Here is a 71,036-nt window from a genome sequence, read left to right as displayed (position 1 = left end):
CAGACCTCTCATGGCAGATTATAATAAATGATTATAAACAGTTGTAGCTAATGAAGGTCAACACTGAAGCAGAAGCTTCAGATGATAGCATGCCAACTAGACTGTTGTCTGTAATATCACACTATGACTTAGTCGCAGAAAAACAGATGGAATGAAGAAGAATAACAACAGAATTTCTGGTTCGCTAATGCTGCGATGCATTTACATCAAACTCAGAAGTTGGAACTGGGACGGTGATCACCCCCGAGTTCACCACATTCCAGTTAAGATTAGATCAAACTTAAGCTTAGACATTGTTAGCCATCGTTAACAAGTCAACCAGTCAATAACAACACTCTACATGGTATTTTGGGCACACAAACATGTCTATGGATAAAAATTTAACGGTAATAGGTGCACGACTGATTTACTGTCAAGCAAATGCAATAGATGTGCTATTAACTGTAAAAGTAGCAGTGTTTGTAGGTGGCATTCATCTCGGACTCTCATGTCAGGGTTGGTGAGGTTACTCCAAGTTGGAAATCCGAGTTCAGGGGAATTACCAAGCTCCGACTACAAACTTAGTACTTCCCTGACAAGCTTGGGAAAAGAAGTTTGCGGTCTCACATTACATGTCACTAATGTCACAAATTCTTACACACTGGACCTTCAAAAGCTCTTCCTGCCTTCTAACGCCACCTATCCCAAATCAAAACTATCCAAATCTCTCAAATATGCGAAGAACATCAGACTTGAAAAAACATCCACACCTATGAATCTTGCTCGTGTTGTGTCTCTCTTTTCAGTTTTTCTTTTAAGAACACTGTAACAATGTCTCCACACAAGGTCAGCAGATGTCTGACCGAATGATTATGATGATTGATGGGTGAGTGGCAGTGTATCGCAGGCTGGTGCAAAAATGTGCACGGGTGTGTTTTATTTGGGCGCATTTCTATGCGTGCCCTCGTGAGCTGAGGTTGTGTGAAAAGAGAAAAAAGATACCGGTGTTTTATTTTCTTGATAGTGTGATGATTGTGATTGTGAGAGGAGGGATGGAGTCGTAAAGCATTAAAGAAGAACAGAGAGCAGGCTGGACCAACTCGGCCTGACTGCACATACCTCACTTTAGTATCTTTCTCTGGAAGGCTAAAAATGTTCTTTTGCTGGATATGAAAACAAAGGAAACCTAGTAAATACACTGAGAAGCAACTGTATCCTCACATGTATTCAACATTTATGTCTGTTGATTCTCTCTTCTGTCTCCTTCCTGCTAAAACCACCAAATGTAGCCCACTTGTGATGCTCCCACTCCCTCATAAATTTGCCTGCAGGCCAGTGAGGAAGTGTACCTTTGTGCAGCTGTTTTTCTTAGGACTCTGTATTGAATCCCTTCATTTGGACAGCCTACCCAAAGCATTATGCCTAACCTTAACAATAACCAGTTAATACCTAACCCTAACCTTAAACTACCCACAATTCAAATATTAGCACTTAATTTAACCAGTTCTTCAGGAATAAGTTTCTGTCTCATTAGGTCCAGGTTTGGGTCTCCATGAGGACTACTGGTCCTGAGAAGGTCAGTGTTTATAACATAAAAGGAACCTTGAGAGATGAGAAGACACACACACTTTTATGTCTCATTCTAGTTGCCTCCAAAAGAGCTAATGTGACAAAAATCACTAAAGGAAATGCTTATTTTTATCGGAGGCAAGTATAAAACAAATGTTGTCTAACATAGATGTAAATTTCATTGTAAAATTACAGAATATATGCATAATATATATATATTCAGTCATACAGTACTAATCATCTGTGACTGAATTAGGAGGTATATTGGTCAATGTAGGTGTCATCAAAGACCTGTTGATATGTGGGTGTCAGCAAATCAGCTATAAAACCAATTGATTTAATAATAAAATCTTTTTTCCAACTTTCTATAAAACTGTAAACTTGCCCTTCGAATACAAAACAATGATTTGAGTTCTCACATCAGTCTCAGTCACATGGTGTCATCCTCGGTCCATCTTTTGTATCACTATGTACTGCTGTCCCTCCCCCACATCACTAAATCTCCCCTCTCTTCTTTTCTGTGAAGCCATTTGCTGAGAAGACAAAGGGGCCCCGCAATCCTTTGGCCGCGGCCCCTGCTGTTGTTATGGAAACACGACAAGTGCCTCACGTGCTATATTAGCTAAAACTAAGGTGGATTTAGTGTCACTCATACCATATTAAACACAGTGAGTGGTAACTAATGCAGGGGGATTGAGGCTGCATTGCCGGTAGCATTATCATATCCTGTCATTATCTGTGACAGACTATCACACTGAGGCCATATCTGACCTTCAGCAGGATTCAGAATGCACTCAAGTCTGTGCTTACTGTAAAAGATTACTGTTCAGTAGCTGTGTGCATATTTGCTGGTGTGTGTGTGTGTGTGTGTGTTTGCGTGCACAGACATAAGTCTTTGAGGGCCGGCCAAACAAAAGTTCAGCCTCAGACAGAATTAGTGCACCAAGAGCCACACAGTCTCTGAGCCGTTGTCATGGTAATATTTGTGGTCACTGGACACAGAAAAGTACACTATCACTGTAACGCAAACATTTTTACAACATGGTTCACCTGTGTACACACACATAAATGTATGTTGTAGTATGTAGCAGTAAATATTCTCTTTGCTCTTTTTTTATATACAAACCCACAGTATGAGTGCTGTTGTCACAGACCAGACTGTGCCACTGCTCAGTATAAATCAGCTCATTAATGAGCATGTATTGTTCTACTGGTGATGAATAGTTCAGTTCATGAAGGTCTTGTTATGCAAGTGAATGATGCGTTCACACACCAGCCTTGTTTAGACCCTGGAGTGTTTATGACCCTGATGTGTGAACCATAGACTGTATATAAAAATGGACATTGTGAAAAGTGAAGCCAAGGAAGTAAAGGTGTAAGTGGCAGTTACCAACCAGGGGGTGACTTTGCAAAAAGAAGTCCATTTGAACGAAGGTCTATGGGAAAATGAGTCTAATTCTCATCAGGGAATCATAGTTTCAGCTCTTCTTCAATAGCACCACTTGTCAAGTTATGTTTACATTGACAGGAAAATGATGGCACATATGATTGGACACCAGTGTGATTGACAGCTGGTATTGTTTATCAGGAGCCTGGTTGTAGGCGACATATGAGTGCTTCTGTTTGCAAAGATGTCATGGCACCAGTCAATTCACAAATCTCAAGACTTCAAGATTTTTGCATGGGGAGGATACCGGTGTGTGACTGATAGCGGTAGGTCAAACAATTGGTGATATATTGTTGTCTTCCGCGTGTAACAGGATAATCGATATGACAGGACAAATAGCAATATTTGAATTGATAAATTAAGGCGCCCTAAAGTTAAAGAATGAGGGAAACTTGGGTTACCTGGAAGTTAGAGTTAGAGGAAGACAGATATTGTGACATATCACTATATGATTGTCTTGCAATATATTGATTATCACGGAATCATTGTATCATGATATTATTGATAGCGTGGACCATGTATCACGTATCGTATCGTGATTCCGACCCCTAATATAAGGTGTGAATGCACCCTAAAATGCAATAATTATAAGTGTGGTGGGAAAAGTGAAAGTGTTACTACAGCATGTAATCTATCAATCACTGATCCTAACAGGGATTGCCAATACACAGCCCAAACAGTGATGGGACACCACGAGGATCAACGACTCAGCTGCACGTTGTTTTAGTTAATCTACAATTTAAAATTACCAGGTTTTGAGTCTGACCGAGCTCCTATGCTCTAAAATCATTTGCAAATAGACACTATGGGAAAGTAGTAGCATCTTACCAAGAACAAGCAGCTCCACAGAGGCTTCATTCTGACCCTCGAGATCATCCGATATCACCACTTTGCAGATGTAAACTCCACTGTCTCCCCACTGCACCTCTCCTATCCGCAGGTCCGCCTCTGCATCAGAGAAAAAGACAGCAATTTAAAATGAGAAACACGTTTGTTTGTTTTTCCACACATCACGCTTGCAAACAGCTGCGGATAAATAATGTGTAAACCATGAAGAAAGACATATATTCCCTCTGTGAACCATAGACCTTATATGCTATAAAATGTGGATGTAGTCTTCTGGTTTCATTTGAATAGAAGTCTAATGGAAAATGGGCTTCTACTTGATTTAGAACATTGTTAAAAAAAGATTCTGAGGAAAAACATACAATAAAGAATGGACAGTGGGCGGTCACTGTATAGGAATCTTCACTGTGATAAATTAAAGTAGCTTAATATTATCGCAATAGTTCCTTGAGTGGGAGTAGCCATTGCTGCTAAGCTAACTGCTATGCTAGGTAGGAGGCCTTATGTCACTATACTTTAAACACAGTGAGTTAGCAAGTTTGTCGCTAAAAGACTGTGAGGGCTGTGATTAATTTAACAAAACAAGTGTATTTTCAGTGGAATTATATTCACAGGTAACAATAGCTCTGTGGTAGAGTGAATCGCCTTTCCACTGTCACAGTGGACACGAGTGTGATTTACAGTATAGTGATAGCTATAGCTGCCTGGTTGTCTGTAAGTATCTATTTGCAACACCTAAACATGGCAATTATGATATACTGATCAATTCAACAACTGAACAAGGACTTGGACCCAATTGCACGACTCCGGAGAAGAAGTAAAAAATAAACTTTGAAATCTTTTACTTCGAATGTGCAACAAAAAATTTCCAACAAAAACCGGGGCTAAAGCTAACAAACAAAACCACTCTTATGAGGGAAAAACTAACAAACAAATAAGAGAAATCTTGACAAGACAATGGCACATGCGTTACACAAGACAAGATGGACCGGCAACAGACGAAGGGAGACGCAGATCATATATATACAAGGTAATGGGTAACAGGTGTAAACAATCAGGGCGGGAAAAGACGATCGAAAATGGCGGGAAAATCACAAGGGGAAGGGGCAAGTTACCTGAAATGAGAGGAGAGTAAAATTTCAAAATAAAACAGGAAACCACTAAACACAACCAGCTTTCAGTGTATTTGTGATCACTGAGGATGATGCAGAAAGTCACACTCCATTCGTGCTTTATCCTTCATGGAAGCTTTTAAGTCGTAAAAACTATTCAGATGTCATTTGGTCCACGAGCTGAACACACAAGACAATACCAGGCTGCTGCCTCCATTGTGAACTGGGACAGACGTATAAATATGGCAGACAGGAAGTGGGTTGTATAATTCACTTCCCTTTTCCTGTTAGCCAAGGAAGTGGGAGGAGAGACCCACCACAGAGACCACTCTCCCCTTCCAGAAAGTGATGCCTCTACTCAGGAACAGATTGTAAAAACCCACTGAGGCGAATTGTGATTTGTAAATTTGGGCAATACAAATACAACGGATTTGATTTTGATAAAATTTTGATTTAAGATTAACATTTACACAGCCATTAGCAGAGATATATACATAGACTCCACATTAAGGTCACCGCCATATTGGTCCAGGCAAGTTTTTTGTCTGTCATGTGATAAACAGAATAAGGCCTCATGCCCATTCCATGCTGGGGCAGACTCCAGCCGCCTCCCTGTGAGCCTGAATAGGATTACATGGGTAGGGATGACTGAATGTCTCTACAGGCAATATGTTCAGAGTTTTTTTTTTTTTTTTCACTTCCCCCTCTTTTCTATTTCCAACATCACGACACTGACGTGCTTCATAAGAGGAGGTGGACACAATGAGAGAAATGAGTGTGTCGATGGTGGGATCAGGAGAGATGTGGAGAGGAAAAATAAAAGTGGGACTTTGAAAGACATCAGAAGGGAGGGAGTGAGAGGTCAAGATGAATGAGAAGACAGCATGAAAACCCTTTCTTTTGTATCGGTTCCTGGCTGGTGAAGAGAAGGTCGATTCTTCAGCTAGAGTTAGAGCTCCATAAATCTGAGGCCTCCAACAAGGCCACTACTCTGTCCAGTGCGCACACACACACACGCATGCAGAGGTTTGGGCAGCTACTCTTCTCAGGACACTGCATTGACTTCCCTTCATTTGAACAGCCTAACAAACCTTATAACGAACCATAACCTATATCGATATTATCGATTTTAACACTGTGGGATGTGTTGTCGCTACTGATTTCCCGATTGGATGTCCTTTTAGGGACAGCAGATCATCTGCCTCCATCTGCCTCTATAACTTGTGTCCTCTTCTGTGACACAAACATCCATGACCCTACAGGAAAATTACTGTTGATGAAGTACATTTTAAAGCTCAGTAACGTGCAGTTATGCCCCATGTCGCATACCTCCTCTACATGTGCAAAGACTCTCTGTTTTGGGGCATTTAAGGTGGAATCTGCTGGAAGTGCGGGCCAATACCCTGATTGATGGCTTTCACAAAACTTTGCAAGGATTGCCAGAGAAAGAGGCAAGACGATAAGTATGGAGCAGTTCAAAAAGAGAAGTTGCTTTTTCATTTTATGCTCTAAACAATTTTGCAAATTGAAGTTCAAGTTCAGACCTCAGTAAGTAGCAATTAATACCATGAAGTCATCAGATAAAAACAATTTTTTTTTGCAACTGGTGGAGTGGCCCCCCAGTGTCTATTCAATATATAGTTATTTCTTGGTGGGCTTCAGAAGGAAACAGGAAGACTATGTCCATCAGCATCTAGATTAGCAGAGTCAGGGATTGAACCTGATCTAGTGGAAAGACAACCTGCACTGCCTCTAAACCACAGGTGTTTCCTACAGAATTTCTATTGTTTATATTTGTCTACTTTCCCTCTTCAACAGTATTTGAAGTTAAAATCAATATAAAGCAGATGAGCTAAAGGTTAGTGTGTACTGCTAGAAGAAACATGAAGGCCAGGCTGAACAGCTCCTTTAAAATAAAAGCCTTTGAGCATGGGCATCAGAGAAACAGAGCAAAATATGCAAAAAAAAAGTCTTACTGTTGATGATGGAGATGTCTCTGTTCTTGTAGTACTCTGACAGTGTGATTGAAGAACCAGCGATGGAGGCCACAGTTCGGACTGTCCGGCTGTTGTCGGAGCAGTCCAAGTAGTTCCCCATCATTCCCGTCTCATACCCTCCACCGGCTCCTCCCGTTGCACCTGTGAGGCCTCCTCCTCCTCCCAGGCCTCCACCCAGGTTGTCATAGTGACTGAAGGAATCCCGCGTGCGATCCCGACAGTACGACTTGTAGACCCACTGCACCACGGGGGTCTGGGTGGACACGCTGGTGTACTGACACGGCAGCACCACCGACTGGAACAGCACGGAGTACCTCCTCTCATCTCTCACAAACACATTAACGCCCAAGCAACAGGGAGGAAGGACACCTGTGGAGGAGGAGGAGGAGGGAGAGATAACGATGAAGAATCAGTAAAGTGTGAAAGACAAGATGAGATGAGCTAAGTCTGGATAATTACTACATTCTTTGTGTTTATTGAACTATAAGGAGGCTCAGAGGAAGCATGGACCACTGGTTTGGTCGCTCACCACCAAAGATAACAGACACTACAACACTGTGAAGTTCTTCAGTGCTACTGATCGCAATAATCCAAGTACAAATTCTGAAATTTGCACGGTGCTAGTAAGGGTTTGTTCCACGTTTAGAGTTCTGTGCAGTTGATTTCCTGGTGCCAGGATTTCTGCCTTACTCCCTGTTTGTTTCTAAAAATAAATGCACTTCCTATTTGAACCAAAGCTGTTATTTGTCACTTGATATTGGGATATTTGACTGCGATTACGATGACAACGTCTGATTATTGTGAGTATGACAGCATTAGTAACAGATTTTCATCTTCTACTGCTTTATCCTCCACATTAGGGTTGCCAATCCATCACAGGGCCAAATGCACAAAAAGGGCCATTATTAAGTCAGGGGTGTCAAACTGGCGGCCCAGGGGCCACTCCAATTGATTATCTGCCACTGAGGTGATGGAAAAAAAAACAGAATATAAGACTATATGTGTTTGCTAGCAATGTTATTATTATAATATTAATAAGACATTTGGTTGTAATTATTGCTTTATTAAATGTATTACACTCAACATTAAATCAAGGTGTTTGAATTACAGTTATCCTCGTCATTATTTGCCAAGTTTTCTATTTATTTCTCCGTTTTTGTGCATCATAAATGTGTTTTTATTGTGAAGTATACATCATTTTATGACAAAACAAGCACTTTTACTTTGCAATTCTGTCTAATATTATAATGAATATTGTATATTTCCCACCCACTAAGTTGTGTTTTTCTGTAGACCGGCCCCCTCTTGACCAGACTAGATGCTCATTGGCCCCCAGGTCATTTGAGTTTGACACCCCTGTTCTAAGTCTACGAAATCCAAACAATTTTTTTAATTTGAATCTGCCAATACACCTCCCTCAATGTTACACATTGGACCTTCAAGGATCCTCTCAAGAGCCCTCTCATCAGATGAGATAATGTTACATCGACTGTGACACACTGTACTGTTTCCGAAACTCATTATCTCCCACGTAAACACCCACTAATGTGCTCAAAAACAAAAAGACAAAGAGGAACTCCAGCAGAAGCCAAAGGATCATGACGTAAACTAATGGAACCTGACAAACAGGAACCTCTAATTCCTAATTTTGGCATACTTTTAAATAGTGTCAGTTTGGTGTTGACTGGGCGTAGTTGAGTTGATTTGGTCACCACAGGTGTCCACAGTGACAGATCTACTGCAGCAGCCAAAACAGGTTACAGTAATAACTGGGGATGTGTAATGAGGGGGGGATTAAGGAGTTCTACAGCAGACAGCAACACAACACAGTAATTCAAATGCTCAGTCAAGTCCAATTCTGACACATGCTCCTTTAAAATAGCTGACAAAACACACACTCCCCTCATTGTATTTCATTTTTAATCGAAGTTAAAGGAAGTTTAAGGAGATAAACAAGTTTCTTTTGCTCTGTAATGACGTGACTGTGAGCAGAAGCTCTGAAACCTCAGCTTGTTGGAGCTCCTGAAGCTGTAGGAGTGTGGGTCACATGACGACCAGGAGCTCCACAACTCCACAGTTTAACATCAACACATGCTGGAGAGACGACCATGTGAAGAAAACACACCCTCCCGCCAACACATGCGCGCACACACACACCCCAAAACATCTGCGTGTTCTGCTGCTGCATGTGTGTGAACAGTGGGAGGGAGGTTTGACTGAATCAGTGACCGGGGAGAAGGTTAAAGTCAGGTGGGGGGGCGGACTTCATTTAATCCAGACCAGGCCAGTTCACAGAATTTTGTTTTATTTCTGTTTGTAATAAGGGATGAACGATATCCGTATGAATATCAATTATCAGCCTGAGTACTCCCCATATATTGGCATATCACATATCGGTCCAATATCACGCATCCCTAATCATAACGCTCTGTAGCCTGTCAGTGAAAACTGGTGGATTTCCTAATTTAAAAACACCCAAAAACTACAATCTTTCTCAGTGTTAGGTTGGTTTACACAGCAGTCATTTCAAAAACAGATGTTTTGTTTAAAACTCTTTAAGTATGATTTAACTGGCATGTAAAAAATAAAATATACATTTTGTCTAATACTATCACTCAAACCTATTTTTTAATCAGTGCATTAAGGCCTTATGTAGGTGTGTATACTTGAATTATATTTTGTGTCATTTGAGGACAATGGGATGGTGGGTTTTTTTTGGAGAGAGAGAAAAACAAGGAGGGTCATTTGAGACCAAGATGAATCAAGCTCAGTAACAGACAAATTCCACAGGGAGGACATAAATCTGACTCCTAGCAAGTGGAATAACAACAAAAAAGGTTTTCCTGGGATTCCTGGGGCACTGCAGGGCAAACTGGGCTTTATTATTTTTCAGAGGAAACCGCCTCCAGAGGAGAACATGAGAGCAAGAAGCCGGTGACTGTTGTGATACTGGACAAAGAAACATATGTTTTTGGTCACTTTACAAACACAGAACAGCATCTTTAAGAATCATGAAATTGCCTTCATCCACACTGAACCAAAACGACTCTAAACGGTGCAGTACATATGTCAGGCCAGTATGTGGCGCTGTAATGCTGCTACAAACACCAAAAACAGAGAAGAAGACGCTAAGCACGCTGAATAAAAAGCCCGTACGTTGATAAAACTCGTTAAAATTACTAATAAAAAAACTCAATTAAATCGAAAACTGGTTAATCGATTATCAAAAACGCTGGCGATTTATTCGGTAATCAATAAATTATTGAATAAACTACTGTAACTGCAGCATAATTATGCCATCATGTATTTATTAGATTTACATAATTTGACTTACTACTTTGATCCAGATTATCACTGGTATAATTGTAAAATAATGTGCAATAAAATTGCCTTTTTAACTTAATTTGTTATATTTAAAGATTGTATCCTTGTGTCCTTGCCTGAGGTAAGACTTTTTCAATAGCACATACATTATATATGTATTTGCAGTGTCCAATATTAAATAAATATCACACTCAATCCACTTCTTTGTCATAATTTTCCCAGGTATTACAGATATTATTGCATAAATTACTATTGGAAGTCGAATAATATGTGTTTTTCTAAGGACAACGTCAAAAAATATAGGTCATGGCTGCTATATGATGACAATTTTCTTTTTTTCCTTCCTTCTGATAAGATTTAACTACATTTCTTAACTTAGAAAAAACACATTAAATATTATAGTCTGTCATGTAAAATTATGGATGAAAAAATAAAGTTGTAGTGACTTAATGATGTCTTATCAAGTTTTTTTTTCAAATAAAAAAAAAAGACTGTACATGGATGGATGGATGGATGAGTGAGTGCATGGATGATCAAGTTACACTAACTAATTACTTTATGGTCAGACGTAGCACTGGTCACTTTCCACCACATATTTGCTATAATGACTTACAAAAACATTTCCTTCACTTATTATGAAATCTGTTTAAAATAAACCTTTAAATTCGAATTTATCATATGTAAAATTGGTTGTGGATATCATTTCCACTGGTATTTAACTGGTATTCCCTGTGTTGTTTTCCCATTTAGTACATAGTACATATAAGGCATTATTAATTAATCTGTTAATCTACACACGTCAAAGCTTCAGGTTTGATCTTTCACACATGATTAAGTGCAGCAGCAGCGGTACAGCTAACACAGACAAAGCGTTTTACACACTTTACTGTGTTTAAATGTGTCTCAAGTCTCTTACAAGAGAATTAAATGAAGTATAAAGTTGTTAATTTGAAGTTTAAATCGAACTATAGATGTTCAGCTCGTACCAATACAACAGGCTTGGTCACTGAAATAGAGCAGGTTTAACTGTAGTTTAGTACCGTTACTTTAACAACAACCTGTTCCACCCTCCGTTTTCACTCTTCATCTTCACTCACCTGCCAGGAAAACGAGGAAAATCCAACACTTCGGCGACAAAAACATCTCACAAATCCCGCGGATAAATTGCAGTAAAGTTCCCCCGTTGAAAAGAATCGACTCTTTTATTTCGCTTCGACACTTGGACGATGTTTCAAACTCCCGGAGCTGAGACGGTGCCTGGAGTGGCTGATAACGGGACCAGTGTCAAGCCCGTCAAAATAAAACTCGAAGCTTCCGCTACTGACTTTCAAAATAAGCGTTGAGAAAGGAAGTTGTCGTGTATTGATGAGGTCATGGACAGGAGACAATTGTGGGTATGTGTAAGTTCAACAGTGGGGGGCGCTACACTAAAAGTAGTGCACAGCAGTAGTTCAATAAAGCTGGGGTTAAGGAGAGTAGAGTCAATGTATTAAGTGAAAGTTAATTGACAATTGACACACATCAAGTTGATGGTCTGTCATTTTTCTCTACAGAAATGTTTTCTATACACACGTTTTATTTTGAAATCTAAATGACAACACATCCAGTATTAGATACGTGACTTTACTCACTCAAGGGTGGGAAGCTCTTTCTAAAGCAAAGGGATAATGGCAGTGATGGAGGGACAAGTCTGAATCATGGTGAATACAGTTTTGTTTTTTAAGAAATAAAAGGAAGTAAAAGGCCCTCTTGTGAATTATATAGAATATTATCGTATATAATAATACAAATATTACATCTGCTGCTCAATTATGACTATATAAAGTAATTACAATCACACCAAGAGCAATAATAATAATAATAATAATACTTTTACTTTTTTTTTTAAATCAAATCCATGTGCAGTCATAAATTGTGATCACGAAACAACTCAGTTGTTTAGGGAGGTGTTATGTTGCCATCTAGTGAAAATTCAAAGCAGCTGCATGATTCATTTTATTTCATCACCTTTTCTTTCAAGAGATTTCAAATGAATGACAACGCACTGCTGCACAATTACACAAAATGTAACTATAAACTGAAAATAATTGTTTTTCCGTTCTTCAATTTCCAACCGGCCACCTGACTGACATCATATTTCAGTTGTTGGTGTCATTGATGAGCAGGTGCAGCCACAACGAGACGGGAAGAGGTAGAAACCATAATTAAACGGAAGTTTGTTTTAAACTGAGGCCTCAAAACCATAAACTTTACTGACAATATTGACTTCTGGACCGAGGACAAAACCCAAACCAAATCCATATATGCAAAAGTAGCAGCCATTATCATTTTGACACATTTGTAACTTTACTGCACTCGTTTTGATACAACACAGTTAAACCTCACATAATTGCTTATTGTGTAGCCGATTATATTTCCTTACATTTCAACAGAAATATATACAACATCATGACGTAATAAAACTCATCAGACGGTGATGAGCGGGGTGTAACAAACAGGGATGCAACTAACGATTATTTTCACAATCGGTTCATCGTTTACTTGATTGATCCATAAAATGTTCAGAAAATGTAGCTCAGTGTTTCCCAATGTTCAAAAAAACTGAATCAAAAATGATTCAGTTATATGGAACAAAAAATGAAAATAATCACATTTAAGAAAACTCTTTATTATCCAAATATCGACGAATAATCTATTACATATTTGATATGTTCAATGACTAGACCTGCATCCATTCATCCATTTATATTATGATTTTTATTTTCAGAAAATTCAACAAAACTCTCTATAAAGATACGTTTCTTAATAGCTTTTAAGGAAGAAAATAGAGAAAGACTGAACATTAAATGGTTCAGTGCCTGTTTCTATACAATAACGCAGTATACAATTCCATAATTCTGACAAGCATAAAGAAAGACAGAAAACTGAGGTGTGTCTCTTCAACGTGATTACTGCTTCCTAAAAATTAAAATACACAATAAAAAAAAAAGAACACTACCACCATGACACCCAACAGCTAAAACCATCTAAAATCAAGACACACAAACACACACACACACATACACACACAGTCAGTAGGCCTCACATTCAGTTAAAGGTGAATTTCCACATTATTTCTAAATAACACACAGTCAGGCAGCACATCTGACTCACAGTGTTTGTGTCTCACCTTCAGAATGTGACCAAACCTGATCGAGCTGCAGTTAGCATGTATTTACACACACATACACACATACTGTATGTGGAATATTGTATAAAAAATATTGATTCTGGTGGGGAAATATTTGTTCATTTTTTAAATATTTTTGTGGCGTGAGTTTTGCTTTACAACAAAAAGGTACAAATGGTATTGGGCTGCTTATACCGGAAAAGGTCCAGTGTGTAACAATTAGTGACATCTAATGGTGAGACTGGAGAATGCAACAAAACAGAGGACTCCTCCACTCCATTTCTGTAACATTAAACATGGCAGCTCAAGTTCTTAAAGGCTCACTGACCATTTATACTCGTCGCACGATGACGGACAAAACGAAGCAACACCACTGGAAATCGTGAGGGGGCAGTAAAGAGTCAATAGTCCAATGTAGAGTGTATAAGGGTTTAAAAAATGGTGGAAAGTTTTGAGATGGTGCGGAAGCAAGCTGTTAAAAGTTGTGCCGGACATACCATGCGTCATCAAGCTCTATTCCCCATTAATGGAATAACTTACATTCCACCGCCGCTTGTGTTCCTGTCTTCAATGGTCGCCATGTTTGTTGACGCATGTCACTCGGCACTGCCCTCTAGCGACAGTATTGTGTAACGTCCATAAGACACGGAGGAGGTACAGCATGTAGGGTTAGGGTTATACCCTGAGCTATAACTAGCGTATAATACACTTAAACTAACATATTTATGGTTAGTACATTCAGGGTCTGACAGTAAACCCTTTGTTATTGTTACACACTGGACATTAAAGATGCTATCAGCAATGTTATCTTTTTAGCTATCTTCCTGCTACTGTTAGCATTCCCGTCCCTTCTCACTACACCACCACATTTGTCAAAGTGGGGGAGGGCATTCAGCAAACAACCAGTCTAACCTCACAAGCAGAGACGGGATCACCTCTTTGTGGTGCTCTGGTTACGTAGCGGGCATAAGGATAAGTTGTCGGATGCTGGAGAAGTTTATCCTGAGATTTACCCACAGATCCCTGAGACTGAGATAATCATGTCACAGAGAACACAGTAAAAAAAAAAATCAGTGAGAACACAAGTATTTCTTTCTATTTCTGAAGGGATTGTAACTGTTGACCCCGCCCACCCTTTTCCAAATAACTTTTTTTGTTCCCTGTCCTTCGCTAACTGACCCCCCCGTCGCTACTTCAAGTCACACCAATGATACTGTACTGTGATGCACGACCCAAACCAAAACTGTGATGCATTTCATATTTATCTTTAGTAGCCTATACGTATGGCACATTTTCACCCAATTATGTCATAGCTAGGCCTTTAAATGTCGTTCGAGCCAATAAGGTCACACCTTGAGTAAAGTGGAAGACGGAGGACAGTGGTTGGTCCTTAGTCATCGTAGTCCCTCCTCGGTGGTTTATTGTTTGGCACGGGTGGTCTGTCACTGTTGCGGTCGTCGTACGGTTCATCATAGCGGTCATCATAGCGCCGGGCATCATCGTAACGACGATTATCATTGGAACGCTCGTCTTGGTCAGGGTAGCGGTCGCGGCGGTCAGAGTAGTCGCTGCGGCGGTCGTCGTAGTCTTTGCGGCGGTTGTCGTAGTCGCTGCGGCGGTCGTCGTAGTCGCTGCGGCGGTCGTCGTAATCGCTGCGGCGGTCGTCGTAATCCCTGCGCCGGTCGTCATTGCCGCCGCGTTCGCTCCGCTCTTCGTAATTGTCGCGATTGTCCTCCTGCCCATCAGCTCGCCGACTCTCACCATTTCTCGGCGGCTCTTCCTTGTCCTCGTACTCTTCCTTGCGGACTCTGAAACGTGGACACGCGATGGTCAGGTGTGGTGAAGGGTTTTTGTTATTGGTGTATTTATTAAGACACATTAAAAAGTGTTTAAAACCAAACCATAGCTGCGCTGAAACTACAAAAATGCAGCTAAACTGTGGGTCAATCACTCGATTTCACATTAGTTATTAATGTAATTCTTGCTCCTTATCGAGTCGACCGATATTGGTTTTTCAGGGCCGATATCGATACACATTACTACTAGTTAATGAAGAAGATAACTGATATTGATATTTGGAACTGATACGCATTTACAGTAAAAAAAAAAAAAAAAGAGAAAATAATGTGAATTTTACAAACACCATAAACAACATCAAATTTAAATTTAAATGAATGAATAATTAAAGTGAGCTCCCTCAGGTCAAAGTAATGATAAATAATAAAAATTTGGGAAAATTGACAACTGTTTTACAAGAACTGTAAACAAAAAGCAAAATATGGTTTCACTATGTCTCATAGAGCAGTACAGAAGTATAATATCAGTGATTATGATGACTTTTGTCATGTTTGTGTCAGCGGTAAAAAAAAACCCACCAAAATGCAAACCAATCTTTGTCAATGTTGTGTAAATCAGCTTTTTAATGGGTTCACCTGGGCCGGGAATCAAACCTCATGAACGGCTTATATCGGGTATTAACCTTTGGGGGGACACTTCTCTTCAGGGGATAAATAATGAATTGAATGAATGAAAGCATTACCCCATGGCGTATGCCTCCCGCTCCTTCTTCTTCTTGTGGTGGCGGCAGCAGAAAAAGGTGATGATAGCAAGCAAGAGCAATACAGCGATGACGACGACGATGATTATCGTGGTGGAACCAACGTTAATGGAAGCTGAAGGATTGAAGAGAAGATGACAACAAAACAGATATTAGCTATTATGATGAGGAAAATGCAGAAATTTGATATTTTGATGCGAATGCTGTTTCCAGATTGTATTTGAAAGCTGAACTCGGGGGCGGGGCCTTACGTGGCATAACGGACAGGGTGATGTTGCAGGAGGCCGAGCGGATCTTGTTCTTTGAGGTGCAGGTGTAGTATCCGGATGTTTCTTTAGAGATATTGTACAGAGACAGGATACCGCCCTCTGAAAGACAAAACACATGCTGTACATGTCCCTACAATACCTTTACAGTTACACCATCTTACGTCATAGAAAACATAAATCCAAGCACATCATCTGAAATTAGCAAGGTGCCAATTAGGGCTAGTTCCTAAATAAACTTGTGTACCAATGCCATAAAATTGCATTTCATTTGTAACTTTCATTTGACTTCAGAGGATATTGCATGTGCGTACACTCATTTCCTGGAGACTTCCTCTAACCTTGACCATAACTACCACTTCCCTAAACTTAGAACCAGGTCTCAATTACTCTGAAAAGTACTTTAAAGTTGTGGGGTCTAGACAAAATGTCCTCACAAAGATATAAATACAAGCGCACACACACAGTCTGGTTTCCATGACTTCAGAAGACAGGATATTGACTTATATTCATTTCCTGGAGACATAACTGGCCTAACCCCCAACTTCATCGTAACTGCTTGATTTTTGCCCCTGTAATGTGACTGTGTAGACAGATTTAGGTCCCCACAGCATGAGTAATACCTGGAACGCACACACACACACACAAACACAGATACAGAGAGCCCTGCAGCAACATACATCCTTCTCCCTGATGACCTGCAGCCAGGCAACAACAACAATAGTCCTAATTCCCCCTGAACCAGTCGCCAAACTAAGTCGGCATTGCTTGTTATTGTGAAATCAGCCTTTGCGACTGACATCTTTAAAGCTAGACTGAAAGTCTGCCGCACCTCTGTGGACTGGTCGTGGTTTGTGAGGGATAAACAAGAGACTGAGCAAATATCTCACGCTATAGCTCAATCGTCCTGTGTCATGTCACCATTGATACTCACTGTCGGTGGTTCGGGGGTCCGCGAGACGAGGCGCGTTCCGCACGTCGCGACTCTCCCACTTGTAGGTGGGTGGTGGGGAGCCTTCCTCAGACCTGCAGGTCAGGTTGATGTTCTGGCCGTACTCTGCCTTACCCTGGATCTCACAGATGGGTTTTGACGGCGCCACTGGAAAAATAAAATTAACATTGTGCTTAAAGATCTACCATTTATTCACCGTCACATCCTGGACAGGTCAAATCCTTCAGCTTACATGTGAGATACATCAGTCCCTTAGCTCAGGGGTCTCAAACTCATATGACCTGGGCCACTGAGTATCTAGTCTGGTCAGTATGACATCACCATATTCAATCATGTTTGTGTTGATGTAGAATGATGTATCATTCACAATAAAACGTATCTTTATTAAAAAAACGTGACATATATAACGTGATATTAATTGGCAGGCCGCATTGAAATCAATTGCAAGTGGCCCACAAGTGGTCTGCTGTTACCCATGAAGGTCAAAGAGGGTCAGGTTTCCTTGCTGACACTTGGGAAGTGTCACAGAGACACTTGTTAGATGTTTTAAATGTGGGGAAAGTTCCTACAGTGCCAATACACTCCACTATCAAACAAGGTAAACTATTGTTTTTTTTTTTTAAATCCTGAATCTGGATCTGTAAATTTGGATACCACAAAAAATAACAGAGAAACATGACCTCCTTGGCAATCCTGTACTGGTTTGATTCATAAAAGGTCAGAAAATGTTGAAAAATCTAATCTAAATCTAATCTACCAAAATTATTTAGTTTTAATGATTTCTTTGTCCTATGGAGCAAAGAAACCTGGAAAATATTAACATTTAAGAAGCTGAAAAACCAGAGAAACCCGTTTTAATCATCATCAAAAAAAACCACAGATGAATCGATTATCAAAATAGCTGACAATTCATGGAGTTCGCATGTTCTCCCTGTGTGTGTGTGTGTGTGGGTTTTCTCCAGGTTCTCTGGATTCCTTTCAGTCCAAAAACATGCAGATTTTGGGATTAGGCAACATTGGACACTGAGAGTGGATGGTTGTTTGTCTCTATGTTGTGACCTGTCCAGGATGTATGCTGCCTTTTGCCCCATGTCAGCTGGGATTGGCACCAGCGACCCAATCGATGTGGAGCATAAAGTGGTAGAAGATGGATGGATATTTATGTGTGTTTGAAACAATGAATTGCCAACAAATATGGTCAAATTCTGCTTTGACACAAATAATTTGGCTTCAAATGAATTAAATGACCTTTTTTAAATCTAATTAATCGATATATATAATGTTTCACATTATTCATTTCACATTATTCAATATAATAAAAATTATTATTATTATCAATGCAACAGCCTTTAAAAGCAGGTCATCACAGATACCACAATATCCTAAGACCATATCTTGTCTCATGTCATGATATAGTTTATCTTCAAAGAAATAACGTCAGACACAAAGTTATGAAGTATGGAATGGATCTTGTTTTTTTTTTTTCTTTGAATAAGCTGCAACGTCTCTGTCAAATTCAGTAATAAATTAAAAAATGCAACGTTACCTAGAACCACCAAGCGTGCGGTGTCTGCCGGCGTGCCCTCGTCATCACCGGGGATCATGACGCGGCACTCAAACACTTTGTTGTCCGCTAGAGTGATGGACGACAGTTTCAGGTTGGCCTTTCCGGAGGCAAGGTTGAGGTCCAGAAGTGCGCGGCCTTCATACATGGACTTGATGTCTGTAGTTCCGGGGTCAGAGTAGTAGGTGAGGATCACCGTCTGTTGCGCGACAATAGCTACAATTAGATGATTATTACTCACAATGTGACGGATACAGACGGATACTGACCTCCTTAGCGTTCGCTTTCTCAGCCTCAGCAGACCATGTGATGATCTTGAGACTGTCAGCGGGTTTCGTGGTAGTAAAGGTGCAGGGCAGCGTGATGTTGTCACCCCTCGCAAACTCGTACGTCTCCAGCGGGATCACCACTTTGAGGGCACCGACGCTCGCCATCACTGCCACAGGATTACACAGAGTCACATTCATATACAGTGTATCCTGCCATTCTTCTGTACTTACATACAGAAAACACCAAACATCTATTAGAAATAATTACAAATATCCATTGTAATTATTTAAGTTCTGCAGGAATTCAAGAACCCCAAAGAATCTCATTCTATAGATCTGAAAAGACCAATTAAAATCATATTGCAATCATAATATCTGTAAGTAAGTAATATTGTTCAAGTAATTGAATATTGGGTCACATCTTGATCAATAAAAACCTGTTTGTTTGGGGGGGTTTTTTCTACTAACCTTTTTTCTTCTAATCTAAACTATTCAAAATTGTACAAATATGGTAAATTTAAGACGTGTTGGTTTAAAAAAAGTCAGAGAATTGGAACTACTGCCCTTTGACTCAGTTCATGTTTTTTTTTTTTTTCAAATAAAGTCTTTTGAATTCTGTGAGACTTTTGCATGAACAAACAATTTAAAAAAACTTTTTTGTTCATTTACTGGGCCAGATGTTTAACGCTGGCAGGCCACTTTTTGCCCCCGAGCAACCAGTTGCTGGCCACTGCAACAATTAATCAAATGTGATCATTCTGGAGTATTTTTGTGATTATCCAGCTTCTTAAATGTGAAAATGTCCTGGTTTCTTTGCTCCATGTAACAAAGAAATCATTAAAACTGAATCATTTTGGTCTGTGGTTAAAAACAAGACATTTGAGGTTCAACATTTTCTAACATTTTGTTGACCTTTCGTTGAACTAATTGATAAATCAGTAGTAGAAGGTACTTAAACAAAAAGCATTCCACAGTGATCCCATAAAAAATAATATCACAAACATGCATCAGAATGACCTGATTGATGACTTTAATAATTCACAGCCCCACCCTCTCACCCACATACACACAGAGAACAGGGAACAAAACTAGCTGAAGGCGTTCAGGATGTTTTTCTCATTGTCTTTTATGACCGTAAACATTTAAAACTCTTTGTATTTTGACAAAAAAAACAATTGTAATTTTGTATTTTTTTTGATGAAGGAAATCATGGTTGTATTAAAAGCAGAAACGAATGTAGGACAGTTAAATAAACTTCGAAACCAAACGAAAACCAGTGCTACCCCTTTTTTCAAATTTAGATTCCCAGTTTTAAGTCAGTGCTGTAAAAGACAACAGGTGTTCTACAGAAAAATCAACATTCGACTGATGATTTCAATCCTTTACATTTCACTTAGTTGGTTTGCATTAAAGCAGTAACCCCGCCAAACACTGAGAAGGACACGTTCCCAGCACATAAACAGGTCCGAATGGGCCTGTTCCGTTGTACAATAAGGTGCGCAAACAAACAGGTGTGGCACCTCGACAACGGACAGACACGGACGTTATTTATGACACGAGGACTCACCCAGACACAGCAGAAGCAAACCAAAAATCCTTCCCTCCATGGCAAACACTTGCATGTCCTCAACGTTGACCGTCAGTGGTTCCTCCGCGACGGGTCGTCGCTCATAAATGAAACAGAGAAACGGAGCCGCCCGGTGCGCACGAGCATCGATACCCGTCCGTCAGCAGGGTGTGCCTCCCCCGCCCCCTCCCCGCTTCCACGTGATTGACAGCGCTCTCCGCCAATCAGCACAGCCGCCGCGGTTCAGGTAACATTCTTGCTGCGCCCACCTGACGTGTTTCTGCTTGTCTCTCCTCCAGTGAGGAGTATGCGACTCTTCCAGGGATTCTCCTCAAAGGAAACTGTGTTTTTCTAAACTTTAACACAAGCACATGGGTTTTACACACAGTTTCTGCTTTACTGTGTTTGTATTCTAATGTGATCTTTTTTGTGTTTTCTACAGTTCCGGAAATTATTAAATCTCTTTTAAATTTCAACTTCATGTTGCCAGACTGAGAGAGATTAAGGGTGTTAAAGGATTGATAAAACCAAACTCTAGACACAGTTGTTGTTTGTGGTGCAGCGTCAAAAGTGCTGTTGGAACAAGAGAAGCGTTTTGTCCTGTCGGACTGGTTTGACGAGGATTTATCACCTGAAGGCACACACACACACACACACACACACACAGACTCTCCATTGACATCCATTCATTTGGACAGTCTAACTAAAGCCTGATCCTATCCTTAACACTAACCTAAACCTAAGTTCCTCAGAAATGGTTAAGTTTCTGTTTAGGACCAGGTTTCGGTCTCCATGAGGACTACTGGTCCTGACAAGGTCAGTGTTAATGCCAGAAAAGGTCTTAAAAAGGTAACAAATACAAGAACACACACACACACACACACAGAGCGAGAGACAGGTTCTAAATGATATACCTAACAGTTCACATTGTGCTCCACAAAGATGAAGCAGCCTCTTGTGCAGCAACTTTAAGTTTACAACAAAAAAGACTTAGAAATGATGTTGTGGAAAAGGAAATGTGGTCAAATCATTTAGATGACCTGTTTAAAAAAACACAACAACTGAAAACTGCTGGAAAACGCTCACCTTTTTCCAAAGTTCTAGTTGTTTGCTGAGCAAACTAAACATTGTTTGTCGTTTTGACCTGAAGTACTAGTTTCTGGTCATTGTCACATTTGTAGTAGTAGCCACAGCAACAGCAGCAGCAGCAGTAGTACTAGTAGTAGTAGTAGCAGCAGCAACAGTAGTAGAAGTAGTAGTAGTAGCAACAGCAGCAGTAGTAGAAGAAGTAATAGTTGTAATAGTAGCAACAGCAGCAGCAGTAGTAGAGGAAGTAGTAGTAGGAATTTACATGAAGATTACAATAGTTCCAGTTTGATAGCAGAAGTAAATTATAGATTTCAACATACAGTTAAACATATTTAATTCCTTTTCAATAAGATCTGCTGCAGAATTGAATGGTCTGTAAAACTGATGTTCATCTTGAAGTCATGTGTGTAATTCAGCTCTATGCTCCTTGAATATGGCATTTTGTGGTAGCCTGGTCCCCATTTAAGGCGGCGGACTGCAACAATAGGTTAATTAAGATGAGTATTTAGCGCTGCATGATTATTATAATAACTGTTGATCATTGCTAGAACATCTTGTGTTTTGCCTGACATTTCATGCCTTAGAAACCTTTTCCTTGTATAAATTGTTCATTTACCGTGTATTGTATTTTCACAATGGTGAAAGATTGAGTGTGTTCTTGCCTAAATGTGTGTACCCAGCCAGCATGTCCATATTTGCACTGACAATATGGGTCTCAAGTGGCTTTTATGGCGACCTCAAGCGTATGTGTAATCCATGTTACTGAAACCAGTTCATTTCAAGTCCATGCCCAATTGATACCAACTTAGTACCCAGGTAGCCTGGAAGTAGGCATGGGCTTGAAGTGGGCGACCACGGGTGGGGCCACCATGGAAACCATGGACAAGCCCCTTTGGGAGCCACATTGACAGCCCGAATATAACTCTTATGGAGCCCAAATGGACACACTGGCTAGGGTATGTTGTTTTTTTTACACCATCCCATATGCTCCTTTCTTTTTTCTTGTTTCATTCACTTATCTCCCTCTGCTTACCACCACAAACAATTTCATCTCTTGAGCTCTTGGCAGTCTTATCTTGTCATCACATAATGGTTGCAGACCCCGGGGGTCCTTTCCTTTGCGATCTCATAAGATCTAAGCGTATAAAAGTGGCTGGCAGCTCATGACAAACCACAGAGATAGACGAGGATTAGAGATGTCCGTACTCAGTGGCAAATTACATCCCTGCTGGATTTTGTGTCTGTGCTAGGGAAACATTTCAATGCATCAGCTGCAGGCGGTCTTTCATGAATAATGTTTCTACTTGAGAGACTGCTGATCACCCATCAACCCCTTTTCATGTCTTGGTATACTGTGAACCTCCATGGAGAAATCACTTCCTGCAGGAAGCATCTGGGTACCACAAGATCAGGTCAATTCAACGGGTTTTAACACCACAATATTACCCAAATAACCAGCCCCTACCATTCCCTTCTTTGGCAACCTTCCTTTGAGGTACCAGAGTAAAATGGTATGGTTAGGGTGGAGCTAGACTGGCTCCCCAAACGATGGTCAGCTGAGTGGGCGACCTCGCTTGCGATCAGTGTAAATGACCCATGGAAGTCTATTCTCAAAGCAGCTGCTCCATGTCTTCCGTTGTTGTAGTCGCTGTTCGCTGTTGCCCTGGTACGATGTCACTCTACATTTCCGGCTGACGTGGCCATCGGGCACAACCCACGCCCTGTCTCCCAAGTAAAGTCACTGTTCTCAGTCAAAATGCAAGCCTTACCATTCCAACCTGTACCATGATGGAAGAAGATGTAACTCACTCTTTGGTCAATGTGTGTCAATTACTTTTGGACTTTAAACATGGGTCAGGAAGTCCCAGTGGGATCTTGGTCAAAATGAGTCAATTTAACATAAATTTCAATTAGGACTTGTACAATCTGGAACAGTATTGAATTTAACTTATTTATTGTACTCTTTTTCTGTTAAAATACAGAAAAGGAGTTAGTATCCCAAGGTATATTCAACTCCATTTTAGTCTGCGCTCTCTGAGGGCTCTTATTTTAACTGTGGTGCGTCCCAGTTTCCTCAAGCTGCTAGCACCATCATCTGGTCAAAAATAGAATTTTTACATACCCTTGAAGAAAGAAATACCTGCAAAGCTTCAGTTATACTGGCAAACACCTTAACGCACTGAAGTACCACAGTACCGAGTGACCTAGATTGGACTCATTCATCCATTTCCCGCACCACTTCATCCCATTTTGAATTGCAGCCGGCAGTCTGTAATGACAGGATACATGTAAATGGCAGCCAAAAAAAGAATGACCAGGTTGTCAACAGAAAAACACAGTGTGAAATTGGCTTTACAAATGGGAAAGTCTACTTTGAAAAGCAGATAATGATGCCTGCATTCACCACATGTGTGCTTTGAAAGACCCGGTATGTTTGTAATTGCTTATTACTCATGGCGATTCCGTTTCCTAGGAACAGTCAATACGGCATGAAAGGCATGAGGAAATCACCCACTTGTAGATCGGAACTGCACTGCATTTTATTTTAAGAGGGTGTGTTTCCTTACGTCAGATAGATAGATCGATAGGTAAGAAGCAATATTTCAAAGGTCAGACGTTGCGCTGTATATTGTGGATCTAGAGAAAGCTTATGATCTGGTGGCAGAGAAGTATGCGAGGGTGGTGCGGGACATGTGGGTGGTACAGTACGATGACAGTGAGACAATGGTGAGGAGTGCAGTTGGAGTGACAGATTAATTCCTGGTGGAGGTGGGATTACGTCAGGGATCAGCTCTGAGCCGCTTCTTTCCACGGTGATAGACAGGTCAGGCAGGAGTCTCCGTGGACTATTGACATCTGTAGTGAGAGCGGGGGACAGGTGGAAGAGATCCTGGAGAGGTGGAGGTTCTCACGCTGAACCAAGGAGATAGGAATCCAATTCAGACACAGATACAAGTTCAAAAAGGGCACAACATTGGGTTTGGTACATGGTCAACATGTAACCTGCCATGATTTATGGCTTGGAGACAGTGGCACTGTGGTGGAGCGGTAGGTTTTCAGAGCTGAAGATGCTGAGATTTTCTTTGGGAGTGAACGGGATGGACAGGATTAGAACTTCACACATTCAAGAGGCAGCTCATATCTGGAACTGTTTGAAGATAAAGTCATAGAGTCAAGGTTGAGATGGTTTGGTCACGTGCAGAGGAGGGACAGTGATTGTATTGGACGGATGTTGAAGATGGAGCTGCCGATGTTGGTGTAACAGAAGAGGAGACATGGGACAGGACAAGATGGAGGCGACTGCTAAAGGGAGAAGGCGACAGAAGAAGAAGAAGGTCCATCCTGTCCTGTCTATATGTAATCTATATGTATATGTCTATATGTAATCAATTAGGCACACAGCTGTGCTGTATTACCTTAGAATATCAAATTAAAGGTATGAATGTATGTAAAATATGTACAACAGCGACCTTTAGTGTTTAAAACATTTATTGCAGTCCCAATTCAATACATTTTAGAGTGTGGTTAAAAGGAGCTGCACTCATACCCAGAATTGCACTGTGTCCATGCACATCCACCACATATAAACTGTCCCACCCACATTCATTATGATCAGTCTGCAGATCGTCCACATGATATATTTTCAATATCCGCTGACAATAACATGACAGAGAGAAAGAGAGAACGTCAGAGAGAGAGTTAGCGAAACATGAATGAAGCTCCATGTTATTTATGATGCTAAATAAATCTATTCATATCAAAAACAGATTATATTTATTTATATATATATATATATATATGTGTGTGTGTGTGAGACAATTACAGACAAATGTTATTATCATTATTATAATAAAAATATTGCCGTCACACATATTTAGTATTATATTCAGTCTTTATTCTAGGTCGCGCGCCATTTTTTCAATATAACATGAAATTAAGTGGAGGCCACATGTGGTGCGTGGGCCCCCAATTTAACACCTCTGCTCTGATGTTTAAAAAAATAACAATAGTGACACTGGTTACATTAAGTTACATCTGTATCAATAACAGATGAGTCTGAGGTGGTGGGAGGCCCCCAATCCAAATATGCTTTGGGCCCCATAAAGGCTTGGGCCAGCCCTGTGTGTAACTTTCATCACACTAAATAGACTAATTATTTATGACCGAACACTGAATGGAAGACGAGGGAATGGAAGTTTGGGTTTTATTGGCGGATGTCGTGTGCGTCGTGCGCACATGGTGACAGCCCTGGGGTCCACTGTTCCCTCACAAACACACACACACCACAGTGAAGGGGACACGCGCTAAAGCTGGACACAGTATCGTCTTCACCACCACCACCACCACCACTGGATTGTCTGACCATCATCCGCCATGTGGTCCGCCGGCGTGGCCATCGCCTCGGTTTACGCAGTCATCAGCTTGTCGGGCTTCATCGGCAACATCACGCTCATCAAGACGTTCTGTTCCGCCAAGTCCACGCGCAACGTGCCGAACCTCTTCATGTCCAGTCTGGCGCTCGGGGACGTGATGCTGCTGGTGACCTGCGCTCCCGTGGACGCGAGCCGCTACCTGTCAGAGGAGTGGCTGTTCGGCAGAGTGGGCTGTAAAGTCATCCCCTTCATCCAGCTCACCTCCGTCGGCGTGTCCGTGTTCACTCTCACTGCTCTCTCTGCTGACAGGTAGGCTTCTCCTCTCACTCCTTTAATTAGAGGTAATTAAAAGTAGAATGTTAATGATGCGTTTTATCTTTATCAATAAAAGTCACATAATGGTGATATATGCTGTGTATTGCCCTGGAATGGTTACATGGTAACATGGTTGCTCTGGAATCAATCAATCATAGACATGCACAGATTTTTATGATTGTATATTTTTTTATGATGTCCACAACATCAAATATCAATTAAAAGTGTGTAAAAATGCCTCAAAATTGCGTGTGAATTGTAATTTCTATAATAATATAATGGCAGAGGTGTACTGAGTACTGAAATATTCTACTTAAAGTAAAAGTGCCACTATTTGATTACTTAAATACAAGTAAAAGTACTGGTCTAAAAATGTAATCAAGTGCTTTGTGTTGTGCAAAAATACTACACATTACTTGTTTTTAATTAAAGATTTACAAATTAGAGTGCTGACAAAATAAAACATGTAAACACATAACGTGTACATCAAAATGGGTCAAAGGTCACAAATGCTTTCACTTTCTCACTCAACATTGCCCACATTTCCAATGTGTGATTTATTAAATTTTTTTAATTCTTTTTTTTTTTACCCAGTAACAGATGTGATGTACTATAAACTATAAACAATTAATACAATGAGGTGGTTATACATTTGTAAAAATGTTATTCAATTTTTTCCAAATGATAATTTAATACATTTTATACACTTGACCTTCAAAGACAAGTTTGAAAACCGTTGGGTTAGAGGAAATGCAACAGGTTTCAGGCTTCAGCTGAACAAGCCTCTCTTTGTGTTATCGATAATCAATCATATTTAATTGCTCAAAATGTTAGAGCGCGCGCTAAGGCGTCACAAGTGTCTGCTGGAGAAAGGTTTCCCATATTTCACGACACCAGCGTCTGCCACTCGTCATTTAATCCAGTGTCTTTGTCATTTAACAGAGACGGACGTCTCCAGTGCCACTCTTGTTTAAACCCATAATCTCGGGTGGCACCGCGCCGCCTCTGGAAATAGAAAGTGGCTTATCAGCTGAAAAGAACAAAGGACATTTTTTAAGTGTGTAATGATACATTTTTAAATGTTTAATTTCCTGGGCTGGAATACCCTGTACTGGCTAAAGGCTGTCACTGCAAGACACAAAAGTTTATTTTCTGTAAGTTCATTTTCTACAGAGCATCTTTGGTGACATAGGTGGAAAAAAGTAACGTATTTAGTAACGTGTGGCCACGCATTAATATTTTATCACCTATGTCAACAGAGGGGCTCCATCATTTTCTATAAAGCCTGAAAGTCAGACTTACACGATGTCAGTTAGATTCAAAACATTGCCAGATTAGTTCTGATTGAGCCTGCTCACTCCACACGATCTCATGCCACCTGGCAACATTCCCGTGCTGCACACAGGAAGTGATGCGTTCTATGTTGAGACAGATAAGCAGCGACAGCAACATTGTGCTAGTGAAGTGAAACTATGGACGGGCTACTTCTAAAAGGCTATTCAAATGTTCATTTGTACCATTTGTTGAATATTCAGGAGCAACTTCAAGATGCATTCAGGGCACCTCGTAAATGGCATAGTAGACACAGTGACTTGACGTTTCATAATCAAGTGAATAATCTAATACTCAGGTTGGATTATGACTGACAACACAAAGCATATCCATGAAATGTTTCAGAAGTGATGTCTACTGCAAAAAACAAAACAAAAACAAGTTCTGCAGTTTGACAGGAAGTGCACTCATGGTCCCACCCATGCACTGCTGCTGTATACACACAAATGCTCCCTCAAGCAGGTCTGATAGAAGGCATCTGCTTTCCAGATGAAGGATGCAGCATACAAATAATGTTACTTTCATTTTTAAATGAGAAAAACTGATGGAAAATGCTGTCGGCCATGAGAATAATCATAAATGTTGCAGTGAGTCACATGATTAATATGATGCCATTTCCAGTGTCCGCCCCTCCTAGCTTGAAGGTTGCTCAGTCAGAGTTTATTCTGTTTTGAAATATTATTTTGAATGTTTTTTTAAATGGTAATATGCAGGAAGCAGAATACCATCTGATAAGGAGGGAATTCAGAGTAAGTAAATGGTGTGTGTGCGAAACAGGCCACCATAGTTCCCTGATAACCATCCATTTTTCCACCGCTTTATCCTTCACATGAGGGTCACGCGGGGTGCTGTACCAATCTCAGCTGGCCTTGGGGAAACATCTGTTGCTGTCTGCTGACTCACCAGTAGATGTCGCCAATTCTTACACAGCAGGCCAAAGAAGAAAATGAATTGTGGCAGAGGGATACAAAAACTTGCAAGATTCGGTGTATAGAAATGACTTTAAATGAATGCTCATTGTGCTTTATCAGGTACAAGGCCATCGTGAAGCCCTTGGACATCCAAATATCAACCACCACTACCAGCATTGTCCTCAGGGCGGCGCTCATCTGGCTCCTCGCCCTGGTCCTGGCGATCCCTGAGGCCATCTTCTCAGATCTCCACCGCTTCACCATCCCTTCCACTAATGAGAGCTTCATTACCTGCGCGCCTTACCCACATGGTGGGGAACTGCACCCTAAGATCCACTCCATGGCCTCCTTCCTAATTTTCTACGTCATTCCCCTGCTGGTCATATCTGTGTACTACACCTTCATCGCCCGGAGCCTGATGAAGAGTGCCTCAAACCTGCCTGTGGAGGGCAACATGCATGCAAAACGACAGGCCAGTATTACAGCTAGTTATAATATAGCACACAACGATAATAGTAATATCGTTGAGTAAGTTATGGTCTATATTAGGGCTGCATGATAAATCGTTAAAATTAAATAAATCGCAATCTCAATTCAAAACTATTTGTTTTCCCATTTCTTTCCCTGAAAATGTAGATCGACTCTCGGAAGCGTCTGGCCAAGACAGTGCTGGTGTTTGTTGGTCTCTTTGCGGTTTGCTGGCTTCCCAGTCACATCATCTACCTGTACCGCTCCTATCACTACTCCCAGGTAGAGCAAATCAAATACACACTATATTTCTATTTTATGTTCACTGCTAAATGTGAGTTGTGGCAAAACCAGCTTTTTCCAGTTTGTTTGGGTTGAGATAAGCGATGAGAATGCATTTCATTTTGTTAAAAGTAGCTCCGAGATGAAAAAAGTTTGCTGTAAACAGACCCAGACACAAGGAAGACGTCTTAAATACAAAGACTGCTTTGGTACTGGGAGATCAATGGGAGTCAGGCAGAGGTTTGAAAAGTGCGAGGCAGAACTCACAGGTCGAAAACAGGCAGAGATCCAAAAACACAGTAGGTAAACCACAGGAAATTGCTGGAACACTCACATTAGGGGAAAGACACACTGGTATTTAAGGTAAGGGAGAGCACACACACACACACACACACAATGTCAGGGAAGTTAGGGTGAAGAAAGCAATTAGCCAAGTAGGAAAATTATTCATTTTTTTCAGAATTTCAAAATAAAAGTGCTTGATTTAATTTGGACTGATGTAAGTAACTAAATTAATGTGGGCAACTGTAATTAAAGCTTATAATTATTCAGTTTAATGTAACTTAATGTACAGCCAAATGTCTTATATTATTATTATTGTTGTAGAAATATTGCTAACAAACATTTTATATTGAGTGTTGTAAGTACCAGGGTTGTAGCAGGTGAGATCCAGGTTTCAGGCAGGGTCAGGAATCATAAGTCAGTCCGGAAATAAACGACATCTGGCAAAGGAGTGAGTGAGTGAGGAGCTGGAGTATATAGGGAGGGCTGATTGCAGGTGATGAGGAGCAGCTGTGGTCACAGGTGAGAAGCGTTGGCTTGATGAGGAGGCGTGTCTTGGCAGGTAGAGTGGGGCGGAGTCAGGTGAGTGGAAAACCGCTGAAAGAACTGTGACATATGTGATATATAAAATAGTTTGGAGAAGCTGTCAGGAAGTGGCCACAACTCTAAAAATGTTTTAAAGGTGACCCTGATACATTTATTTTGTGATGCATTTTTAGTATATGTATATATATATATATATATATATGTATGTACACATATATGTATGTATGTATGTATATATATATATATATATATGTATATATATATATACACATATATGTATATATATGTGTATATATGTACACATATATGTATGTATGTATATATAGATATGGACACATATATACATATATGTATGTATATATATACTGTATATATTTATATATATACACACATATATATACATATATACAAATATATATCCACACTCCCTCTCTACTGTCTGTCCCCCATCAGGTGGACACCTCACTGGTTCACTTTGTGTGCAGCGTCGTGGCTCGCATCCTCGCCTTCACCAACTCCTGCCTTAACCCCTTCGCACTCTACCTGCTGAGCAAGACCTTCAGGAAGCAGTTCAACCAGCAGCTGTGTTGCTGCTGTCACTGGCTCTTCAAGCGCTCGCCGCGGAGGACGACGCACTACAACACGCGCGTGACGTCCGTCCGCAGCACGCGCTACTCCATGGCCAGTCTGACTGTCGTCAATGGCCGACAGAACTATCAGGAGGACTGTGTGTAAGTGTGTGTGTTCCAGGTATGTTGTGGGGACCTAAATCTGTTTACACAGTCACACTAAATTATCACATTTAAGTTGAGGACATGATGTCTTAGGATGAGGTTAGGTAAGTCTCCAGGAATTGAATGAAAGTCTATGTAATGTCCTTTGAAGTCATGGAAACCAGGCTGTGTGTATATTTTTTGTTAGGACATTTTGACCTTGTGGGGACATATGGGGCAAACGCACTGCAACGACCCAAAACACATGCAGGAGGAGAAATGAGCTGCATATCCACAAAGTCTTTTATTTTGAAAACCGGACGTCGACGTCCTTAAAAATAAATCCCTTAGTAATTCAGGTGTTAAAATCAGGTATTAGGCAGAACCACATTTCTGAAGAACTGGTTAGGTTTAGAGCTAAGAGTTGAATTGTGGCTGTGGTGAAAGTTAGGGCCCGTGGGACAATCACGGCCCTCTGTGAAATGTTGCATGTCCCACAGCTTCAGTGTTATAATGTATTATTTATGTCCAGGGACGGACTTGGACAGAAAACCAGCCCCAGTTATGTTATTTGACTCCAGATGTGAAAGAAAGGTCATTATTTTTCATTTATTCACTCCTGCGTGGCTCAGATTTGGTTACATTTCCGTTTAAAAATGCTAATTACAACAATGCAAGTTAAATTCTTATAAAACAGTGCATGTGTATGTAAATGTTACTGTTAAAAAAAGGTCTGACGTGAGAACTGGCGCTTGCAAATCGTCAAAAAGAAGGTTTGGACACCTCTGGTTTAGGCCGAACAAATGAACGGAAGTCAAGTTAGTTAGTTAGTTTGTCCCTTACTTTAACACTGGCTTCCTCTCACCACGAAAACTGAAAAGAGAAAGTGTTATTTATTCAGGAAGTGACATTTGGACACAAAAGTAAGTCAAAGCTTACCTTTAATAAAGTGATTAAATCCCCCCATTCACACACAATGTGCTCCCGAATGTGATATTTTCTATATGAATGTACACTGTGTTGAATATTTATGTATAATATTCAGCCTGCACCATATTGCCGTATGCGTTTATTGCTAAATGTAAGCAGTCGCTTTGATGATAACTGTGGAATGGTGTGTGTGTGTGTGTGTCATCCTGTGGCTACAGTTGTGTTTATTGAGCTGTGGAATATAAAGAGTGAATGTTTGAGATTACCTTTGTAATTTGGTACGGGCTTATGCAATAGTGTGTTCATATTGTAAATCCACCTATAATGCAGTTCTCAAGGAAATGAAAATGACAGAGGGTTCAGACGGAAGGTGGTTTTCTCTGCGTCTTTGTTGAAGTTGTGTCTCCAGTCTTCATCGTGTGTATTCACCACATAGTTTCAGCGTCGCTGTGTTCGCTGGATGCGATTATTCCACACTGTCACATGGATTTACAGTCGCCGCATCACACCACAACTGCCTAATTTGGTGTTTCACGGAGGGACGGGATCCTGCCCAGATTGTTAAAGTGAGTGTATTATTCAGTCTGGATAGTGTTAGCTGGATTGTGTCCTGTTTGGTCTCAACCTTCTACTTAACATGCCATCTTTGTATGTCAGACTCATTCTGTTGAAGTAAATAAGAATGATAATAAAGACACATTAACAAGAGAATGAATTACTGCAGTGTATTGTCTTTATTATTGACTATACCCCGGAGTATAAATTAGCCTCGGCTACACTATACCCCTCTTGTGTGAAGAGGTTTTGATTGTATTTACACAAGAATTACTTAATTGTTCAACATTTTATTGAGGTTTCAGCTAGAGATAAAACAATTAATGGATTGATAAATTAATCGACAACTATTTTGATAATCAATTAATCGGTTCAATGCTTTTTTTCATGATTAAAACACGATTTCTGATTGTTTCAGCTTCTTAAATGTGAGTATTTTCTTCATTCCTTTGCTCCATATAACAAAGAAATCATTAAAAGTGACAAAAAAGACAAAACAAGACATTTGAGAACGTCATCATTTCCAGGTTTGACGAACCCCCGTCAACATTTTTCAAGGTTTTCTGATATTTTATGGACCAAACGATTAATCGAGAAAATAGTTTCAGCTGTGTCATGTAAGTCAAGTGACTTAAATCTTGAAATCGGGAAAATGTGACACGTCAAAGGTTTGTTCGTAATTAGAGACTTGTTTGGTGCACATATTTTTGGGCTAAAATATCGATTATTCCCGGGTAAATACATGTTCCTGTTCCTGTTTAAATCAAAATCTCTTTACACAAGATTGGTATATTCTGGCCTAGGCCAGAGTAGATCTGGGGCCAAATTGGACACTCTAAATTGAGGGAGTGAGAGTGTGGCCCTGTGTATTTGCCTGATGACCCTCATGTTAGATGAGTGAGCACCTGATGCAGGAGGTCACGGCTCAACCGATTCCCTCTGATTACTCACCCGACTCCAATCTGCGCTACAATTACTACATCACCAATATGTTTATGACTTAAGTTTCTTAAATAAGACTTAAATCATCAAGTGTATACTCATAATCTATATCCTTATAAACTACATGGGGCTTTTTCTTGTAGTTGTAGCCGTCAGTGTTGTGTCCGAGTATTTTTCTCCCTGCAACAATCACCTGTCACCAGTCTGTCAGTGACAAAACATCACGTTGACTGCTGCACTACACCTGTCTGCTCCCTGTACATCACCCCCACCCTCTCCCTCTCTCCCCCGCTATTAAAAATAATTGGACAAAAATTGTCATCTGCACTTCTCTATTACTGCTCCCTGGTCCAGGAAGATGACAAGTAACATTTGCCACGGCAACAATAATATCAAGTATGAGGAATGAAAGTTATGACATGTTTGAACATCCACCCTGGGGTTTGTTTGTGCTCAGTTTAAACGGTAAACAATGTGTGTCAGATTTATTTTCCACAAAAAGTCTAACTTCTCAATAAACAAAGTATGTTTGGACTCAGAGTTGGTTACTGGCGTCCAAACCCAGAATGATCTCATACGTTCCTCCCTCAGCAGAAGAAAGAAAAGATTAAAATCTCTATTAATAACAAATTGTGAAGGTAGACGATAATTAAAGTCACAAGTTTAGGATCCACTCGCTCACAGCAGGCGTCCTTATTATAGCACAACACCCTCACGTAATGTGTGAAAAAAGATTATAACCCACAGCTTTATGCGTCTCAAAAGCAATATAATACTGCATAATGGAAGACTTTGTAATGCGTGGAAAATGATGGCAAAGACGTCATTGTATACCAGTATTTATTGAAGTCCAATGTTTCTGTTGCAAAGATGATGTAGATGAGGACACGTGACTCATGTATGAATCCGACCTTATTATAACACAGAGGAAGAAATTAAAAACAAAGACATTTCCGCCCGCTGAGCCCCTCACACACTCACTCGCTCACTCTAAAGGTCAGTGTCGCGTGTAGGTGAGCGTTCACCGCACAAGGTTTAATTCGTCAATATATTTATTAGGATTATAGGAAGAAGCTGAATGGAAGCACATCAGGGAGCTGAAATGTCATCGTATTTATTCCACAGCTACGGAAGCGCATTGCATTCACTTGAAAAAAAAAAAAATTTTTTTTTTTTGGAGTAAATTATTTTTTTCTGTTGTTCAGAGTAGTTTCTTTTTCAAGGTTGGTTTTCCTGAGTCATTTTTCTTCTGAGTTTCGAGCAGATTTGAAACAATAAACACATTCATTCCTTTATTGAGAGTTCGATTTATAACAACATGGACGGATTGTTTAGTTAAATCATGTTTTACTTTGATCTGGGTTTAAGACACTGGGAGATAGTCCTGTGTTTAAGTCACATCGATGGTAGTACCATTAGTTTTCGACTTTACGCAGGCACCTGAGGACTTTGTGGATGTTCAGAAGGAAAGCTCATTCAGATCTGTTAGACATAGCAATGTTTCTCTAGGATCAGTCGGACAGATATGGCATGCTCCATATATAAGAGATGATGCATTCATCTGGCTACGTGGTGACTCAAGAGATGACCAGGAGACTGTTGAAAATATGGGAGTCACTTGCAGGTCGGAGGTTCTCGTGAGAGTTCTCGATAATATAGATAATAGATAGAGAGATAATAAAAAAAATGACTCAGAAAAACAGGAAAAAAAAAAATAGCACAAAAAACAGAAAAAAAATGACTCAGTAAAACAGAAAAAAGATTATTCAAAAAAAAAAAAAAATTAATTACTCAGAAAAACCAGTGGCTTTTTTCAAATGAATGCAATGGGCTGATGTCAGTGTCACAGTGCACTTTTCCATTCTCTCCGCCTCTGCTTCACTCGGCAATGCCGGCCACGCCCACCTCGTTAGGCAACTCAGCTCACCTGTGCACACACCTGCTCCCCATCCCCTGCAATCAGCCCAGCTCCACAGTCACTCCCTTGCCTGATTGTTCTTCACCGCCCCTGTGTCCGGCCTGTCCGCCTTGTCCAAATCCTGGATTATCACCTGCTGGTCAGTGACGGCAGCGCAACACCGAGGCTTCGATACGCGCTTCAAACCCTGAACTACATTCCCACAGAAGCCCTGCTGGGAAGCTTTGGTGCGGAGGAAATCACGTACCGCGTGATGTCCGTAGCAGCAACCGCTTCATCGCCTGAATGAATCATCTGATTGGTTCATGGTCCAATCAGGTGATTTTGCTAGCACTGCCTCATCTCGACTGTGACAGCTGACAGGGGTTTGAATTTGAACACCTAAACGCTATTATAACAGCTCCAAACAACGCAAAATCTGTGGGCTGTCGTAGTAGGTGTATTGTTGAGCGCGGTCGTTCTGACACGTGGGAACAGACCCCACCACCTCTAGTTCCTCTGGTTTGGGGAAATGACCAACCAGCCAACCTCCACGACGTCAAGAATAAAAGTATTATTTACTTATTTACTGTCAAACACACCCATACGAGTCCTAGCAGCCTCGGTTTAGTCTGTTTCTTTTGTTTTTGTTTTGAAATAAATGCTGAGTCATTGCATTTTATGCGTAAAAAAATGTGGTCACGTACAGGATGGTTTGAAATGGCAAAGGCCTAGGTCAGGTTTACTGTATGACTGATATAATCTGTAGTAATCGGGAATATGTTGCATGTACTGTTGATAATTTATGGCATCACGTTGGATATTTGCCATCTACCAGTTCACGTTGCCGTTGAGAGCTTGTAAAAGATAATGGACAACATTATTAATGCCTCCGCCACAGCTCTGATGACGGTGAGACATAATGGTATTGACCCATTACCTTATTATATATGATGGGTGGAAAATCCAGTGTGAGGCCAAGAAAGGGAGGAACAAACCTATGCAGCTTCACTGTGGGAGTAAAAAACGACAACGCCAGACTAGGAATCAATGCGTTCGCTAAGCAACAACAGTAAAATAAACACATTTACAGACGACGGTCGGGGTTTATGAGACGCTGTATTTACAAAGTACTCGGTCTTCAGGGAAGCTGACGGTCATTACAGCAGGGAGCTCAACAGCATATACATTAAACACACTTTTCTGCCACCGTCTGACTGCAAATATCAACACTCATTTAGTATCATAACTGCTGGTTTACATATATATTTACCTTTATCTCTCCCTTTTTTCTCACCCTCTCTTCTCTTCTTTGTGTGTGTGTGTGTGCTGCATGTGTGTCCAGTCTCTCCTGCTGACTGCTGCTCACCTGCTCTCCATTATCCTCATCAGTGGCACAATTGAAACTGCTAGATTTCTGCTTCTCTTCAGCAGATTGCAGCAATATTTTCACGGACAGAAACACAGGGAGCCCCGGACATGACATGGTAAAAAAAAGAAAGAAAATAAATCACAATAAATCACTCGTGGCCACGAATTAGGTATAATGTGCGCACGAAATACTAATTAACAATACCATCATTCCTGGACAGTTGGGTAAGCAAATCGAGCGCACCTCCTCTAAAGTCAAAGGTAGAGGCAGTAGAGTGGCTAAAGCTCATGCTAAAGCTACACGATGGACAGAGATAGCGTGATAGCTTTATTTTAGGCTGGGAATGAGCTACAAAGACATTGTCATTGCAAGGAACCGTTATTACCGAGAGGCATTGTAACACAATATTGAGAGGCGGGTTTCTTTACGTGAACAGGTACGACAATAACAACACAACACAGGAGTAATTCGTTTTTTGCTAGCTTGTAAGCTACATCTTTGACGTACCGTATCGCGTGACAGTGACGTTTATTCAGTTTGTGGGCTCAGTACCAAATGACCCACGGACCAGTAAACACACAATTCATTCACATTCACGGCAAAGTCAAATTATAAAAATAATCTTTTAATATAAATGACATATTCAGTGCAAATGTACGAAACATAAACTCGACACATTGATTGAAACGTTGGGTAAGTATATTTAAAAAAAAAAAATACAATCACAATCAAAAACAATCTTGTGAGTTAATATCATCTCAATTAGTTAAAGTGATCGGCATAAATAGGACTGTAAATAATAAATTATGAGCCTTTCTTCTCTGCCTCGGTGAGCAGGTCGTCTAAATGGATTTCCCCAGTGGAGAGTGTGGACGTCTACTTGGGTAATCTGCATCTGTGAATAAAAGACGGAACATTTAGAAGAAATAAAATAGCACGGATGCATCATCAACAACAGAAAACGTCATATTTATGAGACCATTCAATATGCAAGACAGATACCATGCAACTTTATTGATCCCCTGTATTTAAATGATATTATATTCCAGTTGTTTTGATATGTAAAAAAAATCTTTTTATGTCATTTTGACACATTTGAACATAATATGTGTATTAAGAAATACATCAAATGTAGTTATAGTTGGAAAATTAATGTATTTGGTGGGAGATTTTGGTCTCTTCTTATAACGGAGGAGGTTTATGATCTATATTGCAGTCAGCCACCAGGGGGCGATCTAAGTGCTGAATGACTCTAATTTTCATCCCTTTCCCTGATAGATTTCCTGTTAATATCACTTTTTGAGGCACAGGGTAGGAGACACATGTACCTGCAAGAGGTGTGATCGAAACGTTGACTCCTGTGGGCACAGATGGACGAGTTGAGCTGGCAGTGATGGGTCGACCGTGGCTGCAGAGTGGGCTCAGGTCTCGGAACACAGTCGCAGCGCTCCACGTCTATTTCACAGTCGGGCATCCATGAACCGAGTGGAAACTCTGAGCAGGAGGCAAAGATATACGGAGGTACATAGAAGTGTATGAAATCACTTTTCATCTTTGTAAGTATATAGTCAAGGGTGAGACTTTACAAGATAAGGAGAAAGATATTAAAACTTAAATAAACTCTGTGCTGCTGCTGTATACACACAAACGCTCCCTCTGTCAGGTCTAGGGCCGTCACTTTCTGTTCAAAATTCGACAAAAGTTCATGTTCGACCTGTGTACAAACACACAGCGCTGTGTTCTTCTCCGTGGGTAATAATGTCATTTCTGATATTATCAAATAATAATATCAGAAATGAGGCTGTTTGCATTGACAAGCGGCAACTGGATGAAAAGCACTATATAAATATAGACCATTTACCATTTAGTGCGGTAGACAATTATTTAATACATTTCTTAAGTAAACTTGCATACACACACCTGGTGCACTGGACGGGTAAGGTATACATCCGTCAGTGGAACAATCCCAAATCAGCCCACTGGCACAAAGTCTCCTGGAGTCCTCGGCTGCTGAGAGCCGGCTCATTGGAGAGCAGCTGTTCAGTGAAGCACACAGATTAGCAAAACATCACAACAAATTCAGCCGAGAAATAGGAGCGAGTGAGTATTTGGACTCACCCGCTGCTCCTGTGAGCCTGAGCGTTACGGCGTATGATGGCAGGCTCCATGCACCTGCACTCTGTGTGATTAGCCACTTTTATTAGCACGGGTTCAGGTGCAAAGTTGAAAGGAATCACACTGAGCACCTGAAACACACAGAGTCAAGACTTTGCATGTGTTTGTGCCGAGCCCCGGACATGACATGAGGAAAAAAGTGTATTTGTGGCCACGAAATAGGTAAAACGTGCACACGTGCGAGCAAAGAGGGCTGAAGCTTCGGGATGAACAGAAAGAGTGTGATTGAGATTTATTTCAGGTTGGGAATGAGTTACAAAGATATTCTCAAAAGCCGGACATTGCAGGGAATCATTATTAGTAAGAGGCATTTAAACAGACTATTAATAGCCAGGGTACTTTACGGGTAGCAACGTAACCCTGCCTCCGCCTTGCTAAAAGTATGCGCGCTCCCGCAGAAGGGCATACAAATCCTTAATGAAAACAAATAAAAACAAATTCATGCGCACGTTTTTACCTATTTCGTAGGAACAAATTAGTATTTTGTGTAAACAAATTGGTATTTCGTGGGAACAAATGAGTATTTTGTGTGCAAGTTTTTACCTATTTCGTGGGAACAAATTAGTATTTTGTGCACAAATTTTTAACTATATCATGGAAACTAATTAGTATTTCGTGGGAACAAATTAGTATTTTGTGGGAATAAATTAGTATTTTGTCCACATTTTCACCTATTTTGTGGAAACAAATTAGTATTTTGTGCACATTTTCACCTATTTTGTGGAAACAAATTAGTATTTCGTGGGAACAAATTAGTATTTTGTCCACATTTTCACCTATTTTGTGGAAACAAATTAGTATTTTGCGGGAACTAATTAATATTTTGTGCACATTTTCACCTATTTTGTGGAAACAAATTAGTATTTCGTGGGAACAAATTAGTATTTCGTGCACATTTTCACCTATTTTGTGGAAACTAATTAGTATTTTGTGGGAACTAATTAGTATTTCATGGGAACTAATTAGTATTTCATGCGCACGTTTTTACCTATTTTGTGGGAACTATTTCGTGGGAACAAAGTAATATTTCGTGGGAACAAACTGTATTTCGTGGGGAACAAATTAGTATTTCAGTGCACATTTTCACCTATTTTGTGGAAACAAATTGGTATTTAAGTACATTTTCACCTATTTTGTGGAAACTAATTAGTATTTTGTGGGAACAAATTAGTATTTCATGGGAACAAATTAGTATTTCGTGCACATTTTCACCTATTTTGTGGAAACAAATTAGTATTTCGTGCACATTTTCACCTATTGTGTGGAAACTAATTAGTATTTTGTGGGAACAAATTAGTATTTCGTGGGAACAAATTAGTGTTTTGTCCACATTTTCACCTATTTTGTGGGAACTATTTCGTGGGGAACAAATTAGTATTTCGTGGGAACAAATTCGTTTTTTTAGTGCACACGTTTCTGTAGGGGATCCATATGTTTGTTAGTTAATATACATAATGAAAAAAGGTTTAATGTTGATCAAACTTACAGTTTTATTCACGTGTACAGTTGTTGTGTTCCTGCAGGTGATGCCCTCTTGATTGCAGCAGCCACTGCACCTGTCAGTGGTAAAATAAAGTCACATGTGGGTAAAGCAGCCTGCATAAACTGTTCCGTATATAGAGGCTATAGAATAACGAGTATCACTGGGCCCTTGAGATTAGATAATCCTCTGTTAGTCCCACAACAGACGCATTTTTCCAACAGCAAAAACAGTCTAAGTAAAGGTGAAATACCATATAATATACTGTTTATTATACGTGTATGTTATAGAGAATCTTTTTAATTTAAGAATATCAAATTAAATCGTTATGTAGAAAATAATCATCTAATCAAATGCAGTATTGATATGATATAAAGTGATTTTAAGTGTGTGGAGGAATAGAATTACATTGGCAACTAATTAAGCTGATCAGCAACACTCAGAGCTCCACAATTATCATGTTATAATTTGTGAGATTCAAGTTTACTGGAGATCAACATTTCATCCTGAAGTTTGCAGTTTCAGGTCAAACAAACCTGTAAACAGACACACAAGGAGGCTTGAAGAAAATGGAAGGGTCAGTGTTCAGCTCCTTGGCCACGTCCACACACGTTTCCCTCGGCATGCACTGAGTCAGCTGCCACTCGTCATCGATGGCTGTAAACACGCAAGACGTAAAACATCCTGAGCACACGTGAACAGACTCAGTGCCGCACAAACAAAAACGACACAAAACCTTTTTCAACCTTTCAGGATTTCCAGGCTGTAAGACTCGGCGGCGTAGCGCGTGGAGCGGTGTGAGCCCACTGACGGTGGAGAGGAGAAGGTCTCTGGCTGCTGCGGCAGCCTCATACGACACTTCCACAACTTCCAGTCAGGAAAGTCCGTCAGTCTGAGCAGCTCGTCCAGGCTGGAGGCCGAGCGCACCTTTCTCTCCCACTGCTTCATGACCTGCAGGGATCACACGGGAAGTCACATTACACATATTACTCATCACATTTAGATGTCATTTAAAGTGTGTTTATGCAAAACTAATCCAATAATACAGAAATGACTCATGACGATATTGTTTGAATGCCACATGAAATCGATTGGAGGGCCAAATTTGGGCCGAGGGCCACAAGTTGGAGTCCCCCGCTTTAACACCTAGAAGCCTAAAAATGTCCGTCTGGAATTTTTTTTTGCTAATTTTAACCATAAAAGGGCCAGAAAATGTCCTGTGTTTGTGCTTTTGCTCATTTTACCAGAATAAATTTCAATATCTGGCAGTTATTTTAAAGTTTACTGCCTGTTAAAATAGTGTAATAACAATTTAAAATGTCCGAAAACCTATGTCCAGGTGTTTTTCGTACTCTTTCTTAATGAATGTGAGGTTTGTATTAATATAAGCATAATGCTTTTTTCATATACACCAGTGTGCTAAATATAACACATGTAAATGTTGTTTATGTTGTAAGATAACATTTGATTTCTTTGTTATTTTAATCGTACAGGTTTAGATGAATAAATAACAGCAAAAACAACATCAAACAACAATAAAATAATAAAATTGTTATGTTTTAATGTGGATATTTAGGGATTATCAGAATTATAAATTATAAAACTGTTTCCTCTTTGTCATAAAGACACCGCATGGACAGAAATACTTATATATAATTAACATGTGTGGGGAAAAAAAACTATTCTCTATATTGTTTTAGATGCAGATTTTAGAAACAGTTCCTTTATGCTGGGAATCATAATGAAACTAGATTTATACCAATATAAACACACAGTCAGATCAGGGCCATTTCTTTTCATGTCTCAGCTTGAAAGCTTTGACTCTTTTAGATTTTATAGCTTAGAAATAAATCTGTCTAAATGAAATCCACACAAATTCCACCAGGAGCAAAATGGAACAAAATGTGTACTTAGAATTATAGTCTGCGGAGGCTGTAATCTGTTGGTAACACCTGTATTTTGTACAGGATTTACACAGATGAGTTACAGCCTAAATATAAACACTTGCAGATAGAATCTGTTATACAGGATTTAGCTCGCGTGGCTGCAGTAATACAGGCCAACAGCATTCAGATGGACTTTTTTTATCCTGAACCCAACTGACTGTAACCTCACCACTGAACCAAAACTGATTTTTTTTCCCCCTATCTATTGAAATACATCCCGCGGTAGTGCTGGGATGCGTCTTCAGTGATGTAATCTGGTTCCACACCAATACTGAAAACTGGTAAGTGACCATTCGGGGGTTCACCGGGCCAGAGTGAACATGAAGCTCCTCCAGAACCACCAGGAACTACATCGCAAATGAAAATGGAGGCAGTAGCAGTTGGATGAGATGAGATGAAACCATAAAACCATAAAACCAAATGTCATGCTACACACATTTCACTCACGCCACGTTCAGAAGCAATTTGGAGGAAAAGAAAAAGGAGGAACATGGAAATGGCCACAGGATGATGACTTTCTTTCTTCCTCAGACACACACACACACACACACACACTGACAATGGCCACATCTGCACAGCCAGACTCATTCAAACACGCTTCACCTGGCCGTCAGTGACGCTGAAATGAGTGGCCCTTAGTCCACTCTGCTCTCATGCTCTGCCTGGTCAGTAATGTCGCCTCACAGCCAGAGAGTGGCCACTTAAACTGAGAGCCTTTGTGAGTGTGTGTGTGTGTTCTCCCACAGTCCAGTGACGCACAGTTTGAGGATGATTCATGACTCGAAATGGACCGCAGGTAAAGAATGCAGCGATATTTAAGAAGCAAATGCACACGCTGACTGTGCTCCCCCTGCAGTTCCCTTTCTAATCCGGTTATTGACCCACTCCTGTTTAGTCAGAGAAAGAGACAACAAAGAAGACAGTAACCATGGACACCTGCTTGAGGTGCAGCAAGGAGGATCCACACAGGATCCGACAGACAAATGGGGCAAACTCCCGGCAAGTAATGACCACCTGTGGAACGGAACTCGAGGTCAAGTACCAACAAGTGGAGCGCCACGAACACACATGTGGAAATGCTTATCAAATCTCTGTAAGTCACTGCAACTTATTTATTTAAGCCTTCAAACCATTATTTCCATTAATATGTGCAATGTGCAATATAGAGTGTCTTATATCCTTTTTTCAGCTCAACCTAGACAATCTGATGAAAAACAAATGTCATTTTCACCAAACTATGTAAACACACCCGAGCAAAAGGTGCTCAAAATGTTTTTCGGATTGAATTTGTGAAATTTCACAGTTCAAAGTTCACTTGACTCGTTTTTATTTACAAAAAGAATAGAAAAAGGCTCTCATTTTGTGACTTCTGCACAATTATTGCTACTTTATATCACGACTAAAATGCGACATAAAATGAAACATAACTTTGACTCAAGAACAAATTCTTTAACGCCTGAATGTGACCTATAAACCGACATCCCCAGGATGTCCATATAAGGAGTTGTGTATTATTCCCACGGCAAATTACCATGTGTGCACCTGCAGCACAGATCCCTGCCATGTGAGCACTGAGGGTTAATTAACTCAGATATGAAGGAATTAGTTATGAAATGTCAACTAAATGTCCCAGAAATTAACTTTGTTGGTTGAAACAAAGCTAAGTTGTCATCGCTCTTGTTCTGAAGGCAGCAAATGAAACTTAAGTTGAGCCAAGTTGATCATTTTTACAGTGCAGGAAGTATCTGGTATAAGGCTGTGCATCTAGTCAGGTCCAGGAGGGCAGAATTTCAAAATAAAAGTGTCTGTGTGGATATAGAACAATATAGAGTTCACAAATCTCACTCAGGGTTAGAAGATGAATGAATAAATGAATGAAAAGTTATCTGTAGCACTGAGGTGTACTTCTGTCTCCCCCTAGTGGCTGTCTGCAGTATAGATTATAATCCCTGGTCCATCCATGATTACAGATGGGACATGCCCAAACATAGAAATTAAATTAAAAGTCAATATTTTTTATATATATATATATATATATATATATATATATATATATATATATATAATGTAGGTTTTCATTCGTTCAACTGATTAGAAGTCTGTTTTCATTTGGAGTTAATTAGTCAGTGAAGTGATTGTTAGAAACTCACAGACCCCAGCACAAGATGGCAGCACAAGCCTGAGCAAGTCTTCACACACACACACACACACACTAAAGCAGTGAATCCAAAATAATGTTCCGTGTGAGCGATTTTTACTGTTTTGTTTTTAACTTCTTTTTTTAATTGACTTTTAAAGAGCCAAGGGCGTGAGTGAGAGACACGAGAAGTTCCCAGAGTTCACCACGCAGGCTCATTCTTCAGCCAGGGACAGCCAAAGCCAGATAATGGACAGGAGTTTTGCCACCGGGGCGGAGACACATCAAAGAGGACAGTTGTGCACTTGTCTGCGGAATGCCTTGTTTACCCTGGACAACTGTAAGTGCCCTGATGTCTTCAATGTGTTGCAGCGAGGCGGGCCAGCCCTGCTTCCACTTAAACCCGGAGAAACAACAGAGGAGAAAACAGGGAGGTTTCCCCTGTTAAAATGTCTACCAGGGGATAGACCTGCTAATGGGAAACAGAGAAGAACTAAAGGGCGACGTAAACGCAGGGGAAGGTTTGCGGACGTTGGACGTTGACGGCGAATCCTAACCCTCATCCACATGCAACGGTACAACTGTTCAACTGCTTGTTAAAGCTGAAAACAGGCTCTGTCAAGCAATACTATCAGACCTGACTGAGGGAGCAGAGAGGACTTTCAACTGATTTGAATCGATGTTTTAATTGTGACACAGCTCGACGATACAGTCATGACGCAGCAGGAGATTCCAGGCATCCAAGATCTCGCACGTCTTTAAAGGGACATGGAGGCGGGCTGTTGCCATCGTCAGTGTGTGTGTGTGTGTGTGTGAGATGTTTCGTGCCGAGATACGCAAAAAAAAAAACTGGGGATGAAGTCATGGCCGGGAATCATCTTGGCTTGTACAAGTTACAGTTCTGAAGAAAAGTACGCAACATCTGTTTCACGGTCGACTCGTTCTCATTGGTTATTGCGGGGTTCTGCTCACGCCCCAATAACTATCAAACACGTTTAATACAATTTGAAATTGAGAAGACTCTGATGACATTAAAATCATATCTGTTAACTCCTCACACTACAGGATAATTTGGCTAATCACTTTTTTGTCAGGTGTCTGTATTGTTTATTATGGAATGGCAATGCTAAAGATCAGCATCAGCACTGGTCATAGAAATATCCATAACAGTCTTTAAACATCAGCAATAAAAAATAGTTTGTCATTATTTGAAAAAGAGACAAAATCTTGTGTGTCATACTCACCCTGCTCCCCGCCTCTCTGTGCATGCCGTGGCCCACGTTGATCCAGCTCAGCTCCATCAACAAAGTCACCCAGCAGGAGAGCCTGCACAGCGTCCGCCTCATCCTCATCCTCATCGTCCTCGGGGCTCTGCTCGCCTTTTCACTGCGGAGAAGAGAAGAGGGAACTCCTCGTCTTTCACTGCTGGCAGTGAGCGCTCACAACCGACTGCCTCTCTGACTCTCAGACCACACACACACACACACACACACACTGAGTCACTGCAGCACAAACTCCCCGATCATCCAGCTGCACTGTCCGAGTGAGTGTGCGTGTGAACCAGACGTCACAGCAACCAGACACTGCGGGCCAAATGGAGAATGCTAAAGAGGCTTTAAAAGTGCACCTTTTAACTGCTGGAGCTTTGATGCAGAACCCGAACGTTATCTTGTAAAATAACAGCACAACCAGGAGCTGGAAGTTACGTCAGGAAAGATTTCCTTGAGGACGTTTAGAACATTTAGTTTGCAACTGTGAGGCCTCTATAAATGATCTGCACCTCCTGAAATGACTTCCCTCTTCAGTTCTCCAGATTGCACTGGGGTTTTGGTCCAAAACAAGGCCAAAATAGTGCAAGAAAGGCCACACAACCGCTTCCTCTAAGATCTTGGCTGAATTGTGAAAAGCTGAGAAGCATGGATGTCAGTCTTGGTGGCTGCCCTTGTGTCTCTCTCCCACTGCTGCTCCTTCTTTATTTGGCCGAGTGTTTCCTTCTTGCTCTCTTTTAATGTCCGTCTGTCAAGTGATCAGTTCCCCTGGCCGTTAAATCCCCATCAGTGTCCTCTCCGGAGTTGCCAAACCGCACACAGCCAGGAAGAGAGCACTGAACATGTGTTTTAAATGTGATCCAGACCTCTGTAACATGTGAGGGGAAGTTAGAGTCCAGCAGCACCACCCCGTGTCCCACCGTCACCCCACCCCCTCACTCATCCAGGCCCGTTTGACTCAGCATGTAACAGACTTAATGGATTAAATATGAGAGCGGAGTTCATAACGTGCATGCAAGTCTCTCACCTGCAAACCAATGTGTAATTATCCTAAAAAAGAAAAATACATCTAATGTTTTTATTATCGCCATTCTGTGTTCCTGCCAGCAAACAACCCACACACATGTGTTCAACTATAAAAGTTGAACTACAGTACTTCAAATTGTCTTCATAATGACTTCAAGAAACCTTCGGCATCAGATTTGCAACCAAGTAGTGTTAACGAGGAAAGTGGAGGCAAGTTAAGACATTAAAATCTGTATTTTACAAGTTACTACTGTGCAAATGACGAGGCGTGTTAGTTACTCCCACGATTGAGCGGAAACAAAAAAACTAGTAATAAATAAATAAAGCAAGGCAGCTTTATTTGTAGAGCACAGTTCATACACAACGCCAACTCCATCAAAACAACAAAAACATAACCCAAAACCCAACAATAAATAAGAGAATGAAAACATAAAGGTAGACTAACATGGAGCATACAATAAAAGCAGGGTTTTTAAAATTGCTGCCGATTTCATTTCCCGTTAAGCTAAATCTTAAGTGATTTTAGTCGTATGTGCAATATGTAAGCAACAGTTAAACAATAGTATATGGACAGTTTATGGTTATTTTAAGACTGACTTGTGTTTGGATGGTAAAAGCAGTGAAGCATATTGTGTTGGAGCTTTAGGACAAACGTGTGCGACGTTATGGAGGAATCGTTTGAATCGCAGATGTACGTTTTTGTGTACATCTGCATAAAAGTGGTTAGCAGTTTGTGCACCAAGTATGTGTTCAGATTTTGGACCGCATGATGCTGGTACTGGACCAGACTTTTGAAATCGACGTCAACGTTTACCTGCCTCCTGTGGACTACTTGTGAGTAACACTGGGTTTCTCAAGAAGAGTAGATAACTAACTGGACACGATTACCCTTAGAATCTAAGGGGTGTCAAACTCAAATGACCTGGGGGCCAATTAGCATCTAGTTTGGTCAAGAGAGGGCCGGTCTATAGATAAAAAGTGTTCCGTAGCAGGGTGAGTAATGGAAGATATTTATGATGAAATGAGAATTTCAAAGTAAAAGAGCTTGTTTTGATATAAAATTGTGTATACTTCAAAATAAAAGCCTATTTATGATAAATAGATGGAGAAATTTTGCAAATAATGACGAGGATAACTTTAAAACATCTTAAATATATGTAATGTAATGTTGAGTGTAACATATTTAATAAAGCAATAATTACAACCGAATGTCTTATTACTATAATAAGAAATATTGCTAGCTAATTAATTTTGTGGTGGGCGGGCCACATGTAATCAATTGGAGGGCCGCATGTGGCTGCCAGTTTTAAGCCCATGCGGTAAATAATCCAAGAATCTAAGCCTTAGATTCTTAGATTATTTACCGCATATCCCTAACCGAACCAGAGGGACGTTACTTACCACACACCAAAGCAGCACTCCTGACGTAATGTTTGTTTTTGACTGAATCCACCTGGAGGAAACCAACGCACACATATGGGGGGGTGGGGGGGTGCTTGGTTGGACCAAGTTGCAACAGTCCTTGCCACTAGTCTGAAGCTGCAAACTTCAGAGCGTGCCTTAAAAAGCAGGAGAATTATCTGGCTGTACAGTTTGTAAAACTGATTTCATGTTGCAGGCACAACAGATTATAAGATTATGTTCAGTTGTATTTGTTTATCTTGATGTCAGAAGCCTCTCACCAAATGCCTGAATATTGTTTGTTACACTGAACAGCATATTCAGATATTCAGGCAAAGACAAAGGACTTAAAACACACTCTGTCGAGCGCAAGCAGCCGCACAGTAGCAACAAAGCTGTTGCTTCACAAGTTCGGCCTCTGAAAGATGACATGACAAATGACGTCTGTCAGGCAGCAGGGGCCTGGAGAGAGCTGAAGGAAGACTGCTCTTTAAACTTTATTTATTTGTCCTTGCAGCTGTGGTGATGCTCGAGATTGGCCTTTTCCACTTCCATGATCGATCAATCATGTTGGAAAGTGCATGCACACACACACACGCATACACACACAGAGTTCTGCATCTACCTTTTTTTCCCTGACAGTCGCCAGGAAGTTTTGTCAGCGACGGAACACTGGGTCTTTTTTTTTGGGCTCTGAACTGACACACACTCATGTAACAGGTAGACTTAAGTGCAATTCATTTCCATCTGTGAGTGCAAGTGAATGTTTGTGACTAAATATTAACACATTATTAATTTTGCTTGTTGTTTTTTCTGCCCTTACATTTTAACACATTATACTATTCTGACCTTCTTGTATAGCTGTCTGTATCTTCTAATTTTATATTCTATTTTTCTTTCTATATATATTTGAACTCATATTCATATTTCTTATATTTGAGTTGCATGAAACCCAGAATAATTTCCCGTTTTTGGGATCAATAATGTACAGTTTCAATGGGAACCTTTCAAAGGATTCTTGTTCCTGTCTTCCTGTCAAGTTCCAAGCAATTTTACTGTAAAGGTTTTGATGAAATTAAAGGAAAAGTCAGCTCAAACTTCAATAACGATATCACTAATGTCCTACTGTAAAATATAGATATTAATTGATTAAATATTGATTCAAAAGTTCCTTAAAAGGTGATTTAAAAAATGGGCTCCCCTACTGTCTTACACCAAATTTAACAAAAACACCAAAACTTCCACTCAATGGTCAATCATGACTACCCATAATTCTTTGACACATTCTAACACCTTGAGTCCAATGCCTCTTTTCCACTACATGGTCCAAGCATGAACTCCTCGCCTCGCCTCAGCACAGTTTGGTTGGTTTTCCATTACTATAGTACATCCTCAACGTGGGCGGAGTCATCACAAACTAGTGCAGTGTTCTGAATCATTAGAATCATTTAATTACACCAGACTCTTCTGTTAAATATTGAGATTTTAGACATAAATGTTGTAAGATTTTCAGGATATTGAAGTCTTTTTAACTTATCTACAGTTCGGCATTGTTCGCTTTGATTCTTGTGTCGGACGGCGCTCTTCCAGTGACGACGCAGTCCCACGACATCACGTAAAGTATCGACTCAGCTCGCCTGGAACCTCGTCAGATACTAAAAGGTACTAAAAAAAAAAAAAGTACCAGGTATAATCACTAATGGAAAAGCAAAAAAGCCGTGCCGAGGCGAGTTAAGTCGTGCCTGGACCATGTAGTGGAAGAGCGGCACAGGCGAATATTTGTGTATATGAGAGATTGAGATATTGTTTGTCACAGACACGTGAAGGTTCCCCACCCCCGGCTTACGAAGACTCTCTGATCTTGGATCTCCAGCTTTTGGCTCTTTCAAAGCCATTTCTGAAACTCTGGTAGTCTCTTAAAGCCTCTCTGATCTCGTCCTCTGTGGTCATTACAAACGGACCTGAGGGGCAAAGACAACAGTTACAAGTTAGACACCCGATGACTCGTGTTGCTCAGCGGCATGTAGAGAAAAAACACGCCGTACCGTGTTGGACCACAGGCTCTTTGATCGGTTCTCCAGCGATCAGCACAAAATGAGACTCTTCGGAGCCCTGAGGAGGAAACAGCAGGTACGGTCATCATCTGAGTCTGATGTGAACATGTCTTCCACAAGTGGGAAATGACTTGTTCCAAAACAAGTGAAGTAATGAAAAAATAGTAAAGAATTAAAGAAAAAAAATCCTCTTTACAGAGTCCACTTTATTTAAATAGCACAGATATAAATGGCACGGGTCTCTTTCTTTTAAGCAAAATAACAATCGCTCACAGGAAGCGTGCAGCAAAACTAGCGGAATAGCACTGAATGACCTCCATGAACTCTATCGGGTCAGGTCGTTAAACGAAAGCACACTCTATCCTGGCCAACCTGACTCCTCCTCCCCAGTTCACGCTGTTGCCCACAGATACAATCTGTCCCGGTGCAGAACAAACCGCTTCTAAATCATCACTCATCAGCCTTCTTAATGGATCTTAAATGTGACTCCACGTTCATTCTATTGACGTATTTAGTGATTTGTTAATTGTGATGTGGTACTAATAATGTTTATATGTGAATGTTGGGATAATAGAACATAAAAACATAAAAATACCAAAAACAGAACAATAATAAAATACATATAACAGACAGGAAGTCACACAAAACCCTCATTTAATACAAGTTAAGCAGCGGAATCTCCAACATTTAGCTAAGGAAATGTCTAAAATTTCAATATTTAACAGAGAAGTCTGGTGTATTTGGCGACAGCACTACCGCATTTTCGTGTAGCCGCGGTGTGACGACTCCGCCCACATTGAGGCGGTACTTTAGTCATGGAAAGGGAAACGGCGTAGAGCGACACAGAGACGAGCTGTGCCACAACTGTACAGTGGGAAAGCCTTAACAAATGAAAAAGCATCAGTGGCGGCCTTTCAATAGAGGGCGCTAGGGCGCCGCCCCAACTGTCTCACATGAAGAAGATAGGAAAAATTTAAATAAATTAGCGACACATCATACAGACATTGCATTTAAATTCAAAGAAGACGTATAAATCTTTATCCTAGACTCTCGTTATGAATGGTGCATGCGCAGTGTAGACCCCCCTCTGGCCCAGATAACCGGATATAAACATCTTACTGCTCCTGTGCACAGCTGCAGATCTGTCAGCGTCAGTGTGGACACACGTCTTCTCCACAGCAGGTGAGACACGTGACGACTGAGTCAATTATGTCATGTCTGATCTTTATGCTGTCCTCACCTTGTTTTCCACCTTGACACAGTCCCCGTCTCCAAACACCGCGGTGTGGTGCGACTCCACCTCCTGTTGCTCCTGATCCGGACCTTCAAAACAGCACAGGTTCGGGTAAAGGGTTTTTACCCTTTAAAAGTGCTGTTTGAAATAACGTTTTAAAAACGAGACAAGGCAAGATGATTGATTAGGTTTGTGGTCGATGAGCTGTTTTTTGTTTTTTTTTTGTGTATATTTAAAAACAAATCCACAACTCTTGGGAGGAGAAGCTCCGTTGTGGCAAATGAAAGCCAAAGTCTTGGGTTGGAAAATTGTTCCTGCTTTGGTGAATCACACAAACCCAGTTATGGTTTACCACAGATTTTGAAGCGTAACACTTTTGTTTTAAAGAGAAATAAAAGCACCTGTGCGTTTCGGACAAGTTGACCTTGTGACGCCCTTTTCTCACACTCATCGGAACCAGCTGCTACAGCGTTTGGCCAGACAGCATTTGGAAAGTTCAAGACTTCAAAAATTCATATAACGTCTTTAGTCTCAGCAGGCGTTTTCTACGCGCCATGTCGTCACAACATCTGTCAGCAATTGCAACTGATCTGAGTGATCCTGCAGTGCAACGCTGATGGAGAATAATTCAATCACAACCAAGGAATAAAAAAAAACAAACAACAAACAAAAGTCTGACAGCGTTTGTTCTCATGCAAGGGGAAATCACAGGTCACATGACGTTGTCCAATAAGTAGGAAATGCAAAATTTGAACATGATACAACAGGGCGTCGTTATTACATGTGTGGTAGGTGATTGATCTGAAGCCAGATTTGGTCATATTTTATACCCAAGAGTGTCACATTCTTTCCAGTGAGTGTTTAAATTGAGCCGATCTAGTCTGACGCGTGAGGACGTCATCGTTTCGCGGCGGTATGAATCCATCAGGCTTTAAAGTGGAACACATGGGCCCTTTTGGCTAGACGTGGGAGGGGAAACTGCGACTGGACTGAGATCACACGCGCGTTTGTGGCGTAAATGCTGCAGCAGGAAGAGCAGCGTGAGAAGTGAGGGAGCGACCTGAAACCTAATGATTTCTTCTTCTTCTTCTTCTCATATTGGTCTGAAGTGCCGTCTCACTGAAAAGGCAAAATAAAATAGGTATTCTTCACTCACCGACATGAATGGATCCAGATAATGTGTAGATGAACGCTGTCCATCCTGTCACACACAAATATTTACATTAGTGCATTTATAAAAAAAAGGTATCAAACGTTCTCTGAAATCTAAACTTGGGGGCAGCAGTTTTTTGTTTGACAACTGTGCTAATTACTGTAGCTGTTATAAGTGTCTAGCATCAACTAAGGGTAATGTTTGACTTTGTTTTCACTAGGTACTTGCTGATAGGAGTGGGTCCAAATATGGATTTGTGACATATGGTCGTTTCATTCGCCGGGCATGGCTAATGTCTCCTCGTGGTGGAAGTTCCCTGGCTGAAGAAGAGGGAGTTTAATGGTGAAGAAAGCTACGTTAAAAGATGCTCCATCCACGTTCAATACATAGCCTTTATGCACTTTGTTCTCTATGTTGTGAAGAAACAGAGAAATCCTGCACGTTTAACTTTTCACAGATGTTTTGTTTTCTCCAGTTAGACAGGCATCGGATTTCAAATTCAAATACAAGCACTTTTCAAGGACTTTCCAGGACCAATTCCCTCAAATTCAAGGACTGAATGTGCTGACACAGCTTTATTAATCAGTTCAGATTGGCCTTTCCATGACCTATGTTCAAATGCGCACTGACATCACGTCTGTTTGCAAGAACAACATGATGTTTTTAGCGACCGTCTGTCTGACCGCACAGATGTGTCTGATGTCAATGTGTGTGTGTGTGTGTGTGTCCATGAGCACAAGAGACAAAGCACTTCTCACACAGTCACAATATGAAATAAGATTAAAAACACTAGAAAAAAAATGTAAATCAAGAGCTTATTAGTGTAAAAAAAATGACGTCAGCTGCTGCAGGTCTGATACCGTCTTAGTCACACTTGATCACTGCAGATGGATGTTTACACCAGAAGTGAAAAAAGCTAAGAATTTCCTTAAGAATATCACAATAAAATGGCATTTATTTCAAACAAATCCCTACCTCGGGGAACTGGCTGCACATGCAGGGCACCTGTCTGCAGCCTGAAATCCAGGTACAGGGTTGGTGTCCTGGTGAAAATCGGAGACTATGGGGAGGGAAAAAAAAGAAGATTATATTTACTGTCTAACACATAAAAGGAGAGAAAAAATAAATCTTTACATAGTGGCACCAGTGACAGTCATGAAATTGGTTGTGAACAAAGCTCAAATTCTGTGGCATTAAAATCCACATCAGAATCTACTATGGATTACAATTCTTCCCACAGTTCTTTTTGTGGTTTTACATCTATTTTTTTAATCCTATTTTTAGCTCCCTTCTTCAGCAGATAAAGAGAGATGACATGTGTCTAGAACGTGATAGGACTATAATAAACTGACTTGACTAGAGATAGTTCAGAAAGTCATACACCTGTGTATTCCCCACAGTTCACAATTGTGTTCTTCCAGAAGCTCACACTGAAACAATCAGTCAATACACTTAAGCATAATGACACAAACTACACAGTGAAAATGTACACTCTGACCTTTGACACTGGAAAGTCTATATAATTGAAATTCTAAACTCTGGATTTATCCTATTTCCTGTTATCATGGGCATAAATCGGGGTCAAGTACAGCCAGATGTGTGTGTAAAGCAGACACACACCTTTAGAAGTGAGGTTCTGCCATATTAGGACCAGGTTTAGGTGTCCATGAGGACTACTGGTCCTGACAAGGTCAGTGTTTATGACAAGTACACACGCACCTTTGCTCCCAAAGCCTCTCCAGATATAACGGCGACTGTAACTCCTCCCTGGCTGCGTTTGGGGACCTGTGAGCCTTTGAGATCTTGGTACGCTGGTTCCACCATCTTGTGTCGACTCGGCAGGTTCACCCACAGCTGTAGTCCCACCACCGGCTCCTCTGACACTGGCATTTCAGCGTGGACCACCCCCCGCCCTGCAGTCATCCACTGGGAAAACAAGGAAACATCTATGAAATATACCTTTTATATAATGTATACAATATAGCTAAAGGTCTATTTAGGGCGGGTTTCTAAGCACAAATCGAGTTTGCTACACATTTATATAGGTTTATAATAAAATAGTTTTATTTTTAAATAGCTGCTTTAATGGATTTTAGACATCGCATCATTCTTTTCGTATTATTTCTTATTCGTCCCTTTCCCTGTGTCCAGGACCCTGACGCACGAGTATACCAGGGTCCGCAATGTGACACGCTGCTCGGCATGTGTGCGGAAGTATACCAGGGCCTTTAGATGTTATTAATTGTTACATATCAAACCTTTCAAAAGTAGAAATGGAGAAAGGAGCTATGGTGACGCCAGCAGCAGTAGATCAGAGAAGATGACAAACACTGAGAGAAGTCGGAAAGGAAGGAGGAGAGGAGACCAGGAACCAAAGGACGAGCAAATAAAAGTAACGTATGATGGAATCCAGAAGAAGGCACTAATAAACAAATTCATGAGTGAACGAGGGAACAAACAAGTAGTGGTGCGTCAGAAAATCAGAATTCAACTACTGGTCCATTACTTTGTTTAAAGCAAAAAAGAAATAATAATAATAAAACATTAGTTAGAGGATCAGTTTGATGAAATGACGTGTGTTTTAAAATCAGGCAGTGAATCTCAACACTGGGGCTAAATGAAGCTCAGTTAAAACAAGCTCCTGCTTCTCTTTTGAGCTGGAAATTTCCACTCTGCGGTAAGTCATCTGTGAGTGTTCATAATGCTGCATGCCGGGCTATTTACTGGGAAGACGATCTCTCTGGATAACTCACAAGTCATGCTGAAATGATTTTTATTGCAACTGTTACATAACTGGACATAAAATAGTGTAATTTTTTATAAAACTGAATCTAAGACTTAATCGATATTTTTTAGTCTTTTATTTTCATGGCGAGATGACCTCACCACTTCATTTAACGTAACTAACTTTCCTGAGTTTTCCCTGGAGGACAGGCAGGCGTCGAAGCATCTGCTTCTCCCACGCGACGTCCGAGCCTCCAGAGGGTCCACATGGTGTGTGTGTGTGTGTGTGTGTGTGTGTGTGTGTGTGTGCACATTTAGCTGACAGATTCAAGCTGAATCAGCAGCCTGTTTGTGTGTGTGTGTGTCTCACTTTACTGCTTTAAAAACACAGGAAACAACCCCCAGGGCATGATATCCAATTAGTGTGAGTGCACAACATTATAATGCATATGTAATGAGTTGTTTACCAAGAGGATTTAAGTTGTCTTCTGCTGTAAACATAATACTCCTGAGTCGCATTTGCTCCTTCAGAATCTAAATAACACGCGGGAATTAAATAATGACTTAAAGATTAAGAAATGTGAGCAGAAAAGACACATACGTAAACATGAAATACAAACATGACATAAGTATGTGTTTATTAGGCTCTGTGACGATAGATGTAACTGAATAATAAATAGAATGTGTGAATGTAAAGTATGTGCAGAAAAAACTGTTTTAAAATAATATAAGAGCACAGTTATTTACCTTAAGCAGCAAAGATGTAGATCATTACACATGTACCAAGTATTATTAGTGATCTCCTTGAACTCTAACACATTTACAATCACTGATTATGGCTGTTAGATAATGTGTTTCCTCTCGCTTGAAAAAACAGGAAACATCTTTACTACTCTTATCAGCAGCTAATAATTAGAAATATGCAATATAGAGTGTCTTATAACCTTTTTTTCAGCACACCCTACACAATCTGATGAAACATTTTTTTAATAAACATAACTATATAAACACACCTGAGAAAAAAGTACTCATAATCGTTAAAATCTGATTGAATTTAGTCTATTTTGTGTTGTTTGCACAATTATTGCTACTTTATATCACGACTAAAAAGCAATATAACATTAATCATGACTTTGAATCAACAACACAGAAGACAAAAACCCTGCATTTTAAAAAATGAATGTGATAAAAGGACTTTGTGAACTATGGGAACGAACCAGACTAACAATAACCTCCCATTTTCAGTCCTTCATATTCATATGTTGTAAAACATACAGTCAACAGAAGCTGGAGCCAATCCCAGCTGTTACAGGGTGAAACGCAGGGTCACAACCTGGACAGTGGACATGTCACCAGTCCATCAGAGGGCCAACACACAGACAAACAACCATTCACTCACACACGCACACCTAAGGAGAATTTAGAGTGTCCAATTAACCTCTGCAGGTTTTTTGGACGCGTGGGAGGAAACCGGAGACACAAACACAGTGAGAACATGCAAACTCTGTCCTGAAGTGAAAAGCCGTCATGACTGTCAACACCTGGCACCTGATGTCACATTTGTTCATGAGGAGAAAATGATGTTCTTAATGAGTAACTGTACAGCTGTTGTCTGTGGGGATTCAAGAGGGGTGAATCGAAGCTCGGCTCGCGCTGCTGTAACTTGATCTCTTATCATCAGAAACAAAGGAATCATGTGATGATCACTGTTAATATTTGTTGAGGAAAAATCAGTATATACACACATTAAGGAGTGTAAAAAAAAAGAAAAATACTGTGAAACTGCTGTGAATCACAGGACGTCAGCCAGGGAGGAGGTCCCTGATCCAATATACGCAGGAATCTGGCAACATGTGTCCTCGAACCACCTCCAAATGTGTTTCGTTTTTTTATGATCGGGCACCACATGGGATCAGATCACTCAGGCTGAATGTTGACACTAGGTCTGAACAGGCCTTAACTCCTTATTCCTCGCTTCAAGACACCTGATTCAAATGAATGGCTCATTACCAGGCGTTTGCAGTTCTTGTTGACGAGCTGACCATCTGAATCAGGTGTGCTGGATCAGGGAAACACCTAAAACACGGAGGGCAGTGGATCCCCAAAGACCATGAACGAGGAACCCTCCCTTATATGATAATGTAAAAGCATTTCTTTGAACCGCTATAAAGGAGCAATTTCTACACACGTACTTGCAGATCTCCAGGTTCCAGACGTCCAGAATGGCCGCAGAAGTCTTCATGGGCTGAGATTCCCTGTAAAACATATGTTACCTGAGGGAAAACACATGCACGCGTTACTGCGTAGCATGGGACATGACGAATAACTCATGCACGTGATTTAAAGCTATCTATCTATACGTCTCACGGTGAAACCGCAGATTGCAACATGCTCCCACTTACCTCGCCCAAACTACGGTGGCCTTCACATACCAAAAAGGATGTAAAGACTTTTTCACAACTTTACTTTCTCATCTAATCTCCCACTCTCTCTGTCATTACTCCCTTCTTTTTCACTGGATTACAAATCAAATGTATGTGTTCTTCTTCAGTTGTAGCTTATTGTCTCCAAAAACCAAGCTCTGCTTTTATTTTAAAGCAATTATATGCTTACTGCATAGTCAATTTCTGCAGAAAATGCCATATTTGAGGCCGTGAGCTACAAGCATGTGTGCGCTTCTCTCACCACCAGCGGTCAGGAAGGAAAAAAACGCTATATGTGAGGTCATGGGTTAAAAGCTGAACATCTGCGTACGAGGGGAGATCACAGGCTCCTGCAACGAGCTGCCTGTGATCTGTCTCCGCAGCTGTGTGATTTCAGAAAGTCATGCGAGTGTGAGCAAACACACCTGCTGAAAGGCATGCTGGGAGCGCAGCCTAAACCTGTCCTCCCTCACTGGGAGATGTAAGTTGCATCTGCCAAATCAAATACTTTTCAAGGAGCTGGTCTGGTGATCTAAGGACAGTTTCTTCTTCTTCTTCTTCTTCTTTTATAAAGTTTTCTTTCAAATATTTAAAAGCAGTCACATAGCCTCCATTTAGAAGTGACACTGGAACCGTGAACACCACACAACAGAGACATGTAAGAATAATTATGGGCTATGATTTGTGTCAATATTTTCAAACAACACTCTTTATGAAGCAATGCACTTGCCGTGGTTTTTTGTTTGTGATTCTGACCATGGGCGGAGCTTGGGATGCTGCCTCCCGATTGGCTACTGAGTTTTGGAGCAATTTTTTTTTTTACAGATATTTTATTTGTATCAACTTTAATTAGAGTTTACTCTAATTAAAGTTGATACAAATAAAATATAATTGTATTGAATTTAATTGATATAACACCTGCCTCATTTAAAAAAAACCCAGCAAACTAAATGAAAAAAGGTTGTTTCCACAGACAAACACAAGCATGGACAATTCCTCTCTTTCAAAATAAGGGATTTGTTTTCATTTTTATTTCAACCCGAGCTTTTCTCAGCTGATCATGAGAGATTATACACATTAATGTATTACTGTACAATATACAGTCATATACCTGACACCTCTGACTTTCCATGTGCTTTTTTTTAAGTCTATAAAACTAAATTTTCATTTGTGGAAAAGAAGCACAGTCAATGTTTGTCTTCACGGCGTACGTTTGTCGCCATCTGGTGATAAAAGTGTGTAATTTGATCCTCTGTAGTAAACACTGGTCCTATGCTTTAATTGTTATGCATAAAAACTTTCAAGCAGAACAAAGGAATGTTAAAAACCAGGTTTATTAACATTAAAGTCAAAGAAGAGCAGAAAAAACTAAAAGCTGTGACTGATAAATGCTTATTGTTTTTTGTTGTTTTGAGACAGCTCTGTTTATATTGCAAATCTGCCCCAATCATCGTTATTTCATCATAATATCATTATTTTGTTGCATTTTTCTGCATAAATTCAAATGAAATGTAGCTTATTGTAAGAATAAAACTCATTGGGATATTGTGGTGTACATGTGCAGTCTTTACAATGTCTGGTGGGTTTAATATTAATGATGACAATGAAATCAGACACAAACCTGGAGGAAAGACTAAAAGGTCAAATACTTTTACACATACCGTTTCAAATCCTCTGTGAGGATGGTCTGGAAAGCCTGAGGGCTTGCTCACTCTGAACTCATCCAACATCAGGAAGGGGTCTAGGTTCCTCAGCTGCAAAGAGTTTTTTTATTTGGTAAATGGAAGAAAATAGAATTACTGCAATATGGCAAAACAAAGAGGTGGGTCTTCTTTATGGAACAAAGAATTACAGTTTGACACTACACTGGTTTGGAGTCGTGGATGTAAGCTATCCAGAAATAAGCTTCTTGAAATATGAATATTGATATTGCATGTAAGAAGCACTAACAATCAGAATAAAGAGTTGGTTTAATATAATTATTATAACAAATTGGTATTAGAAAATATATATTATTTCAATATATATAGGTATAAAACTTTAGAGGCACTTAAATCAAATATGAAAAAGGGTATTTTTGGGCTGAAATATTCATATGAAATATTAGGGCTACAATGATCCATCAAATAATCAATTATTAATAAGAAACTACACTAAATGACTTTACTTTACAACTGTTTGATAATTGATTAATGGTTTTAAGTGTTTTTTTTACTTAAATGTGAATATTTTCTGGTTTCTTTGCTTGTGGACAACACAAGACATCTGAAAACCATATCACAATGAGACAACACAGACAACACCAATCCACATTTTCCAACACTTTCTAGACAAAATAACTAATAGATTAATCGACAATAAGAGTACGAAAACACTAAAATCAAACAAAAAAAGAGTTGCGTCCTATTTGTCTGGTGTAGGACAAGTATTAGACATTGGTTCTTGAGTCACTGGGAAAATATAAACATGTCGATTGACTTACCTCCTTTCTGCCAATGCTCCTGCGGACGTGAGCACCAACCCCCTCTGCCTGCTCCACACTCACAACTGTCTTTTCCACTTTCCTCACGTTCATTGTGCTGGGAAAGAATTCACCAGTCATTATCAAACGTCAAATATGCAGTAATGGTATTTAAATGACAATAACATTGTATTTTCTTTTTGTTCTGTCACACAATCACAACATTATATTTTGCACTCTTACTGAACTCGTGCAATTCACTTCTCTGGTGCATTGTTGAAGTCAAATTAAAATATATTATCAATGGGGCTAAAATAATCAAATACTGAACGAATCAACACCTGCTTTGATAATCACTTATTGGCAACTGGAATACTGCACATTATTGTTTGTACTAGCCCTTTATAAGTATTTCAACAGGTAAAATGGAAGGAGTGGCCATTATGTATGAAATATATTCCCCTCAAATGAAACCAAGTGATTTTGGCAGAAAAAATATCTCCTCATCCACAAAGTAGGCGCAAACTCACTTTTTGGCAACTGTAATACTGCAGGTTATTATTTATACTAGCCCTTCACAAGCATTTCGACAGGTAAAATTGAAGGAGTGGGCGATAATATTTAAAATATGTCATACCCAATAAAACTAAGTAGTTTTGTAACATAAATATTCCCTCGGTCACATGTTAGGAGCACAAATCACTTTTTGGCAACTGGAACACTGCATGCTACTGTTTGCACTCGCCCTTTTCAGATATTTCAACAGACAGAACAGAAAAATAAGACAGATATTTATTTTGTATATAAAAACAGCTGTCAATCATTGTAACCGACCACAGGCAGAATATTAGAACGTTATCACGGTTTAATTCACACAAAAAAGCACCTGTAATAGGCAGAATTGCTGCGACGCAGTGTTAACAAGCTGTGCGCGCCCCGGCGGACTCGAATCAGTTTCTGGCAGGCTATCACTTTTTGGCATGACACCAGTCTTGAAAACATTCTTCTCGGCGACCAGCAGGGTGCAGCAGCAGTCACCTGACGGATGAACTCAGCGCTGCTGTGGTCTCGTTCACCCCTCACTGTCTCTTTCACTTCCCTGAAAATGTATTTTCACGGTGTGACATTTATTTACTTGAATGAAAACGACATTTTAAGAGGGAAATAAGTGAGGCAGTTTCTTTTCTCGGGCACGTAGTGTAGGAGAAACACTACAGGAGCGTTAATCCGCGAAGTCAACCTTAAATACCGCAGAGAGTGAAGTGACTGAGATACTGGAAACCGACATAGCTGCTTAACATCCACATACCTGATAAAAACGACCAGAAGTCCCGTAAAAGCTGCAAATAGTTGGTTTGGCCGCTCGCTCTCCTCCTCAGGTGGACGACAACATGGAAGTCACAACGGAGGGCGTGGCTTAAGGGGATAAAAGTGCAAAGTCATTGTTCAGGAACAATGACTTGCACAAGTCACCATCTATGAAAAAAAAAAAAGTGGGGGATCTTTGTGGGGTAATTTAAACAGTTTCTCTATATTCAGACAATTAATTTAAAGTAAAAAACAAATGTACATTTATTTGTGTTGATGTTATCATGTGAGGAACACACTTAAGCCAGGTTTTCAACCAAGGAAATTAAAGCTACAGTGCGTACATTTGGACGTTATTATTGTGCCGATTTTTTGTTCATGAACAGATAAGATGTGACATTAGTTGTATACTGTCCAACTCAAAATGGACTCCATCAATCAATGCTACCGAGGGAGCATTTGTGTGTATACAGCAGCAGTGCAGGGGCAGGTGGGGACAGGCAGCGTTTATCTTGTCAAACTTCTGAATGACTGTGATTATTAAGCAGTAGAATTCACTTCTTAAACATATTTAAGACTCACTTCCTGTGTGCAGAGTGGTCACCTGAGTTTGACCCCTGCCTTAACCTTTGCAAGTGTGGAGAAAATACTGCAAATAATGCTTTCATAAATATAAATCTCTATAAATGATTCACAGCAAAATGAAAAAAGAAAAGACCAGCCCCAATTTTCAACATCTATATTATGTACATCCTCTAACTGTTTCACTATTTAAAAGCACAAATCCATTAATTTTCTTTTATTGTTAAATATTTCCAGAACCAGTGGATGGACTGCTTCAAACTGACATTATATATATAAAAGTATGCACTTTATGGTAAATTCAAATTTAAAAACCCTATGTAAAACAACATCAGTTTAAAAAAGAGGCTGATAAATGCTGATGATAACAGTGTGAACAACAGAGATGAGTGACCAGGAGCATGAATCACTTTTTAGCAACTGGAATACTGCTTGTTTCAGTTTGCACTATAGCCCTTTACAGCAGGGGTGTCAAAATCATTTTTGTTTAGGGGCCACATACAGCACAATTTGATCTCAAGGGGGCCAGACCAGTAAAAATAGTAAAATAATAGAATAATAACCTATGAACAACAAGAACTCCTTTGTTTTTTCTCCTTTGTTTTACATTTAATGAAGGATAATTTTACAAAACATGAAATTTCTTGAGAAATATAAGTGCAATTTCAACAATATCATGCCTAAATTTACTATTTACTCAGCACACTGGATCTATAAAGGCACAAACATTTCGTCACGGGTATCTGGAGCATTTGACATTACGTTTAGATTAGTGTGAAATTCTAACAAATTCATCCTGTGGGCCGGATTGGACCCTCTGGCGGGCCGGTTCTGGCCCCCGGGCCGTATGTTTGACACCCCTGCTTCACAGGTATTTCAACAGGTAAAAGGGGGCTATAATGTATAAAATATCAATATAATGAACATACACATCCCTGATGCTGTGATAGTTGTTGGTTTTGACTGTTCTCCTCCTAAGGTCGATTACAACACCTTCCAACTACTTGTGATTGATACACATTGTGCACATTCAAATAAAAAGATCCGTTTCATCAGATCGAAACAATGTGTTGTATATTTGACGAGGATAAAACTGGTCAGACGCATTTGAATTTGACCTCCTGCGGTCTCAGTTAAAGCCAGAGCAGTCCTTGCATTTGTTGAATATATTCTCTAGTTTTAGATTTCTCCCCGTTCAATTCAGACGCAGCTCCGGTGTCCTGCTGCCTGTGACGCATGATGTCCTCTGTGATTCTCTTGCTGGCAGCCTGTCCGCCTGCCAGGTTTACTGCGTGAGGGCCAACCTGTGTGAAAGGTCAAAGAAAGAGGGGTGACATTAGTGACATAAATTCAATTTAATGTGCAGGTTGTGGAACAAAAAATATTGCACTGTGGCCCAAGGTTATAATAGTTTTGGATTTGTCATTAGTTTTAGTTTTTATTTAGTTTTTGAGAGTGGGTTTGCTAGTTTTTATACATGCCAGTGTTAGTTTATTTGTAATATGGAGATTCAAAAAGGTGATAATAAGCATTGTGTCATAAAAACCCAGCAAAAGATGCCATTTTTAAAATGTATTTTTAAAATGTATGACAAATGAACAGCCATCCCTGAATGAAATATAACAGTCTACAAGAAAATGTGCATCATACTGCTGAGCTTGGATATAGTTTGTAAAATAGTATAGCCAACAGACACATATGAACATAACAACATAAATAAACAATTATGACACATTGTTTGTGAGCCAGGAGTCTGGGGGAGCTCAATCTGAGCAAAAAACAATAAATCCAATAAAAGACTAGAGGTTTGATTCACTTAGATGAACCAACTCAACCCAATTAACTACATAACGAATGTTATGTTTAACTTGTATAGCCTAGACAAATTAAAAAGATTATATATGAATAAAAAATGCTGTCTCAAATACAACCTTTCAAAATTGCCAGCAGAGAAAATGAAATGCACTTCATATGAACCCAAAAGGATTATGTATGAAATAAATTTACAAAAACTAAGCACATTTTCATTACAATTTAAGTTAGTTTTAGTTTTTTAAACACACAATTCAGTTTCAGTTAGTTATCGTTTTTTTTAATCTGCAGTTTTTATTTTTATTTCCGTTTAGTTTTCGTTATTTCGTTAGTTTCCGCTAACTATCAGAACCTTGCTGTGGACGCACCTGAAGAGCAGTGTACTGCCCCATCAGATAGAGTGGACACCCTTCTGCCCACTGTAAGTTTTCTGAAATGCACGGCCAGCCATCTATCACCTTAATGGAGGACACAGCAGATACATTTAATAAATCTATTAAACATGATTTCGTCAAACATCATCAAAAACTTCAGGAAAATGTTGCATTGCATTTTTCTCATGTGTTGACCTTGTCCTTCATGAGTCCTCGACCACACCGCTACCTTTTTCCCCCACACATTTTAAATCTGATGTACAGCAAACCAAAACCTATTTTCAGCTGTTTACATTGTTTACCCACTTGAATTGGGAAATCCTTTATCACTTCAGAAAGCAACGGGTCCTGGTTCACATCGAGTTTGCAGCCAGTGGCGAGCCAGATCATATCTCCAGTCCAGTGGTCTCCGGTGCTGAGGGACAGACTCCAGGCCTGGCTCTTGTAGCACCAGGTGGCTTCACTCACCTGCACAGTTATGACTCATCTCACATATGGAATCTCACATTATCGTATTATCCCACCCAAACAAACAACCCCAAGCTCAGATATTATCACCTCATCTCCTCTGACTGTGTCTAAACTCATTTCACTCCTAACATTATTCTGATTTTACGTCAGATCATCATTTGACCAGATCTGACGTCTTCACTCTTCTTATAATGTCCTTTAACTCCTTTAATTAACTAATTGCTATCTAACAAAGTCATCTCATCTCATAGCTATTTAATCAGTCTCATCTGGCTTAATCTGATCTCATCTCAACATTAATTACCTCATTATCTCATTTGACCTGATTCGTCCTGATCTCATTTAAAATGTCTTAATCCGATCCACCGATTTCATATCTGATCTCATACTATTTTGTGTTATTTTGACCCAATTCTCTAATCTCACCTCAAATCATGCCACTAACATCATCTCAATTTACACAATCAACTTTTTAACTGACATCTAATCTATTTTAAGCGTCATCTGATCTCATATACCTCATGTTATCATCTTAAATCATCTGATCTCATTTGGCCTTTTCATTTGAACTGACTCTCATTTGAAATTACATCTTAATCTCATCTACCTCATTTACTAGGGTCGTGGCTAGTTTTGTTTAATTTCATCTCACTTTTTTTAAAAATTATTTTTATTACATCAATTTTATCTCACATCAATTACCTAATCTCATTTGACCTCATCTGACCTAATTTCATTTGAAACTATATCCTAATCCCATCTACCTCATTCACTACAATCTCACGTCAAATCATGTCCCAAAATGTACTTATCATTTGGCTTCTTAGTCATCTCATCTTGTCTCATGTCATCATCAATAAAATAATCTCATTTGATCTCATCTGAAATTACATCTTAATCTCATCTAACTCATTTGCTATGGTCATAGCTAATTTTGTATAATCTCATCTCCCTTTTGTTCTTTTAAATCGAGATCATCTCATTTTGACTTCATCATCTCATCTCAGCCTGTGTCATTTGGCTTCTTCCTCATCTCATCATCAATTACCTAATTTCATTTGACCTCAACTGACCCAATCTCATCTGAAATTACAACTTAATCTCATTTACCTCACTTACTAGGATCATAGCTAATTTTGTTTAAACTCATCTCACTTTTTTTTTATCTTCTTTTGACTTTATCATCTCATCTCAAACCAAAGCATGTCCCTAAATTTACCTTGTGTCATTTGGTTCTTCCTCATCTCATCTCATCTCAACTTCTTCCTCATTTCATCTGGTCTCATCTCATATCTAATCTCAGCTTCTTCCTCACCTCATCTCATCTCAACTTCTTCCTCATCTCATTTCGTCTCATCTCATCATTTATTACCTACCTACCTATTTGACCCCACGTGACCTCAGGTGACCTACAGTCGCTACTTTATTTGATCTATTCTAGCCTCTTTATAGCTCACAGCACCTTGTCTTGCCTCATCTCATCTGATCTCGTCCACTACACGCTCAGCTGCTTTGGGACACACATGCACAGTTACCTGACAGTATGTCCTCACATCCACCTGTCCCTTCAGGATGAATGGCTGTAGGTGGATGTAGACCTCTGGTGTGACGGCCCCTCCTTTCCTTGCCTGGCGAATCATCGCCAGCCGTTTGTGAAGACTCCGCTCGCCGTAGAATTGCCGTAGGTACGCTTGGCCGTCCATCTTGATGCCGTGCTCCACATGGGAGTAACGACCCACCAGGCCCTCCACGTCACCCACGTCGAACTGTTTCAGCTGTAGAGGAAAACAGTGAAGACTGATGTGTGAAGTGGTGGGGGCCGACAGGTAGAGTTGCAGGAAATCTTAATGGTTGGCCTACATGCAGTTTCACACTGTCACTAGACCTGGAGGTGTTTCCTCATGACCCAGGTCACATGGCTGGCACCTCGCTGCAGGGCAAGTGAGACGACATGAGCGCTGGTCAGACCGCCACCAACTACCATTACTCTCTGCCGTCTCTCACACACTACACACAATTCTAGACACACATAGAACTTGCTGAGTGTTGCAGTGGGGACTGGGAGTCTTCCGAAGCCCAGACACCTCAGGTGAAAGCAAAGTAATACTCAATTCATATTATTTTTGCATAGCAATGTTCATTATCTTTATAATTCCTAGACAAAAACAATTTATGGCCTTCAAAGGGGATCTGACTTGCCTTCAGGGAGTAAAGTCTCGCTCTCCTTGTGCTTCGCATTTGACAGACAGTGCATGAGGTGCACTGTGTGCTGCAAGCGCTCCTCTGGATAGCTCTCGCCAATGCTTTTTACCCATGAAGGGATGTTTGCCATCGGTGCGCGGGTCGGTCCTGTTGCCATAACGACCCGATGAGCTTTTAAGGTGATGCCTTCTCGAAGTTGGACTTGAAAATACTTCACTCTCTTCTTCTTGTCCCCGTCCATCACTCTCATGACGTCACCCTCCTTCACACAGTCCGTCTTTTCTTCCCTGGGCTCAATAACGGGGACGATGCGCTCCACTGTTCCCTTCATCAGCATCCCGTCCAGGTTGTATCTCTCCACCTATAAGTTCAGATCCATCAAGTCAGAGAAGTAAAAATAAAGCAGTGACCACACTTCTGGTTCTCATGCCGCTTGAGAGATTATTCAACAGTTTCCATCTCATTGGAGACAAACAACACAAAAACAAAAACCAACACCTTTTTAGTTCTTCTATCACGTGTTAATGACAGGATGTAGAATTGCAACTGTTTTTGTTCCATATTATTTGGTCAAATCTAAAAAGAGCCTGCACAGGCTCTGTTGCTTGAGCGATGTGATTGTGTTTTTTGATAATTCTCATGCGGTGCACAGTGAAATGGTTGAACTCCGTGTGGTTATAAGTAACGCTTCCTCCTTCCATCTTGACTTCTCCATTCAAACGATAATCTGTAATGTTTTTTTTTTAATATTTAACATTTTTTTCCTCGGATACCTGTTACCCTGAAAAACAACTTTGACACTTACATCTTGAAACTTAGTGACCTCTCCACACAGGTGGTACAAAGTTGATGTAATCTCACATGACACGGGAGGTAACGAAGGTTTAGTGAATAAATAAGGCTGCAAAACTGTAGATAGAGTAGCAGGGGAGAGTCTTTAACACTCTAAACATCTTCTTAGAGGGTCTTTCAAAAGAACTGAATACTTCTTCAAGCGCCTCCATGCTTGAAAATCTGTGGGAAACTACTTGTAAACAGGATATGACAGAATATTTATATTTGTGGATACAGAGGCAGCACAAGGCGGTTTATCCCATCAAACTGCTGAACCACCAGGTTTTTTTGTAAGCAGAAGAATTCACTGCTCGAACTTTTGTTTGCTAATTTGTACACAATGTTGCTGTTGTTCCACTGCTGCACTGTCACGTCCCTTGGCGTCGCTTTACAGACACACAGTATCGGTATCCTTCTGCCAGCTGCCCCGAGTGTCCATCCTTTTATTTACCAATAATCTACTCTAGAAATAACATGAAACATAGCAGTAGTTAATCCAAATTACGACCACACACGCACATATCCAACCTGATGTTTGAAGAAATCCACACTCAGTTTGGTTCCTGGCAGACTGAAGGATAAACTCTTCTTAAGTGTCGAGGTGATGTTTAGCCGTTTCTTCTCCTTCTTGCCAAGTCGCATGTCATTGAAAAATGCATTTTCGTCCAGAATATAAACCTGGTCTGGGAGACAGTGAAGGTCTGCTGAACGATCACTCTTTACAACAAACTCCTCCAGTGCTCTCTGTCAAAGAAAACACACAAACTTATTCATATTCATGCTGTAAAAATATTTTTTTTGTTTCTTCCTCAGTGCATTTGAGTTAATCTACCTTATTGAGAGGGTCTGTGTGCACCAGTACGTGTGAGCGCAGATGAGGGATGCTCAGTGCTGTGAACTGGCTCTCCCACAGAGTGGTCCACTCTCCATAGGAATCTACCACTTGAAGACTCAGTGGGGGGGGAACAGGACTCCTTGATACTGGTATCGCTGCTGGTCGTTCCTCCGGTGTTCTTTCTGCAGACACATCACAAATGTAAAGACATATGGACTGAACAATGAGGCATCATTGAGGTCGTTGAGGTGATTCACATACATGTTATAATGCATGTGTGCATGTACAGTCGTCAAGACGATCTGCTGAAGTTCAAACCAAGGATCGCAATATGAAATAAAAGTGATTACTATTATGAGAGAGAAGGCAACGGGGCAGTAGGGTTAGCGGCCCGATCTTGCCAAGAAGGATGTGTGCGGAGGGTGCAGGCAGGACAGCACACAGGGATTCTCCCTGGTGAGACACAGGAGGAGCTAGGCCCGGAGTCAACCCACAGTGCCCAGAACCTCCAGTTGGCACCAGCCCCAAACCCACGCAGACCATCAGAACATCGTTGGGTCAAGTGGCCCCAAGCAAACATGGAGAGGGAATGACTCCTGTTTGATGCTGATGCCGACAAGATCTTGGAGACAACTGCCAAAGGAGAGGCCAATCACCGCCTCCACACCATGACCACCATCATCATCAGCCTAGCAGCTGAGAGATTTGGGCTGGAGGAGAAGAGAGCAGAGAGGCCCCCCTGCACCAAGAACAACCAGGCAAACAACATCCACAAGCTCAGGCAAGAACTTAAGAACCTGAAGCGGCAGTTCGAGGAGGAGAGGGCACCCCTGACGGAGCTGCGCAACATTCTCCGCAAGAAGCTCATGACCTTGTGGAGGTCCAAGCGGCACAGGAGAAGGTGGAAGGAAAGAGCCAGGAAATGGACAGTCTTTCTGGCAAATCCATTCGGTTTCGTAAAACAGCTCCTGGGACAGAAGCGTAGTGCTCAGCTCACTTGACCCAAAGCTGAGATGGATCGCCACCTCAGTGATACCTTCAGGGATGCATCTAGGGCCCAGGATCTGGGCCATTGCCGGTCTTTGATCAGGACTGACAATGACATAACATTGCTGGGCATCACTGGAGTCAGAAGGCTAAGGGCCATTAAGGAGGCCACTGAAGCAGCAGAAGTTGCTTCAAGGTGGCTGTGGATCAGGAGAGGAGATAAGTGGGCGGGGTAGCGCTACCTGGACACAAGCCGGGGCTTGATCACCCCCGGCTGGGTCACCTGGACAAGAATGTATGATGTTTAAAAGACCCAAAACACTCAAGGACTCCAGGTAACATCACTGAGGATGTGTCCAGGTTGCATCATAGTTGGTTGCTGTATGTCACAAGCTGAAGTGACTACACAGCAACAATTGGAGTGTTGAAATTTCAGGGTTATACAATTCCAAGTAGATTTTGAGTCTTGACTATACCTGATGGGAACGTTTCTCTTTCTGCGACTGCAAGTGTTCAGGAGCAACACAAAAAGTTGGTCTTTTTCTCCACACACAATTTATATTCATTGTTGTCAATTATCAACAAACTGCTTTAGCTCTATATAGAATTCGCTCCTGGATTAAGTCTTATAAGGCACGTTATACCAGTTGTTGGCCTCCTCTTCTTCTTGCTACTGGAGCATCTGTTGCTGTATGTTCCAGGATGTGGCTCAGACCTTGGAGAGTTGGAGCAGGACGGGGAGAGCAGTGAGTCATCTGAGTTTGGGTCAGGGTTGTTTGGACGAGAGAGCAGGGTTGCAAGGGTCAGAGCATGAGGGCCAGCCCCAATTATCAACACATCGACTGTCACCATCTGAAAACACAGACCAACAGGACAGCAGGAGTTGAGATTTTTATAAATTATACACTAGATATTGTTTGGTAAGCAGTTCATTTAAAATTTCAATCATAAACCAGGTTTATTAGTATGTAGTCAGACAACATTTCTCAATACCTTCATCAAACACACACACATGCACAATCTACCAGAGAATTTTCAGTACCTCGACGTCTCATGTGGTGGAACCGTGGTCTGTGTGTCCACTCTGACACACTGCAGACCTGTGGCATGTTTCTGTCATGTAACTCAATCCACCTCACCGTCTACAGATTTAGCTTGAGTTCACACGCTCAACGGGGTAACTCTGGAAATAGCCAGCATGTGTGCTTGTGTAAAATTAGCCACACAACCCACCTCTGTGTTGAAACAGGAAAAGTGTTGCACTATTGCATTTTTTCAATAGATGTTGATAGCAGTGATAAAACAATACAAAGAGAGCACAGACTTCTACCAAGGCTGCGGAGGTTCCTACAAAGTCAAAACTCATGGTTCACCAACAAAAATATGATTTCTCCCACACCTTTCACACAAATAAAATAAAATACGACAGACTACAACAAAATTAAAATCCACTTAGTAACCTTCCTAGAAGGAGCAGTGGGCAGCCATAATGTGCAGCGCCTGGGGAGCAATGGAGGTTGGGTA

General features: G+C 40.5%; 5 protein-coding genes and 1 long non-coding RNA gene across 12 annotated transcripts in view; 2 read left to right on the top strand and 4 right to left on the bottom strand.

The window, feature by feature from the left end:
* The window catches only part of LOC122772723 (immunoglobulin-like domain-containing receptor 2), a 20,870-nt gene extending 9,315 nt beyond the window's left edge, over window positions 1–11,555 (bottom strand). For all 3 annotated transcript variants that reach the window (XM_044030947.1, XM_044030950.1, XM_044030949.1), the window contains exons 1-3: window positions 11,372–11,555; window positions 6,930–7,319; window positions 3,824–3,943 (exon numbers count right to left, since the gene is read on the bottom strand). In XM_044030947.1, the coding sequence (XP_043886882.1) occupies window positions 3,824–3,943; window positions 6,930–7,319; window positions 11,372–11,417 (556 nt within the window). In that variant the 5' untranslated portion in view covers window positions 11,418–11,555. The remainder of the gene's footprint in view (window positions 1–3,823; window positions 3,944–6,929; window positions 7,320–11,371) is intronic.
* A 1,366-nt stretch (window positions 11,556–12,921) lies between these two features.
* LOC122771894 (cell surface A33 antigen-like) lies at window positions 12,922–20,795 on the bottom strand. Its single transcript, XM_044029458.1, has 7 exons — window positions 20,619–20,795; window positions 19,052–19,218; window positions 18,765–18,981; window positions 17,201–17,365; window positions 16,252–16,368; window positions 15,983–16,115; window positions 12,922–15,251 (listed from the first exon to the last, which is right to left on the bottom strand). The coding sequence occupies exons 1-7, from the start codon at window positions 20,671–20,673 to the stop codon at window positions 14,834–14,836; spliced, it is 1,272 nt and encodes a 423-aa protein (XP_043885393.1). The 5' UTR covers window positions 20,674–20,795; the 3' UTR covers window positions 12,922–14,833.
* Window positions 20,796–26,075: 5,280 nt separating this feature from the next.
* grpr (gastrin-releasing peptide receptor) lies at window positions 26,076–31,145 on the top strand. The gene is made up of 4 exons (XM_044030939.1): window positions 26,076–26,389; window positions 28,759–29,110; window positions 29,275–29,388; window positions 30,670–31,145. Exons 1-4 carry the CDS (start codon window positions 26,082–26,084, stop codon window positions 30,949–30,951), a joined length of 1,056 nt encoding a protein of 351 aa, XP_043886874.1. The 5' UTR covers window positions 26,076–26,081; the 3' UTR covers window positions 30,952–31,145.
* Window positions 31,146–37,001: 5,856 nt separating this feature from the next.
* Window positions 37,002–41,315, top strand: LOC122772438. Its single transcript, XR_006360779.1, has 3 exons — window positions 37,002–37,061; window positions 37,930–38,146; window positions 41,034–41,315. It is a non-coding gene; the product is annotated as an uncharacterized LOC122772438 (long non-coding RNA).
* Window positions 37,053–61,533, bottom strand: pir (pirin). Of its 4 annotated transcripts, XM_044030498.1 has the most exons (19): window positions 61,417–61,533; window positions 60,994–61,206; window positions 60,129–60,225; window positions 59,308–59,400; window positions 57,416–57,496; window positions 54,219–54,425; window positions 53,475–53,559; window positions 52,503–52,547; window positions 51,353–51,435; window positions 50,104–50,170; window positions 49,905–50,019; window positions 45,608–45,749; window positions 41,027–41,231; window positions 40,817–40,937; window positions 40,287–40,356; window positions 38,744–38,871; window positions 38,546–38,661; window positions 37,954–38,119; window positions 37,053–37,520 (listed from the first exon to the last, which is right to left on the bottom strand). In XM_044030498.1, the coding sequence occupies exons 2-19, from the start codon at window positions 61,107–61,109 to the stop codon at window positions 37,502–37,504; spliced, it is 1,956 nt and encodes a 651-aa protein (XP_043886433.1). In that variant the 5' UTR covers window positions 61,110–61,206; window positions 61,417–61,533; the 3' UTR covers window positions 37,053–37,501. The 4 variants fall into 4 exon arrangements, with proteins under 4 accessions (XP_043886433.1, XP_043886432.1, XP_043886434.1 ...); XM_044030497.1 differs by lacking the exon at window positions 37,053–37,520 and having other exon boundaries at window positions 37,860–38,119; XM_044030499.1 differs by lacking the exons at window positions 37,053–37,520; window positions 60,994–61,206 and having other exon boundaries at window positions 37,860–38,119.
* A 1,280-nt stretch (window positions 61,534–62,813) lies between these two features.
* Window positions 62,814–70,683, bottom strand: zgc:113276 (uncharacterized protein LOC553748 homolog). Of its 2 annotated transcripts, XM_044029654.1 has the most exons (10): window positions 70,555–70,683; window positions 70,157–70,364; window positions 68,523–68,707; window positions 68,219–68,434; window positions 66,854–67,217; window positions 66,540–66,673; window positions 66,190–66,429; window positions 64,490–64,651; window positions 64,178–64,267; window positions 62,814–63,301 (listed from the first exon to the last, which is right to left on the bottom strand). In XM_044029654.1, the coding sequence occupies exons 2-10, from the start codon at window positions 70,362–70,364 to the stop codon at window positions 63,131–63,133; spliced, it is 1,770 nt and encodes a 589-aa protein (XP_043885589.1). In that variant the 5' UTR covers window positions 70,555–70,683; the 3' UTR covers window positions 62,814–63,130. The 2 variants fall into 2 exon arrangements, with proteins under 2 accessions (XP_043885589.1, XP_043885590.1); XM_044029655.1 differs by lacking the exon at window positions 64,178–64,267.
* Between the last annotated feature and the right edge of the window lie 353 nt (window positions 70,684–71,036).

Source organism: Solea senegalensis, linkage group LG7 (assembly GCF_019176455.1).
Source record: "Solea senegalensis isolate Sse05_10M linkage group LG7, IFAPA_SoseM_1, whole genome shotgun sequence".
NCBI lineage: Eukaryota > Metazoa > Chordata > Actinopteri > Pleuronectiformes > Soleidae > Solea > Solea senegalensis.
Note: the sequence above shows the minus strand (reverse complement) of the source record. Positions and strands in the feature narration are given on the sequence as shown.

Excerpts from the sequence above, each read along its gene's own strand:
- zgc:113276 (XM_044029654.1), bottom strand. The coding sequence starts at position 70,364 with ATGGTGACAGTCGATGTGTTGATAATTGGGGCTGGCCCTCATGCTCTG. Across the intron at positions 67,218-68,218 it reads TGGATTTCTTCAAACATCAG|GTGGAGAGATACAACCTGGA; the intron begins GTTGGATATGTG and ends CTGAACTTATAG. Across the intron at positions 66,674-66,853 it reads CGAGACTTTACTCCCTGAAG|AATTGTGTGTAGTGTGTGAG; the intron begins GCAAGTCAGATC and ends ATGTGTGTCTAG.
- pir (XM_044030497.1), bottom strand. The coding sequence starts at position 61,109 with ATGTTTTCAAGACTGGTGTCATGCCAAAAAGTGATAGCCTGCCAGAAA. Across the intron at positions 40,938-41,026 it reads CAGCCTGGAAATCCTGAAAG|CCATCGATGACGAGTGGCAG; the intron begins GTTGAAAAAGGT and ends GCGTGTTTACAG. Across the intron at positions 40,357-40,816 it reads CCTTGTGTGTCTGTTTACAG|GTGCAGTGGCTGCTGCAATC; the intron begins GTTTGTTTGACC and ends TACCACTGACAG.
- LOC122771894 (XM_044029458.1), bottom strand. The coding sequence starts at position 20,673 with ATGCAAGTGTTTGCCATGGAGGGAAGGATTTTTGGTTTGCTTCTGCTG. Across the intron at positions 18,982-19,051 it reads AGAAAGCGAACGCTAAGGAG|ACGGTGATCCTCACCTACTA; the intron begins GTCAGTATCCGT and ends GTCGCGCAACAG. Across the intron at positions 16,116-16,251 it reads CACCCTGTCCGTTATGCCAC|CTTCCATTAACGTTGGTTCC; the intron begins GTAAGGCCCCGC and ends TCAATCCTTCAG.
- grpr (XM_044030939.1), top strand. The coding sequence starts at position 26,082 with ATGTGGTCCGCCGGCGTGGCCATCGCCTCGGTTTACGCAGTCATCAGC. Across the intron at positions 26,390-28,758 it reads ACTGCTCTCTCTGCTGACAG|GTACAAGGCCATCGTGAAGC; the intron begins GTAGGCTTCTCC and ends GTGCTTTATCAG. Across the intron at positions 29,111-29,274 it reads ACATGCATGCAAAACGACAG|ATCGACTCTCGGAAGCGTCT; the intron begins GCCAGTATTACA and ends CTGAAAATGTAG.